The following is a 68,107-nucleotide window of genomic DNA, read 5'->3' as shown; positions in this document are numbered from 1 at the left end:
AGGTCAGTGAGTAAGTGGCAAGGCTGGGACAAGAACTCACGTCTGCCTGCCTACACTGCACTCTTCTAACCTCTCATATCTGCCTCTTTCTGCAGGGACACAAAGTGGCAGGCTAGCCAAAGAAACTCAGTGCCTCCTGCCTCTGTCCTTCCCATTCCCCTGGGCTGCCTTGCACCCGCCTGCCCTGTGAGCATCTGAGTCTGTGACTCCTCACTAAGCCCTTTGCAAAATAACTTCAAGTCATTGTCTTATTTGACCTCTGCAAGGGCTCTGAGGGGTAGGCCTTCTTAGGAGACAGGGAAACTAAGGCTGGAGAGGGGATGTGACTTGATGGAGGTCACAGAGAGTGGTTGAGGGGGTGACTGGCTAAGAACCCAGGACACCTGACGCTCAGCCCAGGTGCTGCCCATTCACCTCCGTGGGGCCATCAGAGCGGCAGACTGGACCCAGTGGGCACCATGAGATAGTAATAAGGACATCTCCAGGCTGTGCAAGCTTAGGTGAATATCTCAACCTCTCTGAACCATGATCAGGGCTCACTACAGGGCCTCCACGTAAGAAACTTTGGGTACATGGAGTGCAGGAAAGACTCATGCTGGACATGGTGTGACAGCCCAGAGCCTTCGCATCCATGGAGGAGGCTACCCCTGCCCAGGATGGAATACCCCTCATCCTAGAGGAGAGGCTCCAGTTGGAAATCCAGTTGGATCCAGTTAGGGTCCAGTTGGAGACCACAAAAAACCCCCCTCCTACCAGTCTAGGTGACAGCCTGCAGAGGGGATGCAGCTTCCTGAGCTCATGCCAGCAAGGGGCTGAGCCGTGGCTGTTCCACCGGGACCTGGCCCCATAGGGCTTTGCCTGGCTGCTCAGAAGAAGAGGTGACCCCACTCCCACCCCACTGTCACCATGGTGGCAAGGCCTCCTGGTGAGGGTGGAAAATCTAGGCCAGGCTTCAGCCCCCTCCACAGCACCCAAACGGCTGATAATGCGAGAAATTTCAAAAAACAAAACCAGATGCTTATTTGAACATTTCTGGCACTCAAAAGGCTAGGAGTTCCATACCCAGAGCAGCTGCTTCCTCGCGTCTGCTGCCTCCCGTCTGCTGCCCTAGGCTTCCCCACCCTCCAGGCCCAGCCCCTGTCGCGGGCCCTGCTTCCCTGGGTCTCAGCCACAGTCAATGCTGCAGCCCATCACCCCACCCTCCACCCAGGCTCGGGAGGGCCGGAAGCCACACTCCTGGCCATGCAATCCCACTGACCCGCTCACCTGCTCCCCTCCTCTCCTGAGAGGCCGGGGCCTTTGCCAGCCCCTAGGGGCTTCCTACAGAGAACATGTGGCTCTGGAGAAACGTGACTCAGACTCATGGCAGAGGCTTGGCAGAGCAGCAGGGAGGGGGCTGGGGCTCCGGGGGGCCTCAGCTGGCCCGGCACTTTGACTTGGAGGAAGGTTGCGCTACCTGACAACTAACGCAGGAACACAGTCCGGTTTCCAGGCCTCCAAGGCCCCCATAGGGTCCCCCCAACCTCCAGGCCTTTCCTTGACATCCGCCCCAGGGTCTCCTTGGGGGAAGGAATCCGGGAAGGGGGCTCTGCCAGGCATCCCGAGGGCCCCTGGGGCCTCAGTTTCCCATCTGGACATCCAGAGGGTTGAGCTGGATGGTTTGTAACAGCTCTTCCAGTTCCAATACTGCAGGATTCTAGAATGGCCCACCCCCCACAACCCCATCTCCATCACTAAGGGAAAATAAAAGGGAAAAAAATACCACCCACCCCATCTAATCCTTTCCCGGCTTATACCACGCAGCTCAGCTCTCTCTCGGTTCCTCTGGGGGATGATGGAAATGTGAATTTAAATAGAGTTATGTTGAAAGAACATTACCCAGCACGGTCCCAGCAGGGAGAAGTCCTGCTGAGACGCAGAAGCGGGACCTGCAGTCGGCATGTTTACGAGAGAGGCCAGCACCTTCGGACAATTACAATCAGGACAGCTTGATTAGCCTTCCTCCTCGCTTCACCCCTGCCCATGAATCTCCTTAATAGCTAGCTGCCTTCTTTTGGGGCACTGGGGTCAGCCGCTGGGGACTAACTGTGTGTGGATAATCTCCCGGTGGCACCACGATGCCATCCACAGCTAACGGGCACTCCACACCAGCTTTCTGGGCCGCTCGCTCCCCCTCCTCAGTGGGGGTGGCCACCAGCCCGGGACAGGATTAACATGGTTGTCTGCTCTGAGCTGAGGGCTCAGACACGGGGCTCCAGGCAGAATGGAACTGGTGCGATGAGCTGGAGGTATTTAGGGGGGCCCTGGCTTCGTCTGCACAACCCTGAGACAACTCTTATGCCCCCACAGTCCTCACACCTCGCTACTGCCTGGGCACCCTTGAGGGGAGTGACAGTCAGCTATGCTCACTGCAGAGCACAGAGTGGTGCTGGGGTCGGGGAGTTGGTAACATAGAACCCAGCAGGGTCAGCTATGAGAGGTGGGAAGGCTGGCAGGGTGGACTTGTCTTAGCAGTGGACTCCATGGGGGCTTCTGACATCCCAAAGCTCAGACCAGCGAGGCATGGCAAGCCCCTAAGGGAGAGTCAGGAGCTGGGGACCTCATGGTGTTATGTTCCGGTAGACAGGACAGTTGGCGCTGGAACCTGGGGTGGCTACACAAGGGGACAAGGATTGTAGTGTCAGGGCAAGGGGTCCTCTGATACCATGTAGGTAGAAATCAGCATGCGTAAGGCAGTTCTCACAGGTGAAGGCCAGGACCTCCCATGGCCCTTCCTGACTGCAAGGGAGTGGAGCCTGCTTTGGGGTATGGTTTCAGAAGCTGCTTTTGCCCCCAAAAGTGGTGCCACTGATGGTGGTGGTAGTACTGATGATGGTGGTGATGATGATGGTGGTGATAATGGTGGTAATGGTGATGATGGTGATGGTGATGATGGTAGTGCTGATGGTGATGAGGATGGTGGGGATAATGATGGTGATAATGATGATGGTGGTGGTGACAGTGATGATGGTGATGGTGATGATGGTAGTGATGATGGTGATGAGGATGGTGGGGATAATGATGGTGATGATGATGGTGGTGGTGACAGTGATGATGGTGATGAGGATGGTGGGGATAATGATGGTGATGATGATGGTGGTGGTGACAGTGATGATGGTGATGAGGATGGTGGGGATAATGATGGTGATAATGATGATGGTGGTGGTGACAGTGATGATGGTGATGATGATGGTGGTGGTGACAGTGATGATGGTGATGAGGATGGTGGGGATAATGATGGTGATAATGATGATGGTGGTGGTGACAGTGATGATGGTGATGGTGATGATGGTAGTGATGATGGTGATGAGGATGGTGGGGATAATGATGGTGATGATGATGGTGGTGGTGACAGTGATGATGGTGATGAGGATGGTGGTGGTGACAGTGATGATGGTGATGAGGATGGTGGGGATAATGATGGTGATGATGATGGTGGTGGTGACAGTGATGATGGTGATGAGGATGGTGGGGATAATGATGGTGATAATGATGATGGTGGTGGTGACAGTGATGATGGTGATGGTGATGATGGTAGTGATGATGGTGATGAGGATGGTGGGGATAATGATGGTGATGGTGATGATGGTGATGGCAATGATGATGATGGTGTTGGTGATGATGGTGGTGATGAGGATGGTACAAAAAATGATGGTAATAGTGGTGGTGCTGATGATGGTGATGATGGTGGTAATGATGGTGGTGGTGGTGATGATGACGATAGTGGTGATGATGATGATAATGGTGATACTGGTGGTATTAGCCCTGCCCAGGGACAGTAAATTCTGACAAGATTTTCTGCACACCCACTGAGAGCTCTCCTCTACATTGGGACTTTCAGAGGTACCAGCAATGAGCCCAGTCTTTGAGGGACATATTGTCAGCTTCTTGAGGACAGGCTGGGTTTCTTTCTCATTCAGCCCTCTACTCAATCACAGGCCTCTCTGAGAAAGGACAAGAGGAGATGCAGTCTTGGGCAGGAGACAAGATGACAGAGGTGAATCGGTGAGTGACAGAAGAGGCCTGGAATTTGATGGCTGTGTAAACGGCTGTAGTGCTGCAAGAATCTAGAGCTGAAGGAAAATACTGAGGCACAGGGGCTGAGGGGCTTCAAATGAAGGCAGAGGCCCAAGATGGGGCAGGATTCTTGGTGGGTGATAGCCTGGCTAAGGGTGTGGTGGTGGGAAGGAAGTGATTGGCACACGGGAAACATTCAGCGAAGAAAGGAGGGATTGGTTTGGATGGGGTGGGGTTGACTGCCAAGAAAAATGGTTTGGGCTTTTTCTTGTTAAAAATGGGGACCCCCTGGCTGCCTGAGAGCAAAGGCTGAAATGAGGTAGGCAGGATTCAGGAAGATATGTTGATGGTGCTATTTGGGGTAGACTGGGTTCTAGGTGCTGGATAATCATAATAAAACAACAGTGTCCACCACTTACTGAGTGCCTGCAGGTGCCCAGCACTGGGCTCAGCACTTATCAGACCCATCCCCCGAGTCCTCTTTGTACCCCTGGCAGGCAATTGTGATGGTTTTATAAACTAGCCATTCTGGCTGGGTGCAGTGGCTCACACCTGTAATCCCAGCACTTTGGGAGGCCAAGGCAGGCAGATCACTTGAAGTCAGGAGTTTGAGACCAGCCTGGCCAATGTGGTGAAACCTGTCTCTACTAAAAATACAAACATTAGATGGGCGTGGTGGTGCACACCTGTAATCCCAGCTACTCAGAAGGCTGAGGCAGGAGAATCGCTTCAATCCAGGGGGTGGAGGCTTCAGTGAGCTGAGATAGTACCACTGCACTCCAACCTGGATGACAGAGTGAGACTCAGTTTCAAACAAACAAACAAACAAACAAAAAACTACCCACTCTTCTCTTAGGACAAGCCTAGTTCCCCTGCTCTTGAGTGTGGATGGTATGTAGAGACTCACTTCTAATCAACAGAATGTGGTGGAAATGATGGAGTGTGACTTTCGAGAGTAGGTTATGAAGATTGTGGCTTCCATCTTGCTCTCTCTCTCGGATTGCCTGCTCTGGCTGGCACTCTGTGAAGCTGAGTGTCCTTAAAACCAAGTTGCCGGCCGGGCACAGTGGCTCACACCTGTAATCCCAGCACTTTGGGAGGTTGAGGTGGGCGGATCACGAGGTCAGGAGATCAAGACCATCCTGGCTAACGCGGTGAAACCCAGTCTCTACTAAAAATACAAAAAGTTAGCTGGGCGTGGTGATGGGCACCTATAGTCCCAGCTACTTGGGAGGCTGAAGCAGGAGAATGGCATGAACCCAGGAGGCAGAGCTTGCAGTGAGCCGAGACGGCGCCACTGTACTCCAGCCTGGGCGACAGAGGAAGACTCCATCTCAAAAAAAAAAAAAAAAAAAAAAAAAGCCAAAAAAACCCCAAAACACACAAAAAACAACAAAAAAAAAAACAAAGTTGCCATGTTGTGAGGACACTCAAGCCACCCTATGGTGAAGTCTAGGGGGCAGGAAATCGAGGCCACCAGCCAAACAGCCATGTGACAGCGCCATCTTGGAAGTAGATCCTCCAGCCCCAGTCAAGCCATCAGATGATGCAGCCCCAGCTGACATAATGACTGCAACTTATTGAGGGACCCTGAATAGGACCCAACCAACTAAGCTGCTCCTGAATTCCTGAGCCTTGCATGTTTTGAGCTGCTCCATTTTGGGGTAATTTGTTCTGTAGCAATGGATATCCAACACAGTATTTTTGTTCTCCTTCCTGTTCAGACTAGAAAATCCAAGCTGGGAGGCTTCCAGGCAGGGAGCCTGGCTTAAGCAAAGGTGTCCTGGCTGGCGCACTTGTTTCAGCAAGAGAAGCTTTCATCAGGATCAAATGGGCTCTGGGTACAGACTGAGCGGTTGGGGTCTGCGTCCCTTCCCCGCTTCTGAAGCCTGCAGTGGGGAGCCCCCCTCTCAGCTTCCGGGCTGCCCTCTGGACTCCGGAGTGAGGAGGCTGCATCACAGGTTGTTACTTTGCAATGGAAAGTGGAACCAAGCAGGCCAGGGATCTCATTCATTCATTGATTCATTCCTTCAATCACAACCAAACCCCTACAGTGTGCCAGGGGCACCTGCATGAAGACTCTCCCTGCTGGGACACAGAACAGGACCCAGAGTTCTGGGATGGAGGTCACCCCCATGTCCTCAGGTGCAGAGACAGGCAGATGTGGGCAGGGCGGAGGGAGGCCAAGGCTGTACGCTTCCTATTGACTTAAGACAGTGTGGGAAAGAAGATGGGAGATTGGAAAGCAAGGCCAGAGCTGGGCACCGGGGATGGAGAGTCTTAAAGACAGTCCTGCTCTTTGACCCTGTAATTCTCTTCCTGGGAATCCACCCTAAGGAAGTAATTAGCAAGGCAAACTGCAATTGAGGGCAAGGCTGTTCGCTATGCACTGTTTACAACAACTAGAAAGTAGAAATAAGTGTTCAGAAATAAGGGAGGTTTACAAACACCAATGCACCTCCCCCACCCACTCTGGAGTTAGATGACCTGGGTATAAATCTTTAAGTCTTCAACCGTGTGGCCACTCCATGCTCAGTTTCCTCACCTGTGTACAGGGATAAAGAGTCACTATCAGGATGGGATGAGTTGGCACGTGTTGCACACCCAGTTCAGCTGCTGGTACAAAGAACATCCTATGTATTAGCTAATATCACTGTCAAACAGGCTTATGTTTAAAGGTGAGTTGGGGAGTTTTATTTATTTATTTATTTATGATGTTTTAATCTTTATTGTTTGAGACAGGGTCTCACTCTGTCATCCAGGTTGGAGTGCAGTGGTGTGTTATCATGGCTTACTGCAGCCTTGACCTTCTGGGCTCAAGCGATCCTCCCACCTCAGCCTCCTGAGTAGCTGGGGCCACAGGCACGCACAACTACACCTGGCTATTTTTTTTTAAATTTTTTGTAGAGACGGGGTCTTGTTATGTTGCCCAGGTTAGTCTCAAGCTCCTGGGCTCAAGCAATGCTCCTACCTTGGCTTCCCAAAGTACTGAGATTACAGGTGTGAGCCACCTTGCCCTGAAGTTTTGAATTTGTTTTGTTTTGTTTTGGGGTACAGTGGTGCAATCATAGCTCACGACCACCTTGAGTTCCTGGACTCAAGGGATCCTCCCACCTCAGCCTCCTGAGTAGCTGGGGCCACAGGCACGCACAACTACACCTGGCTATTTTTTTTAAAACTTTTTGTAGAGACGGGGTCTTGTTATGTTGTCCAGGGTGGTCTCAAGTTCCTGGGCTCAAGGAATGCTCGTACCTTGGCTTCCCAAAGTGCTGAGATTACAGGTGTGAGCCACCTTGCCCAGTTTGAAGTTTTGAATTTGTTTTGTTTTGTTTTGGGGTACAGTGGTGCAATCATAGCTCACGACCACCTTGAATTCCTGGACTCAAGGGATCCTCCTACCTCAGCCTCCCAAGTAGCTGAGACTACAGGCATGCAGTAGCATGCCTGGCTTATTTTTTTATTTTTTTGTAGACATGGGATCTCATTATGTTGCCCAGGCTGGTCTTGAACTCTTGGGCTCAAGCAATCCTCCTGCCTCAGCCTCCCAAAGTGTTGAGATTACAGGTTTAAGCCATTACACCTGGCTTGAGTTTTTGGATTTTGCAGAACGTGAGCGAAATTCTCCCAATCATGTGGGATCTATTGTATAACCTCAGTCTGGGCAAGACAGGGTCAGTGGGGCACACTCATCCCTGCCTCGGTCATTGTCACATAGCAGCAGTAGGTGCTGCAAGAACAGAGGTTAAAGGAGGATTTGCTAAATGGTTGTGAGAGGAAGCGGGAGGGACACATCAAGCCCACATACATAGCACCCAGTTGCCTTATGGTGGCTTTTGCCAAAGCAGAGATGTAAATAGCAGTGGCTTCTTTGGAGGTCACCCAGGAAGCGCTGGAAGGCGAGTGGAGGGGGAGACGGGGAGAGGAAGGCATCCGTAACTGTGTGTGCTGTGTGTTAGATGAAGCAGTGGGCACTGGGGCTGGAGAGCCCCGGGGAACTCTGGGAAACATGTAGAACATGCCCTTCCAAAGGGCGAGGGAGCTGGGGTATTTATCCTCTGACTCTTCCAACCTCCATCTGCCATCAGCTGAAGGCTGTACTCGTGGGGAGAAGGTGCAATGGCAGGTCTTGGCACGTTCTGGAAGATTGAGCACTGAGTGGCAAGTGGATGGAGATCTAATGGTGCGAGCTGCATCGGTACATGGTGAATGTTGAATAAACATTGCTATTGTTTTCCCATCCCAACCCCAAGTGCCTGCCACAGAAACATCATGAAGATCCTTCTCCCCGTCCACGTTGCACATCAGTACAGACAAATAGATTCCCAAGAAGTTGCTGGTCCTGCTGGCCCAATATTTACAAGTCTCTGGCAATTACTAAGAAAAGAGAAGCTGGGCGAAGTGGCTCACACCTATAATCCCAGCACCTTGGGAGGCCAAGGTGCAAGGATATCTTGAGCCCAGGAGTTGCCCAGACCAGCCTGGGCAACATAGCAAAACCCAGTCTCTACAAAAAATGAAATAAATTAGCTGGTGTGCACCTGTAGTCCTAGCTACATGGTGGTGTGCACCTGTAGTCCTAGCTACTTAGGAGGCTGAGGCAGGAGAATCAGAGGATCACTTGAGCACAGGAGGTAGAGGCTGCCATGAGCCATGATGGTGCCACTGCTCTACAGCCTGGGCAACAGAGTGAGACCCTGTCTCAAAAAGAAGAAAGAAGAAGAAGAAGAAAACAGAGACTAGAAGGAAGCACCCCAAAATAGTAACTAGGCTTATCTCTGGGTACAGTGATAATAGGTGATTTTTATAATTGGAATACAAATGTGAAATTTAAAAGAAATGCAGACGGTATGTGGCAGGACCTACCATGAAGAAAACACACAAGGAGTGTCTCTGCTTTAGGCCCACAGTGAACTGCATGGTAGTAAAACGAATGAAAGTTTGCTGAACACCTGCTGTGTGCTGGCCAAGCCCTGGGGTGCACGATCTTATTTCCTCCTGTCACTGCCCTGGGAGGGAAGACAGGACCTTGCCTCTGCTTGTGTATCAGTCAGTTTTGTCTGTGCTATTCTGCGTAACAACCACTCCCAATATTCAGTGGCTTACAGAAACAGCATTTATTTTCCTGGCTCATAGATCTGCCAGGTTCAGGCCTGTGCCACATACATGTCTGTCAGCCTTCTGGGACCAAGAAATGTTCTCATGGCCATGAGGGAACTACAGAGTGTGCCTTTAAGGCCAAGGTAAGTCATACAGCCAAGTCCAAGGTTGATGGTGTAGAAGACACAGTGGATGCGCCAGGCAAAGGATGTGGACATGTAATTCTCTAACACTGAGGGAGGACTTAGGAGCAAGGGTTCCATCACCCCAAGAGCCATCGCCCACCTGCAGCCTCTTCTAGAGTCAATGACTCCCCAGAACCCATTGCTCATCTGCAGCCTCTTCTAGAGTCAGACTCCCTAGAACCCATCGCCCACCTGCAGCCTCTTCTAGAGTCAGTGACTTCCCAGAACCCATCGCCCACCTGCAGCCCATCGCCCACCTGCAACCCCTTCTAGAGTCAATGACTCTCCAGAGCCATCACCCACCTCAAGCCTCTCAGAGTTGATGACTCCAGCCTGGATCTCTCTGGACTCTGGACTTGTATATTTGACGCTCGCTCCATGCCCTTCCTGGAGGTCTAATAGGCAGCTGAAACGTAACACAGCCAGAATAAAACTCCTGATCACAGCCCGTTTCTCCTCCAGGTCTCCCCATCTCAGTGAGTGGCCCCACCATCCACCTGTGTCATGGGCCCCGGCTCTCGGCTCCTTCCCCCTACCTTACTCCTCATCTACTCATCAGTCAGGCCTCCTGGCGCCGTCTCCAAAACTTGTCCCACGTCCACATCTGTCCATGTCTCACTGACTCCACTGCCAATGCCCCAGTCTGAGCTACCTTCATCTCCTGCCAGGACAGCTGGCCTGACCTCCTCACTAGTCCCCACCACCCCAGAGCCCCTCAGAGCCCATCCTCGACACAGCAGCTAGAATGAGCATGCAAAATTGTCCGTCAGCTCATGGCATGCTCCTTTCTCCCCACCTGCAATCTTCCAGTGGTTTTTTCTTTTTCTTTTTCTTTTTTTTAAGATAGAGTCTCACTCCACTGCCCAGGCTGGAGTGCAATGGTGCCGTCTTGGCTCCCTGCAACCTCCACCTCCCTGGTTCAAGCAATTCTGCTGTCTCAGCCTTCCAGGTAGCTGGGATTACAGGTGCCCGTCACTAAGCTTGGCTAATTTTTGTATTTTTAGTAGAGACGGGGTTTCACCATATTGGTCAGGCTTGTCTCGAGCTCCTGACCTCAGGTGATCCACCTGCGTCGGCCTCCCACAGTGCTGGGATTACAGGTGTAAGCCACCATGCCCGACCCTTCAGTGGTTTTCTATTGCAACCGCGTGCTATCCAAACTCATCACCGGTGTGTACCTTCCATCACTCATTCTCTCTCCAGTCTCATTTCTCCTCCCACCTGTCACTGCTCCAAACACAAGGCCTCTTTTCACATCTTAACACACACCAGCCTCATTCCTGCCCAGGGCCTTTGCACCTGCCACTCCCTCAGCACCTCCCATGTGGTCCTTCAAATGCCACCTCCTCACAGCCTCCTCCCCAGCCATTCTATATGACCTCACTGGTCCCCACCACCCCAGAGCCCCTCAGAGCCCATCCTCGACACAGCAGCTAGAATGAGCGTGCAAAATTGTCCGTCAGCTCATGGCTTGCCCTTTCTCCCCACCGGCAATCTTCCAATGGTTTTGTTTTCTTATCACCATGGAATATGTCTTATTTGTTCGTTAGAATTAAACTATCCATGGTAGTACTCAATAAATATTTGTTGAAAGAACGTGCTGGTGGATGGGATGTGGGAGGTAGGGGTAGAGGCGAGAGAACGAGAGTCTCCCAGGGCACACTGGTGGTCGGGGGAGCTTTCGGGTAGGCCTGCAAGGAAACCTGGGTTCCATTGGGGGCACTGCTCAGGAACACCAAGCCCTGTGAATCCCCCCCGAGGCTCAGGCAGGGAGCTCCCCATCAAGGAGCAATACAGGTGGGGCTCTAACCAAGGTTCTCTCTACGCAGCTTCACCTCCTTCTCCAGGCAGGGGCGTCAAAGTGGGGCCCAGAGTATGAGAAGTGCAGCACCTAGAACCCCAACCACAAAGCCTTGGGCTCTAGGAAGCCAACGTAAAGCCAGGGCCATGCTCCCAGGGAATGGGCAGACGGGGAGAAATTCTACCTGGGGGAAAGAAAGATGCCAGGGAAAATTTCTCCTGCAAATTGATAACCACCGGCCAGTTGAAGATTTGGGGGTTTGAATGTATAATTCTGCCAGGAGGAGTGTCAAGCAGTACAGCTATGTCGGAAAGCAATTTGTCCGGTTTTTTTAATAAGGGCACGGCTGTTTGGTCGCTGATGTTAGAGGGTGCTGGGTACTTGCAGCTATGCAGGTGGGAGGGGTGACTGGGAAACAGAACTGAGATTGGCAGCCCTTCCGTACCACTGGCAGGTTTCTGAGGTTTGACTCAGATGCCAACATCCTTGGAGGCACAGATGACAACTGATCTGCCCTTCCCTCCCCACCACGGCTTTAAGACACACCCTCTGGCAGGAGTGGTGCCAAACGGGAATACCTACCAGGGCAGAGCTGCACCCAGGGACAGGCGGTCCCCCCATCCCAAGAGACCAAACTGAATTAGGACAAGGCAGAGTGCATGAGGCTGCAGAGGAGGTGCTGGGTGGATGTTTGTGGAATGACTGACTGAAGGAATGAACTGAGCAAGTGAGTGACAAGGGCACCCGGCACACACACCACATCCACCATCTCGCACTGTGACACTCAAAGGGATGCTGGAAGAAAACCGGGGACCTGGAACCCCAAGTGTTCCTAGTGGGGGTATCAAACAGGACAGCCACATCGTAAAGCAATTTTGTAGTGTCTGATAAAGTTAAACACAGTCCCACCCTATGACCGAGCAATTCCACTCCTGGGTATATGACCAAAGAATGTGTACCAGGGGCAAGTGCACAAACGTCCACAGCAACACCGTTCTCAACAGCTCCAACTGGAAGCAGGTCAAATGCCCACCGACAGGAAAATGGTTAAGCAGATTGTGGCAGAACTGTATGATGTAATACACGGCAATAAAAAGGAGTGAGCTGCCAATGTACACACAACATGGATGCACCCACAGCTCACCTGGGGAGCGAAGGAGCGAAGGAAGCCAGACCCAAAAGAGTACGCCCTGTAGGTCTCCATTTACATAAAGTAAGAAAAGGCAAAAATAAGCTGATAGAAATCAGAACGGTGGTTGCAGGGGAAGCTACTGGAAAGGGGCACGGAAACTTTCTAGGGTGATAGAAACGTGCTCTGTCTTTTTTGTTTGTTTCGAGACAGAGTCTCACTCTGTCACCCAGGCTGGAGTGCAATGGCGCAATCTCGGCTTACTTAAACCTCTGCTGCCCAGGTTCAAGCGATTCTCCTGCCTCAGCCTCCTGAGTAGCTGGGATTACAGGCACCTGCCACCGCGCCCCGTCAATTTTTGTATTTTAGTAGAGACGGGGTTTCACCATATTGTCAGGCTGGTCTTGAAGTCCTGACTTTGTGATCCACCTGCCTCAGCCTCCCAAAGTGCTGGGATTATAGGCGTGAGCCACCGCACCCGGCCATCTTTTTTTTTTTTTTTAAGCAGGGTCTTGCTCTGTCATCCAGGCTGGAGGGCAGGGCAGTGGCACAATCACGGTTTGCTGCAGCCTCAAGCTCCTGGGCTCAAGGGACCAGTCTTCCCAGTAGCTGGAATCACAGGCACACGTCACCACTACCAGCTAATTTTTTCTGTTTCTTGTAGAGATGGATTATCACCATGTTGCCCAGGCTGGTCTCAAACTCCCAAGCTCAAGCGATCCTCTCGCCTGGGCTTCCCAAAGCACTGGGAATCCAGGTGTGAGTCACCACGCCTGGCCATGTTTTGTGTCTTGATTGGCATGGTGGTCAAAACTCCCCAATGGTACCCTTAAGATGTGTCCATCTTAATATACATAAATTTGACTTTAAAATTTAAGAAAGAAAATAAAAATAGGCGTTCAAGAAGAAGAGACTTTTGCTTCCAACAATATGGCAGACCAGACACCCAAACAAAAACTTGGATACAATAACTTGGATCCTTTTCAAGGCACAGCCAAATAGGAGCAGCAGGAAACCCAGAGCAGCCGGGGCTGAAGCCATGGAGGCCAAAGGCATCACCAGTTATGGGCACCATGGCCTTGGGTGTCATGGCCCAGGACACAGGCCTTGGGCCCCAAGGAGGCAGGGAGCCAGACCCAAACTAAAGCCAGGGCCACACCCTGAATGAACTGGCAGAGTAGGAAAATTCTCTCTGCAGGGGAAAAAGGAAGATGACAAGGAAACTAGGAAGATGACAAGGAAAAAATTTCCCCCATAAATTAATAACCACAGGCCTGTCCTCATGAATATTTTGGATCTGAATTTATTCTACATGCAAGATGGGAACTAAACTTCAAGCAGTCCGAGGTTTGGAGTGTCTTCCGGTGCCTCGTGGAAATACAAGCTCATCCCCCAGGGAGAGATGGACTCCCAGCCTAGACACACTGATTCCCACAGATAAAGCTCTGAAAAAGATGGAACTCGCAATGCAAAATTGCAAAACACGTGACACAACAAGCCACCATACATGAGAGCTGGAGGAATTAACAACTAACAGGATTTGCACCCCAGGGACTTCAGATGGTAGAATTCTGGTAGACAGAATCTAACAGAAGGATGAGAAGAAGACAAAGCATTTTTGAAAGTTTGGCCTCTTGTTGTTTGGTCGGGATGCGGCCACCGGTTGTATTCAGACTTCCATGCAAGAATTTCATTTACCATACCCAGTTCCTCTCATTCAACAAGAAACGTTTGCACCCCAAGTATTAGCTGCCCAGGGGTCCCCAAATTCTGCATCTGTGAGGTTAGAATGTGTCTCTAAAATGCAGATTGAAGTGATACAAGCTCAGGTACTCCCTCCTCAACCCCTGGTTGGATTTCCTGCTCGGTCTGAATTCTGGGTCCCGATAGGACCCCTCTTCTCCCCTCCCCACCTGTGCTGGACAGCTCCCTCTTCCCTTCCTGGACTTTGGTGTGAGGCAGGGCCCACTCTTTTCATTTCCCCAAACCATCATCAACACAAGACTATTGAGCAGGGTGGACTTTATACCAAGGATTGGAGGATAATGAATGGGATTCTGCAGCATGACACTGAAAATCACTTTCCATGCAAGAGCAAACATCCCCTGGTGTGTATGGCGTCAGTGCTGTGGTTCCCAGCACTGTGGGCCCTCCCCGGAACCCCAACTGCCTGGGGGTTCTGCCCCCTACCTCATGCTGTCTCCCCTTCACCCCTCCACCTGGGCATTTCTTGCTGGGTTTCCTGCAGCTTCTCCTCTCAGGTCAGCCTCGAGCCTCTGCTTTTCACACCTAAATAGTCAGTCCATCAGGATGTTCTGCTGAAAAAAACAGAAAAAAAAAAGCCAGTTTTCTCCCTAAGAGGAACTCTGCATCCAGCTTTTAAAATCATGTTTCCCCTTTCTGCTCTGCATTTATTGAGCACTGACTGTGTTAGAAGACCTGTGGGAAGGGCTAGGGACACAAAGACAGAACTGGCAGGTGCTGTCCTCACCTGTAGTGACCACATTGTCCTGTTCCTGGGTTCTAGCCTCAGCCTTGACAGTCCAGCCTCAGACACATCACAAGATGCCACACACAGCATTCCAGTGGGCTCAGGGCACAGACCCACCAGCCATGCACCCACGAATTGACACAAAGGCTGCACACACACACACACACACACTCATACACACACTCACACACACTCACATTCACACACACAAACACACAAACACGCACACACATTCACACACACTCATACACACACACTCACTCACACACACACACACACAAATACACACACACATTCACACACACCAACACGCACACACATTCACACACACAAACATGCACACATTCACACACTCACACACAAACATGCACACACATACACACACATGCACACACATTCAAACACGCATGCACACACATTGAAACACACACACGTACACACGCACACACTTCACACACACAAACACGCACACACATGCACACACAAACGCACACACATGCACACACTTCACACACAAACATGCACACACACACAAACACGCACATTCACACACACACAAACACGCACACGCACATTCACACACACACACAAACACGCACACACATTCACACACACATACACACACATTCTCTCCGTGCTAATTCTCGCCTTTGATCATGGCCTCTCGTCTGTCATCACCACTCAATGTTGACAAAGCAAAATAGAAAGAAAGAAAGAAATTCGCCCTGTCACTTGGACTCCCCCACCCCCGACCAGGCTTGGCAGGCCCCACCCCCACCCCCGCCTTTGTATTACGGGTTTATGTCAAGGTATGTTGGATTCTAAATTAAATGTCAGCCCACTGTACGTTTCTGGCTCCAGCCGTAGAAAATGAGGAGCCGGTGTTGGAGACCATCCAGTCGTTCAGCTCCCCGTGCCTAACCGTGAGGGGTGACAAGCCCATTGAATCACCGCACAGTAGATTTCCACGCCACAGGAAGCCAAGATACATTTATTTTTAATGATAAATGTGACTGTCAGAGTTAAGTTGAAACAGCTTTATGGTGAGAGCTGAGTGCCCTTGGCAGTGTGGGGCAGAGGTTGAGTGGATGGGGACCAGAGGTCCCGACCTTCTGGCCAGTCAGTCCCCCAGGCCCAGAGAGACAGGCACATTGGCTATTCTGCCCACGTCCGCTAAGCCCTGCTTAATGCTGGCTCAGCGCGCTCACCGGGTAACTCAGGCCCAGCTCTGGCAGACCAAGAGGCACCGAGGTATTGAAGAAAGAGAGATGGTCTCTGGAAGTGCACAGACTACAGTTCAAATTCTGCCCCACCAGCCAGCCGCAGTGGCTCAGGCCTGTAATCCCAGCACTTTGGGAGGCCAAGGTGGGCAAATCAGGAGGTCAAGAGATCGAGACCATCCTGGCAAACATGGTGAAACCCTGTCTCTACCAAAAATACAAAAATTAGCTGGGCGTAGTGGTGTGTGCATGCAGTCCTAGCTACTAGGGAGGCTGAGGCAGGAGAATCGCTTGCACCTAGGAGGTTGCAGTGAGCCAGTAAGCTGAGATCGCACCACTGCACTCCAACCTGGCAACAGATAGAGACTCTGTCTCAAAAAAAAAAAAAAAAAAAAAAAAAAAAAAAAAAAAAAAAAATTCTGCCCCACCAATGGCTGTGTGGTCTTGATGGAGTTACTTAACCTCTTTGAGCTTCTATTGCCTCATCTAGAAAATGAGGCTATTAATAACACTTACAGGTCTTGGGTGAGGATTGCTTGAAATAAGATGGTATTGCTGCCGGGCGCGGTGGCTCAAGCCTGTAATCCCAGCATTTTGGGAGGCCGAGGCGGGTGGATCACGAGGTCAGGAGATAGAGGCCATCATTGCTAACATGGTGAAACCCCGTCTCTACTAAAAATACAAAAACTAGCCAGGCGTGGTGGCGGGCGCCTGTAGTCCCAGCTTCTCGGAGGCTGAGGCAGGAGAATGGCGTAAACCCGGGTGGCGGAGCTTGCAGTGAGCCGAGATCGCGCCACTGCACTCCAGCCTGGGCAACACAGCAAGACTCTGTCTCAAAAAAAAAAAAAGATGGTATTGCTAATGGTATTGATGTATCCAGCACATGGAAAATGTTTGGCAAATGGTAATTCCATATTGATTTTTTTTTTTTGAGACAGTCTTGCTCTGTCACTAAGGCTGGAGTGCAGTGGCACAATCTCGGCTCACTGCAGCCTCCGCCTCACAGGTTCTAAGCGATTCTCCTGCCTCAGTCTCTGGAGTAGCTGAGATTACAGGAGTGCACCACCATGCCTGGCTAATTTTGTATTTTTAGTAGAGATGGTGTATCACCATGTTGGCCAAGCTGGTCTCGAACTCCTGATCTCAGGTGATCTACTGGCCTTGCTCTCCCAAAGTGCTGGAATTACAGGTGTGAGCCACTATGCCTGGCCCCATATTGATCGTATCATCTTGTTAATTACACAATTACCCAGGTCATGTAATTTACCTTTCTGAATCAGTTTCCTCATCCACCAAATGGGGACAACCGCCCACTTAGGCGGTTGGGAGGATATAAGGTGCCCAGCACAGGGCTGAGCGTAAGGGTGCTGCCAACAGGTGGCTGTTGGTCACAGCTGGCACCCTGAGTGTTGTCCCCCTATTTCCCTGACTGCTGTTCCTTATCTCCCCTTGGGCTCTTGTTTCTACCCCTCCCATGTTGCCATACTGCCTGCCCTGCACCCACTCCCTGCTAAGGGAGGGGTCCTGCATTAGGCCCCCAACAGCCATGCCCCCATATTGAACCTGACCAAGGTCTGATTGGTTGGTACCTGACCAAGGACAGCTGTCTCTGGCCATCTGCCACCTATGATTGATATGCCTAGTTCAGCCCTAGATAGGAGTTGCCCATTGGTGGGGCCATCATATCCAGGTGACCTTGGAAAGGCAACGTAGGAACAGGCAGAATTGGTGAAGCAGAGAGAGGAAGGTGAGCGGATATGCAGAGAGTGAACAAGTGTACCAGACAACCTCAAATCTAACCCCATGCATCCTCCCGGTCCTGGGTTCCAGCACCCTGAGGTGCTGGCTCGTCCCTGACAAGGAATGCTCAGTCTTGGGCCGGCTGGAAAGCCCTGATTCTGTCCTGTCCCATCTGCTGAGCACAGCCAAGCTCGCCGCCAGCGCTCTGTGGCCATCAGCCTTGTCAAAGGGAAATTTGAGGGTGGAGGGCCTGTCTGCTCTGTGGGGTCGGCTGCCCTTTCTCTAGCACAGATCTTGGCTGTGGCTCAGCACTGGCTTCTGGGATCCACTTCCATTGTATTCCTCTCCACCAATTCGGAGGCTCCAGGGAATGGGGGTGGCCCTCCCTTCTCCCAGAACGATGCCCTAAGTATGTCCGCTGAGTGCAGCCTGTAAAGCGCTGAGCAGATGCCTGCAGGCTCATGACAGTCCTGCGTCACGGCTGACCCTTCTCCTGGGGTGTTAAGCAGAGGTGTCAGCACAGAGGGGGTGACAGAGTGAGACCCGCTCCCAAAGACACACCTGTAAGGCACACCTGCAGGCTGGAAAGTTGAGGAACTCGTGGCTGAGCAGGTGAGATGATTCAACCTCCAACCTCCTCCAACACTCCCAGGAGGAGCCGCTAGGTGGCCCCGCTCACCTGTCCAACAGCGCTTCTGCAGGCCTGGAAGGAGATCCTCCAGGGCGTCCTCCGGTCCTCCGGTTTGCACCTGCCCAGGTACCCCCGGGTCGCTCCCCGAGCTCCGCCTTCCCTTCTGTGGTCCCGCCATTGGAAATGCCTTTCCCTCAGCACCCAGACGCCTGGATGCTGCCTTCATGGGCCTTAGGGCTCACACCCCTCCATCCCAGGATGCTTCCCTGACTGCTCGGAGCACACCCCCAAGACCTCCTCCGTTGGCCCTTAGCACCCCTCCCTTGGGTTCTCAGTTCAGCCCCCCACCCCCGCTCCACCCCCAGGGTGGTCTTTTATCTGTGCACAAATGCGTCTGAAGTTTACATCCTCTCCCCGAACTGTGGAGTCAGAGCCTTGCGTTTCTGCCACCTGCCTGCTTTGTGCCTGTAACTGCACGGGGGCCTGCAAACCTCGCCACTCCCCACCAATAGGCAAGTCCTTGTTTACGAGGAAACCGAGGCTTGGGGATGACGTGGAATCTGCCCAAAGTCACAGCAGGAACACCTGAGCCTTGCCTTGCTCAGGTGCTGTGATGCACTGTGGCAGAGCCCTTCCGAAGCGAGTGCGGTTAACCCTTTGGCTTACATGGGGAAACTGAGGCTAGGAGAGGTATGTTGCTTGCCCTCAGCCACACAGCCAGGGCCCTGTGCCCTCTACCACATCCTTCTTCCCAAGTCTGAGGGCCCTCTAGGTCACCTGCTGCTGACCCTCTTAATTCATAGGAAAGGCCCAGGGGCGAGAAAGAGCCAGAGGCCAGAATTGGAACCTAGGTCTCCTGACTCCCAGCCACTGCTGTGGGATCCTCTCCAACTCCCGGGCCGCCTCAGTCCGGGAAGCCGGGATCAGGCCGCAGGTGAGGCCAGCGGTCGTCCTGGAAGGAAAAGGCGGTTGGGGACAAACAGCTGGTGGCTTGTGAACCCAGCACCTGGCGGGTGACAGTCTCCTCGGATGGCACCGGGCCCAGGGAGTGCCCCAGCCCAGGCTGGACGCGGCCCCCACCCCCAGCCAGTCTGCCCTGCCGGTGCCGGACGCGTAGAGGGATCGGGAGAGGGACGAAGATGGGGCGACAGACTGGCAGCCAGTGGGGGAGAGACGGAGACGGTGCCAGGGAACAGCGCGGCGGCCAAGGCGCCCCGGGAGCCGGAAAACAGCTTTGGGGAGAAGCGGGGGCGGGGAACGGGGGTGTCTGTCTGGAGCTGGGGGAGCAGAAAAAGATGGGGCCGCAGAAAGGGGCGGAGGAGGGGCGGCCGGCGGGCTCGGCGGGAGGGGAGCGCGGCGTCGGGCAGTGTGGGCGCCTCCCGGTCGGAAGCCACAATAGCAGCTCCTTCGCCGCGCAGATTAAGGACTTTGTCAATTACCTCCGAACGCCGCTCCGGGCGGATTAAATGCTTTTAAAAGTGCTGCTGGTGGGAAGGGGCAACTAAGAAGCCCCCTCCCGGCACAAATCCCCTCCCGGCGGAGGAGGCGGCGGTGGCTGGGACCGCGCGGGACGTGCCGGGGAGCGCGGGCGATCCGCCGGGAGCGCGGGCCAAGCGCGGAGCGGCTGGTACTCGCGACCACAGAGCAGTCGACTGTGGCAGTGGCGGGGACCCCCATTTCGTCCACGGGCCGCCCGGGCCGGGGGGCTTCGGGTGGGCTCTCCGACCGTGGGCGCGAGGCCACGGGTCTGCGGAAGCGGACTGGGACGCCCCCAGGACCAGGCTCACGCGTCGGGGTCGGGAGCAGGGAGTTCCCCGGGGGCTGGAGACCCCACAGCTGGGTGCACTTGCCCCAGAAACTGGACCGAGACCTCGGGGAGCCCGCAGGGGCGCACCCCCACCGAACCTGCCCCAGGTGCAGCCAGGATCGTGGGGCGAGCCCTGCTCCTTGAGCCGGGAGGGAGCCAGGAGGAGCGCCGCGCCACTCCCCCGAGACGCCGAACCGGCCGGCAGGGGCGCCCTTGGGGCCCGCCCCGCGCGCGGTGAGTTGTGCGAGTCCGGCCCGGGAGGAAGTTTGAGCAGAGACACCGCCGGGGGGCTGTCAGGCCCCTCCGGGAGCCAGCAGGAGCAGGGCCGCCCGCGGCTGTTTGCTGCCCTTCGGCCGGCCGCGGTGTCTGGGGGCCAGTTCGGCCTCCTTTCTCTTGGCCTTTTCGGAGGCGGAGTTCACTATCCAAGTCCGCGGGTGTGAGCGCGCGCGTGTGTGTGAGTGTGTCGGGGGAGGCCGAGGGGAGCAATAAAAAGCAAAGAGAGTCCGAGACCAGAAAAGACGCGGAGATTGAGAAGGAGGGAGGAGGGACGAGGGAGGAGGGAGAGGCGCGCCAGGGAGGCGCGGGAGCCGTGAGCGGGGACGGCGCGCAGCGCGAGCGGCGGGCGTTGGGCTGGCGGCTCTCGCGCTCCCGCTCCCGCTCCCGCCCGCACACAGCGGCGCGCTCATCCGCACACGCCTGCCTGCTCCCGGGCCGCCCCGGCGCGGGGCACAGAGGCGAGGACCCGGTGGACAGAGCGCGCCCCGCGCCCGCGCCCGCGCCCGCGCCCACCCCACCGCCTTTGCGCTCCGCAGCGGCGCGTCGCGCCCGGCGCCCCCGCCAGTCCTGCCAGAAGATGGTCAACGACCGGTGGAAGACCATGGGCGGCGCTGCCCAACTTGAGGACCGGCCGCGCGACAAGCCGCAGGTACGCGCGGGCGCTGGGACACTGGGCCTGGGCGGCTGGCCAGGCGGTGGCTGCTCGGGCCGGCGGGGCGGGCACCCAGTGCGGGGGCTGGAGTTTGGAGCGCACCCCTTCGAGCCTCCGGAGGCACGGGCCGGGATGGGGACCCTCCTCTCCTCCTCCCCTAGCCGAGGCTTGAACTCGAGGTTCAATGGGGGCGGCACCCCTGCAGGAGCCACGCGCGCTGCGGGCCGGGTACCCTCTGTCCGGGCACCCCCAGCGACCCCCTGGTGCACGCGGGTGCAGAGGGAGTCGGGGACTTACAGTTCGCTGTGTGTCCACAGACAAATCAGCCCCCTTGCTGAGTCTCCGTTTCCTCACCTCGCCAATGGGCATCTTAGCCACCCACAAAATCTCTACTCTGGGCGCCACCCTGTGTCAGGCACCTGGTCCTGAACCTGACCCCCTGAATCTCCTCTGCATCCTTCCCTCTTTAGCCAGGGCCCTGCATACGGTAGGGGATCAATAAAGATTCATCTCCTGCAGGAACGCTGGGTGTTTTGATTTTCTGACTTTAAGACAAGGAAAGCAGGGCTCCGAGACGGTTGGCTCCTGCCTGAGGCCACGCAGCTCTGCTGGGATTTGAACCCTTGTCTGTGTGCTCCAGGGCTGGTTCATTCCTCCCTTCCTGCTGCCTCTTCAGGGGCAGTGGAGGTGGGGCTTGGAGGGTGCCCAGGGCTGTGCGGTGGAAGCGGGTGAGGGCAGAGCACCCGGGCTGGCCAGCAAGGAGGCTGGAGTCCGGAAGCCGAGGCAGAGGGGAGCCCCAGGGCTGCCCGGGGCTGGGCTGCCAAGGGACTGGGGCAGGCAGGCGAAATGAGGAGGCAGCTCGCTCACCAAGGATAGGAAAGAGTAGGGCTGCCCATTTTAAATTTTAAATTTCTCCCAGACAGATGTCATTGGGGAAGGAACAGTTCGTGCTTGCAGCTGCAGGAGGGGGTGGCACGGGCAGCCCTTGGTGGTCTCTTCCCCTCAGGAGCTGCAACCTGCTCATTCTTCCTGGTGTGACACTGCTGTGGCACAAGGGCCCAGCCCTCTACGGTTTGCAAAGCCCCTTCCCATTCATCAGCATTACCTCACTTCTCCAAGCAGGCTGGGGACCAGTGCGTCCCCACATCACACACCAGGGATCAGAGAGGTTGGGAACATGCCCAAGTCACACGGCACGTTGGCAAGAGAGTGGAGATTCAAACCCTGGTCTAACCACACACCTATCCCACTGCTTCTCGTGGGCGGCCGGGCCCTCTAAAGGTCAGGTCTGCACCTAAGCCCACCTTCAAATAACAAGTTCCCTTCTGCTGAGATCTGACCTCTCCCCCTTAGCAAGAACTGTCTTAACTTCTAGACCTGTCCTCCAAGGCCATTCCTAGCCTGGCGCAGTATGCCTTCCCATTGGTCCCTTATAGGCAGTGACTGTTTGTTATTTGCCAACCCTGGGCCCCACACCACGCCGCCCCATTTCCAGATCTTTTCTGTGTCATCTTGTTTGCTTCCCCAGGCTTACACACACACACACACACACACCCCTTCACTCAGCGACACCCTACATATACTTAAAACCCAACTCGAATGCTGCCACCTCCTCCAGGGAGCCTTCCCTGATGCCCTGTGGCTGTATCTCTAAGTTCTAATAGTGTTCTAGCTTTTGCCACTCAGCTGCCTTGTCCTGGGCCCCTCCTGAATCAGGAGATCCCTTTGCACACACCCTCCTCTGGAACCCATCTCTGGTTCTCTCCCCGGGCCCAGGCTCCATTCCTTCCAGGCAGCTCAGGTCAAGCATTGAGGGCGTTTGCTGAATGGAACTGCATGAAGCTTCGGCCAGGAAGAGCCTCAGGAGACAGCCAGCAGGCACTGGTCTGTCTCAAGGGGAGGTGCCTTCTGGGGAATGTGTTTGAAATGTGGCTTCAAGGCCTCTGGACCGGGCCCTACCTTCCTCTGCTGCTCCCTGAGGACACAGCTTTCAGCTGCCACCAGGCCACACAGCCCAGCTGTCTGCCCCTTGGCACTGGAGGCAGCTTGAAGGCTGTGGCTCCTGGAGCCTGGGCCAATAGCAAGCACCCCCACCTCCCCTCCCCACCCCTTTGGTGACCCAGCATGTAGACAGCCTGTTCCCTGTGCCAGCTCTGGGCTTGTTTGAAGCTTCAGACAAGAGGCAAGGCCCTTCCTGTGGCCACTGTCAGAAGAAAGAGAGAGCGCTGGCTGCCCTGGTTCCCTTGGGCCTGCCCTCCCCTGGGCCAGCCTTCTCTCCTCCTTTGCGGCCAGGTTCATCTCACCCACTGACATGCTGTGTGGCTCTGGGTAAGTTACTCCCCCTCTCTGGGCCTGGGCTTCACCATCTGTAAAGTGGGAACAGCAATCTTCACTTCCTCCTCATTTCACAAGGGCTGTTATGGGGGCCACGTGAAATACTGGTGTGTTTTGCAAACTGTAAAGCACTGTATGCTCATGAGGAGGATGCCTCTCGCAGCAGCCTGTCCCCTCTACAGGCTGGCTGTGTCCCGGTCTCCTCTCTGCCCACCAGGAAACGCCGTCTGAACATCTGGCTCCTACCAGAGGGGCCTGGCCGAGATTCTTTAACGGGGGATTTTCCTCTGAGAGCATAATGCCGATGCTGCACTCCAAGCACCAGTAGGTCACAGGCCACACCTCTCGTTTCTTAGTCACAGGCACCCTAGGAGCTTGGTGGCAGGGATGATGAACCCATTTGATAGATGAGGAAACTGAGACTAAGAGCTGGAGCTGGGACTCAAACCTGGGTCTTCTTGGACAGCAGACAAGGGCCTCTGTGGGAGGATGGAGGGAAGAGAGGCTGGCCGCCCTTTCTTGGTTCAGCCCACTCAGCCCGAGTTGGGGCTCCAGTGTCCAGGCTGTGTGGTTCTCAGGGCACCAAAAGCACCTGCTGTGAGTGGGTATAGCCCAGGTCCAGAAGTCCTGAAGGATCTTCGTCCAAATGCAGCCATTTCTGGGGACGCTGTGGGCCCCCTCTATCCTGGCCCTATCCAGCCGCAGCTCCTCTTTGCCAGGTGACCTTGGATGAGTTGCCAACTCGGACTTTGTTAGTGCATCCTCCCTCTCCCTGCAGATTGGACTTTGTTAGCGTGTCCTCCCTCTCCCTGCAGATTGGACTTTGTTAGCGCGCCCTCCCTCTCCCTGCAGATTGGACTTTGTTAGCGCGCCCTCCCTCTCCCTGCAGAAGGAAGAGCCTCTCACACCCTTGGGGCAGAGTGAAACGATATTTGCCAGGAGTTTGGAGTTTGTCAGATGAAAGGCTCTAGAAATAGCAATGATTCTTCTGGTCTTGGAGCGCGGGGCAGGAAGTCGCCCTGCAACCATCTCCGCTGGTCAGAGGGGCTTGTTTTTCCCAAGCCACCCTACAGGGAGGTCAACTTCCAACCCACCTCAGGCAAGATCTCTTGACGCTTTCAAAATTTGTAAGAACATTTCAGAAAGAAAGAAAGAAAATCTCTTTGGGAAGTTCTTCCTGATATCTAACCTAAATCCCTACTGCATTAAATTTACTCAGTGACTATTGAGGGAGGCCCCACCTCATGCTAGGAGGTATAGTCTGGTGGATACGGTCTGTGCCTCAGGGTGCTTGGAGTCTCTTGGGGGGCACAAGCTCACAGGTCAGAGGGGATTACAAACCATCATGGGTGTTAGAAAGAAGATCTAGGCCTCTTTCCTCCCCTGGGGTGTGGGTTGAGGTCACTGTGCTAGGCTTGGGGTTTCCCGAGCCCCTCCTTCTGAGCTCACTGTTTAGCCGGGGTGTGGTGTGGCTGAGGAGGCAGAATGGACGGGAGCAGGTGACTGGCCAGATGTTGAGTGAGGGAGGGAGGCCTGGGGAGGTGCCAGCTTTGTGGGGGCAGCAGGTGGGGTTGGTGCCATCCCTGAGTGAGAAATAGGAGGGCTCAGGTTTGGGGTGGAGAGACGCTGGTTTGGGCCTCAGTGGGCTTGAGGCCCCGGTGGGCCCTCTGGGAGGCCAGAACTGTGTTGGGGGGATGGCAGGCAAGACCCTTATAGGAAACATCTGGAGAACCCCTATCCATGGTTCAGAGCAAATGCTCCCAGGGAGTGAGACAGCTGGAGGGCTTGGATCCTCCAGGAGGGGCAGAGGCTGGGAGCTCTGTGGGGCGCTCTTATCCCCTTGGACACCTTCAGCCCCTCCTGTGCCCCTCCCTGTGGCCTGAGGCTCCAGATAGCCCTGGCAGGGTTCTTCTGAAGGGCCACCAGCGGGATGGTGGTTCCCGCTCAGATCTCACAGAACAAGCCTGCAGACCCCCTTCCTAAGTCTTTGGGACCCCAGAATGGTGAGCAGAACCACCAGCCCTTCACCCCCAGGGGTATCTCCGGGACCCTCCCTCTGCCAGGGCCAGGGGCTCAGAGTTCAGCCCTTACTGGGAGCCCTGTGCTGTGTCCCGGGACACAGCCGGGAGCCGCGTGGGCTCCTGGGAGACAGGAGGAATTTCCCCAAGGCTCTGGCCTGAGGCAAGGCCCAGTCCTGTCAACCCACGGAGCCCATAACCCCCCCGCCCAGGCTCTGTGCAAGCCTCTACTGGATCCGGAGCGCACAGGACCCCACCACCTCCAACTTTCCATCTCCCAGTGCAAAGCCTCAGGATGTGTTTTTGTCATGCACAACAGCTGCCTGCCTTGGGCTGGGTGCTCTTAGGAGATGGGGGTGGGTGGCAGGAGGGGCGCTTACCTGGGTCTAACCTGGCCTGGTCTCCCCTGGAGGGAGACGTTCTTCTTCTTACTTTCATCTGTGGAGTGTGGTCCCAGTCTCCCCCGGGGACTCCTGCCAGCCAGCTCCCTTAGGAGGTGAGGAGGAAGGGAGGTGTGCCAGCTTAGCAGAGCGCCTTGGCATCAAATCCCTTCCTCCTCAGCTCCCTCCCACCCCGCTTCCTCAGAACCCCCAAGGCTGGGGCCTCAGAGAAGGTAGCCTGGACAGAGGTCACCCTATAACTGAGGCACCCCAGGGGGCTGCCTGCCGCCCTCCTGGCACGAGCCTTATCCTCCTTTTGGCCAAGGCTTCTTAGGCAACCATGAACCCTGGGTGGGCACTGGGGGTCACTCGAGGAACCAAGCTGAGTCCCTCCAGCTGGAAGCTCATGCAAGTGGTCAGTGGCAGAAGTGGGCTTTGAACCCGGGGCTCCCGGCTCAGGCCCCGGTCTCTCTCCTGCCCACCTGCCCGGGATGCCCTGTCTTGGGAGCTGGGGGCTCTCCCCATTCCGCGGCCCCCAGGGAGTGCACCCCGCTTGGCCACGCCAGGATGGATGAATCAGTTCCAGCCTCAGCCACACCAGTTGGGCTGCTCAGCGCCCAGAGCCCCCCTTATTATCTCGGGCAGATTTCTTCGCAAGGCACGTAAACGGCAGCCCATAAAAGCGAACAGTACTTCATCTTTAAGGTGATCTCTGAAGACTAATTCTCCTCTGCTGAGTGCCCTGTTTCATCTCCAAGCTCTGCTGTTCCCTGCCTCCAGGGGACCCCTTTCGGCTTCCTCGAACCCCTCCCCATTTTGGTGCCCTCTGCCTTCCCATCAGGGAGGGGCTTGAGTGGGAGGAGGGTGCAAGATAGGGCAGGGGTGTGGGAGTCGCAGAGGGGAGACGGCTGACCTCTCTGCCATGCCAGCCCCAGCCTCGCCAGCCAGCGGACCTTAATGCTACAGAGTCTGGTGATGCGGCCCTGAGCTGCTGGGGGCAAGGTGTCTCCCGACGGACTCCAGAATGACAGGGACTTAGCTGCTGACACAGAGCTTTGTCTATCAAACACAGCCATACTTTAGGCAGAGGAGGGAAATCATAGAACAGCCCAGTTAGCAGCCCTGGCACAGAGGCAATTCCGGAGTGCCCCAATCCTGGGTCCAGGTGGCGGCTCCAGTGCACCTCCCCCACGTGACTTTGGATGAGGGTCTTGTTCTCTGAGCCTCAGTTTTCCAATCTGCGTAGTGAATTCAACCATAGCCTCAACTGCATGGGGTGACTTGGAGAATTCAGTGATGGGAACATGGTCCACGCCCAAGGAATGGCAGTGATGATGCAGTGCCCACCTGTCTGTAAGCTGCTGACCTGCAGGTGGCTGGGGGCTGGGGATGGCCTGAAGCTTGCCCATTCTGTGTCAGGCTATCAGAGATGGGCACCGGGTCAGAGGCAGCCCTGCCTCGGGGCCCAGGGCCCAGCCAGGGTCATGAGCCTCTGCCCTGCCAGGTCAGGTAGGTCTCAGGAATGCCTTCACCCCTTCCCCGTACCAGCTCCCTCCTTCTGTCCATCTGCCTGTCCACCTAGCAGCGGCCATCGGGGCTGCTCTGTGCCAGGTGTTGAGCAGGTCCCTACCTGTGGAGGGGCTCCCAAGTTTCCTGAACTTGGGATTCACTAGTCCCTGAATCCTCAGAAGCTGTGCCCACAGCTTTCACAAGACACCCCGAAAGAGTTAGACAAAGTCAAGAATCACGGTCTATGCACCAGGCATGGTGGCTCGTGCCTGTAATCTCAGCACTTTGGGAGGCCAAGGTGTGAGGATTGCTTGAGCCCAGGTGTTTGAGGCCAGCCTGGGCAAAGTAAGGAGTCCCTATCGCTACAAAAATTTAAAAAAAAAAAAAAAAAAAAAAAAATTAGCCGGGCATGATGGTGCATCGTCCCAGCTACTCAAGAGGCTGAGACGGGAAGGTTGCTTGAGCCAAGGAATTTGAGGCTGCAGTGAACTAGGATTGTGCCCTTACACTGCAGCCTGGGTGACAGAGTGAGTCCTTGTCTCTTAAAAAAAGAATCCCGCCTGGCGTGGTGGCTCACGCCTGTAATCCCAACACTTTGGGAGGCCGAGGTTGGTGGATCACGAGGTCAGGAGATCGAGACCATCCTGGCTAAAATGGTGAAACCCCGTCTCTACTAAAAATGCAAAAAATTAGCCGGGCGAGGTGGCGGGCACCTGTAGTCCCAGCTACTCGGGAGGCTGAGGCAGGAGAATGGCGTGAACCCGGGAGGCGGAGCTTGCAGTGAGCTGGTATCACGCCACTGCCCTCCAGCCCGAGTGACAGAGCGAGACTCCGTCTCCAAAAAAAGAATCCCAGTAATCCAAGTCCATAGAACAGGAACTCTCCAAGAGCAGGAACTGGAGCTGACTGGTCCCCTGATACCTCCTCAGGATTGGCCCACAGCCTGGTCATGGGGAGATCTAGTGAATGTGGAATAGATGATTGAATGAATGATTGAGTGAATGAAGTTGAAGGCCACAACAATCTGTCTTGTAAGCACCCTCACGGGGGGAGCACAGAGGAAGAGCCCCTCCAAGCTGGGGGGAGTGGAGTGGAAACAGTCAAGGAAGGCTTCCTGGAGGAAGTGACAGCTAGCTGAGCCCCGAAAGAAGAGAATACATTAGGCCAGTGGAAGAGGAGGAGGGGAAGCGGATGCTCCTGGCCAGCCAAGGGAGCAGTTTGTGCAGAGCTGGTGCAGGGGAACTGTGCGTTCAGGTCTGGCTGGAGTAAATTGTCTTGATGCATGGAGCCTGGAATGGACGCAGCCCCCAAGGGGACCGGGCAGGCGTGGAGCACTGAGTCCTGGCAGCCGCATGACAACAGGGACAGGCCAAGGATCTCTCTTCCGCATCCTGACAGCAAAGCAGATCTCTTTCCTGGGGATCTGCATGTCCAGGCACATGTCCCACTGTAAACTGTCCATTACAATTGTAAGCAAGTAAACTGTCCATTACAATTGTAAGACGTCCCCCCATGTTGGAGATGCTAAAACGAGAAAAAAAGAGAAGGTGCATCCCAGCATTGACGACACACAGAAATAACACTTTGGGTGGAAAAAAAAATGTCCTCCAGATGCTGTGTGCACATTGATCATGGGATAATAAAAGCCACTAATATTTATTGCGCGAGCACGACGTGCCAGGCACGGTTCCAAGCGCTTTAATATGCGAAGTCATTTAAAGACAAGTCTCAAATTCAGAAAGTTGAAAATGTGGGGAAAATGTGTCTGAGAGTTGAGGAAATTCCATCATAGGAGGGGCCTGGCCTGGGGAGGAAGGCAGGAGGCTTGGGGCCTAAACCCAGTTCTGCTTTTGTTTGCTGTGTGACTCTGGGAGAGCCCCTTGCCCTCTCTGGGCCTCAGTTTTCCCTTGTGCGTAATGCTCAGGGGCCGTGAGCAAGTCTGCCCAGTGAATCTGGGCCTCCGAGAGTGTGTGCAGCCACACTCTGGCACCTCCGTTCACCACAAGCTGTCCCTCGGCCCTGGCTTCTGGCCAACACGGTTTTTTTTAATTAATTAATTTATTTATTAATTTATTAATTTATTTATTTATTATCGCGCCTGCCCTTCGTTCCCATTTTGCTTGTTTGTTTGTTTGTTTTGGAGACAGAGTCTAGCTCTGTCTCCAGGCTGGAGTTCAGTGGCACGATCTCAGCTCACTGTAACCTCCACCTCTCAGGTTCAAGGGATTCTCGTGCCTCAGCCTCCCAAGTAGCTGGGACTACAGCCACCACGCCCAGCTAATTTTTGTATTTTTAGTAGAGACGGGATTTCACCTTGTTGGCCAGGATGGTCTCGATCTCCTGACCTCGTGACCTGCCCACCTCGGCCTCCCAAGTGTTGGCCTTACAGGCGTGAGCCACCGCGCCCGGCCCCGTTCCTGGTTTGGAGATACGGCTTGTTCTGGAGTGACAGCCACCTGTTGCCTCAGCCCCCCTCCTCCTTGGAAGGCAGCAGGCCTCTTCTCCAGGGTGGCCTTAGGGCTACCTGGCCCAGCAGGTTGGCATGTGCCCTGCCAGGGGCCTGCTCTGTGAAGAGGTAGAGGAAGGAGAGAGGACGGGGTGGGGTGTGGGAAGGAGGTGCCCGGGAGCCCCCATGTGCCTGGGGACTGGAGGACAGTGGGACAGAACACGGGATGTGGCCGCCGCTGTTGGAAGGGACCTTCCGTGATGGGTGCCCACTGCCCCAGGGCACTCGTTCCAGAGACAGCACGAGACCATCTCTAGCATCGCTGCTGTTGCATCACAGCTGTCTCTGACCCGTGTATAGAGAGGTGGGTGTCTCTGTATCACTCTATTTTACAGGCGAGGAAACTGAGGCTCAGAGAGGTGAGGCCCCTCGCCCAAGGTCACACTGTGGGAAATGCAGCTTGGAGGCCTGAGCCCTGACCCGTCTGGCTGCAGAGGTGGGATCTCCACCTCCAGCCCTTACTGGGTGGTATGGGCTCCACGGGGCCACATGGCCGCACACACAGGTGACCATGGGTCCTTGGGCTGTCACCGTGCAGGGCATGGGGGGTGGGGGACAGGCGGCAGGGGCGGCGAGAAGGAAGGCTTGGCATTCTGCTTGTGTCTGTGTGTCTTTCTGCCTCGGTTTCTATTTCCCATCCTCTCCATCTCCATCTCCCCGCGTCTCCCCGCGTCTCCCCGCATCTCCCCACGTCTCCCCGTGTCTCCCTGTGTCTCCCTCCCTGTCTCTCCCTACGTCTCCACCTCCCCTCTGGGGCCCTGTCTCTCTCCACTTTCTCCCTGAGGCGCTCGCTGTGTCCCTCTCACTGCATCTGTGCGTGTCCCTGTCTCCCTGTCTCCCCTTGGACTGTCTCTCAGTGCCTATCTCATCTCAGTCTCTCTGTGCCACGCCCTTGCCCAGCCCCCAAGAAGGGGCTTCTCTGACCCCAGGTATGCCTCTAATGCTGGCTCCTTCTCTCTCCTGTTTGTCTGTCTGTGTCTGTGTGTCCTGGGCGGGCCTGCAGCGGCCTAGCTGTGGTTACATGCTGTGCACCGTGCTGCTGGCCCTGGCTGTGCTGCTGGCCGTGGCTGTGACCGGTGCTGTGCTGTTCCTGAACCACACCCACACGCCAGGCACGGCACCCCCGCCTGTCGTCAGCACTGGGGCTGCCGGCGCCAACAGCGCCTTGGTCACTGTGGAGAGGGCAGACAGCTCCCGCCTCAGCATCCTCATCGACCCGCGCTGCCCCGACCTCGCCGACAGCTTCGCACGCCTGGAGAGCGCTCAGGCCTCGGTGCTGGAGGCGCTGACCGAGCACCAGGCCCAGCCACGGCTGGTGGGTGACCAGGAGCAGGAGCTGCTGGACACGCTGGCCGACCAGCTGCCGCGGCTGCTGACCCGAGCCTCAGAGCTGCAGACGGAGTGCATGGGGCTGCGGAAGGGGCATGGCACGCTGGGCCAGGGCCTCAGCGCCCTGCAGAGCGAGCAGGGCCGCCTCATCCAGGTAGGGCTGGGGTCTGCGTCTCGGGGTCTTGCTAGAGGCAAGGGGTTGGCGCTGCAACGTGCCAGGTGCCTGATGTCCACAGCCTCACTTAATCCCCAAGTGCCCCAGACAAGGGGCTACTGCTGTTCCCATCTACAGACAAGCCCATGAAACTCAGGGAGGTGCAGTCACTCATTCAGGGCCGCACAGCTACTGGGAGCCAGGATTCAAACCCAGTTTCTTTCCCGGTGACCCTGGGTAATTGTACAGCACCCCACGGCATTTGGCACTCAGTCAAATCCAGGGCTCGAGGGCTTCCCCAGTGCTCCAAGATGCAGGCGAGGCAGGGCATTGTGCCCCCATCAGCAGCAAATCGAGGCTTAGCGAGGGGAGGTGGCTTGCTAAAGATCACGTGACTGGTCAGTGCTACCCCATCAGAGAGAGCCGCACCCCATCTCTCCACGACCCCTCCCAGTTCACTACCATGCAATGCCCGCAGCTTCCCAGGGACAGAGATACCAGTCCAGGCAACCCAGCCAGACCCCTAGCCTGTCCCAAACCACCTCCACCCTCCCCACCCCTGCCCCCAGCCAAGCCAGGCCCCAGCCAGCTCCAGGCGGATCTGGGTGAAGACTTTCCAACTTCAGCTCTGAGACCACACTGGAAGCACCACCCACAAGAAGTTCCTCTTTCATAGGATGAGGGACGTGGGATCATCTCTTCCGCCTCCACCCTTTTCCAGGACAGAAAATGGTGGCCCAGAAAGGGGTGGTGATTTTTTTCCTGGGTGCCGTGGCTGGGTCAGACCTGGAATCCAGCCCCCTTGGAGCCCTGCCCAGCCCCTGGCCCTGTGCCACAGCCTCGCGGTGACTCAGATCCCTGGAGGCTAGGAGCCAAGCCTCTGCCCCCATGGGCGCCCCAGCCCCTTTCGCCCCACCTCCCAGCAGCCACTGGGAGAACCAGGCATTTGGTCACTCAGCGCTCATGAGCAATGGGCCCTTTCCCTGCCTCTGAAGGCGGCAGCTGGAGAAATTACAGTCCTCATCACCCTGTCTGGGTGACTGATGGGAAGGTAGCTTCCCTTCCCGGGGAAGAGGGAAGTTTATACTGCCTTCCAGCTGCCGCCCGCCCCCAGCTGCAACTTCCCCAGGCCTCATCAGCAGGGCTGGGGGCTAGGAGTACCTCCTGACTTTCTGGCTGACCTGGGACCCCTACCTCACTCCGAATCGCTCAGCCCCTGGTCAGCTCAGGCCCAGTTCATGAAAGCCTGCCCTTAGAGCTGGGGTGGAGGATTTAGAAGGAGGGACCCCAGAGTCCTGCCCTCCCAATAGCCTGCGCAGAGGTGTAGAGTGTTCCTGCAAGACTAACAGCCTGTCTGGGCCCAGGAGCGCCGGCTCACCTGACATGTTTACTTCCCCAAAAATGTTTGATTTGACTCATTCCCTACAGACTGGATGATTCAAGAGACAGTGTGTCTTTATGTTTCATTCAGAGGCAGCGAGCCGTGCTCTTAACTCCTCCCTTCCAAGCTTCCCAGACCCTCAGTCGATCAGACGTGGGTTTCTCAAAGCTGTGCCTGCAGGCACCTTGGGTTGGAATCGCCAGAGGTGTTTGTTAAAAGGCAACTTCCTGGCCGGGTGCAGTGGCTCATGCCATAATCCCAGCACTTTGGGAAGCCGAGCTGGGCAGATCACTTGGAGTTCAAAACCAGCCTGGCCAACATGGTGAAACCCCATCTCGACTAAAAATACAAAAATTAGCCGGGCGGGCGCCTGTAATCCCAGCTACTCAGGAGGCTGAGGCAGGAAAATCGCTCAAACCCGGAAGGTAGAGGTTGCCGTGAGTCAAGGTCACACCACTGCACTCCAGCCTGGGCAACCGAGCAAGACTCTGTCTCAAAAAAAGGAAAAGGCAAGTTCCTGGGCCTCATCCCCAACCCCCTGCAGCCCCCTGGACAGGGGTGATTCTCATGTGTAGTCCCTGAGGCCTGCTGGTCATGGCTGAGCTGAGCCGTTCTGCCCAGAGGGTCTGAGTCCACAGAGCTTAGATCCAGTCTAGGCCCCATCTGTGCCAGCTGTGGGATGCTGGGCAGGTTGCAGCCCCTCTCTGGGCTGGTTCTTCTGACCCATGAAATGTGTATAACACAGTCTATGCTGAAGGGATATTGGAGGGCCTGGCTACAGGGCTTTGTTGGCTCTGTCACCATCTGTACCATCAACATCTCCTTATTACTATAGTAGAAATTGTTTGTGAGCTGAAATTTAAACCTATAGGGAACCACCATGCCACTATTGAAAACTCCCTTTTCTTTTTTCTTTTTTTCTTTTCTTTTCTTTTCTTTTTTTCTGAGGCAGTCTTACTCTGTCACCCATGCCAGAGAGCAGTGGCGCGATCACGGCTTATTGCAATCTCCACCTCCTGGGCTCAAGCAATCCTCCCACCTCAGTCTTCTAAGTAGCAGGCACTACCAGTGTGCACCACCATGTCTAGCTAATTTTTTTGATTTTAAAAAAATGTTTTTGTGGAGAGGTCTTGCTGTGGTGCTCAGGCTGGTCTCAAACTCCTGGCCTCAAGCAATCCACCCACCTTGGCCTCCCCACGTGCTGATATTATTGTGTTGGGCCGAAAATCCCTTTTCTGATAGGAATGATAGGTCTACACCATGTGCTGGGCTCTGTGTTGACAGGCACTTTGCAGCCCAATAACCCCAGGAGGTTGGTACATTTGTTATCCCATTTTATTTTAATTCATTTATTTATTTTTTTGAGACATGGTTGTATCGCTCTGTCACCCAGCTGGAGTGCAGTGGTTCGATCTCGGCTCACTGCAACCTCTGTCTCCCGGGTTCAAGCAATTCTCCTGCCTCTGCCTCCTGAGTAGCTGGGACCATAGGCACGCACCACCATACCCAGCTAATTTTTTTTTTTTTTTGTATTTTTAGTAGAGACAGAGTTTCATCATGTTGGCCAGGCTGGTCTCAAACTCCTGACCTTAGGTGATCCACCCGACTTGGCCTCCCAAAGTGGTAGGATTACAGACCTGAGTCACTGCGCCTGGCCTTGTTATCCCATCTTATGGAGAGGCAGACTGAGGCTCTGAGTGGCAGGTGCCTTGCAAGCTCACTCACACAGCTAAGCAGTGCTGGGGACAGCAGCTCTGATGCCACTACCTCTAAGCGCTGCCCAGCCCTCCCCTGATGCGCCTGTGCAGCTCGGCGAGCGGAGACTCACTTCGCCATTAATTCGGGGCATGTTTATATGTACATTTTCAACTTTAATCATCTGCTGGTTTAAACGGAGGTCTTCCCTGCCCGTTAGCAAGAGGGAGGAGGCCGTGCCTGAGTTTTCTGAGTGTGTTGTGGCTGTGTTGACTCAGATAAATGGGCAGCACCGGTGTGATTTAACCAAGTGATCTTTGCCGCACACACATTGCAGGGCAGCCCCCACCTGCCGTCTTCCCTCCCGCCCCGGTTTGGGGGTGCTCCCTCTGTCCCTCTGTGGGGCATGGAGCTCGTCTACAGGACGCTGCTGTGACACCCAAACGCTCTGCCTGCTCATCTCTGCTCCTCTCTCCCCCCACCTCAGCCCTCACTGAATCACCTGCTCAGCCGAGGGGAAACTGACAAGGGAACTAAAAGCTTTGCAGGGCCCCTGCCTCTGGATGAGCCGAGAATCATATTTGGTAAACTGCCGGCACTGTATATTTCTATTTTCCTTCCGCGAATGGGCTATTATCTGACAAGTGACAGGTTCGGTGTGTAAAGATCTGGCCGACTCCACGCTCGCTGGCTGGCCAGCTGTAGCTTGCCCGCCACCCCCTCACCCTCCACGTGGTTCTGCAGCCTCCTGCAGCCCAGGGTGGGGGCAACAGACCTCAGACCCTTCAGGCAGCCAACACAGGCAGAGGTGCTGGGGGACAGCACCGCGCTTGCCAAATCCAACCCCAGGGCTGTGATGGAGGGAGGGGTGGGAGTGAAGGATGGAGAACAACGGCTGAGCTCCCCAGCCCAGGCTCTCCTGAATCCCCCCACTCAGAGAAACAGGGCTCATTATCCTGGGTTACAAGGCAGTGGAGACATGGAGAGATTCAGACACTGTTCCCGGGTCACCCAGCTAGTGAATGGGGGAGGGATTGGAGTAAAAACACAAGACAGTCAACACCAGAACCTGGGTCCAAACCACCACCCCGTTCCCATCCTGACCCTGGTCTCTTACACGAGAACACAGCCCCAGGCTCCTTTCCTGCCAGCCCGCCCTGGGTAGGTGACCTGAGTCCTGCTCCCTGCCCCCACTGCCATCCTTCACTCTCAGGGATCTCTCTTTCGGGGCCTCGGTTTCTCCATTTGTCACAAGAGATGACAACCTTAAGTCTTCCCTCTGCGGCGTGGTGGGGGACTCAGTGAGGTCATGGACATCAGAGAGCCACAGAAACTCAGAGTGGTGTTTGCATGGGGAGTGGGGGTGGGATGGGGAAAACTTGTTGGTCCAGAAGCCCTGTGGCCTCCCCAGCCTCAGGGCACCCCTCTGTCAAGTCCAGATCAATCACTCCTGCCTCAGCAGCCTTGCTCGGGATCGGAAGAGGCAGCGGTGGGGATGTCTGGTAGCCTGGAAGGTGCTGTGGGAACTTGGTGTGCTGAGTACCCGGCTGGTCCTTGCCGCTGTGCTGGGCACCCCCCACGTGTTGTCACTGGTCCCCATAACAGTTCGGCCAGGCCAGGGGAAAGGAGGCGTGGTGAGGACACTCACCTCCAGTCCTATAACTGGCAAGTGGATGCGCTGGGCTGAAGCTGGATTTGCCCAACACTGGGCGCTGTCTCCCCGCACGGCATGGCCTCCTCCAGTTTACTCTTCCCTGGGCTGAGCACGCAGAGATGGCTGAAGAAGACAGCCTGGGGCAGCAGGGGTGGCAGGTGCCTGCTGGAGCTTCCTTCCCTTCCTGCCCGCTCCCCGGCCCTCCCAGCCCTCGAGGTCCCAGAGCACAGGCTCCATCATAGCCCGGCTGGCCCCTCGGGACAGGGACCCAGGGGCAGGGCAGGGCGGGGGCTACCATTGAGCCAGGAGCCCACCTCTGCCTCAGGAGAGGGCCCACTCTGGCCAGTGACCTGCTATGTGCTCCACCCAACCCCCAATAGAGCCCCTGCCCCCTCAGCTCACCCCCTGTGTCCACAGCTTCTCTCTGAGAGCCAGGGCCACATGGCTCACCTGGTGAACTCCGTCGGAGACGTCCTGGATGCCCTACAGAGGGACCGGGGGCTGGGCCGGCCCCGCGCCAAGGCCGACCTTCAGAGAGCGCCTGCCCGGGGAGCCCGGCCCCGGGGCTGTGCCACTGGTGAGTGGGGCAGGGGCTGCCTTCCTCCGGTGACTTGGGTCCCAGCTGTAGGGAGTGGGGAAGCTGGGGTGAGGGTTCCCAGCCATGAGACTTCCAGGGCCCGACCCCGCTTCCATGTGGCCTGTGCTGAAACCCTCTTGGTCCATTCTCCAGATGAGGAAAGGCCCAGAGAGGGTGATTCTCTCGCCCGGCCTCAGCAGGGAGTGGCAGAGCCAAGGTCGGACTCCAAGGCCGGTGCTCTCTCAACCCCATGGGACCCCCACATGCGTTATCGACGGACGGACAGTGTGGGCGAGGGGGCTGGGCAGGAACGCCCTGGGGGCCGCAGCCACCCTGACGGCCTTGCCTGCCTCAGGCTCCCGGCCCCGAGACTGTCTGGACGTCCTCCTAAGCGGATACCAGGACGATGGCGTCTACTCTGTCTTTCCCACGCACTACCCGGCTGGCTTCCAGGTGTACTGTGACATGCGCACGGACGGCGGCGGCTGGACGGTGAGTGTCCCCGGCCGGGCGGGCGGCAGCACAGGCACCGGGGACCGCGAGGCTGTGTACGTGAACCTGGGCGTTCTGAGCAGCCTCCCACCCAGCCCTCCACCGTGGACCTGTGGACTGGCCCCGTCCCGGTGCCCTTTGGCCTGGCCTGACCCCACCCCTACAGAACAGAGGAACAGGGGACTCTGTGAGCTGGCCCTGGGGGACCCACTCTGGAGCGGACATCAGGCAGGAGCCACCTTGGGCTCCCTGAGATCCCCAGCCGTGGCTCTTCCAGTGGGAGGTTTCTAGGCAAGTTGGGGTTTGGGCCTAGGAGGACACGTGGCAGCAGGAACCTGTTGCTAACGTGGGTTCCAGGGCTGTTGTGTGCGGGTGCCTGACTTTTTGAACTACACAACACACGGCGCATGTGCAGAAGAGAAAGGAGGAGTGTGGCTGCTGGGAGCAGAGACCCCCCGCGGCTACGGGCTGACAGGAGCTGTCTGATTCCTGCGCCTCCTGGTTCCTGCTTGGGTGGGAAACAGGAGCGAGATGTCCCAACTGCCAGTCACAGGGCAGGGGCGGGACCACACGAGGTGCTGTGAGAATGGGGCAGACACCCTGGTTTGAAGACCCGAGGGCAGCTCCAGAGGGGCCTCTGGGAAGCCCCTTCCAGAACTGGGTTGGCAAGCTTTGTCTGCAAAGGGCCAGATAGGGAGGCTCGGAGGCCTGCTGTCCACACAGTCCTACAGAGGACGGAGGGAAGCTCTGATCTCCGTAGTAAAACAACTTCCCTCTGTCCTTTGTAGGGAAAAGAGCCACAGAGCAAACCAAAAGGCGCAGGCATGGCTTCGGTCCAGTGATGCTTGTAGACACTGAAATGTAAATGTTATAAAATTTTCATATTCTTCCTTAAATGTTATTCAGGTGGATATTTAAACTTTTTTCTTTTGATTTTTTAAAAACCATGTTAAGGCAGTGCTTTGTGGCTCACAACTGTAATCCCAGCACTTTGGGAGGCTGAGGTGGGTGGATCATCCGAGGTCAGGAGTTTGAGACCAGCCTGGCCAATATGGTGAAACTCCGTCTCTACTAAAAATACAAAAATTAGCCAGGTGTGGTGGCACATGCCTGTAAACCCACTACTCAGGAGGCTAAGGCAGGAGAATCACTTGAACCCAGGAGGCAGAGGTTGCGGTGAGCCGAGGCTGAGCCACTGCACTCCAGCCTTGGGCAACAGGGCAAGACTCCATCTCAAAAAAAATTAAAAAATAAAAATAAATTAAAACCATCTTAAAAATTCAGACCCTTCTTAGCTTCCTTGCTGTATACAAGCAGGCAGACGGCAGGAAGTGTCCTGTGGGTAGTGGTTTGCTGACCCCATCCTAGAGCTGGAGACCCCTGGTGGCGGGAGCTGAGCTCACGGCCCCCTTCTCCTGCTGGTGGACTTCTGACCCCCTCCTGAGGCTCAGGCTTGGGGTTGGGCGTTAGCAGGGCCAGCTCTGGCCACTGAGTGATTGTGTGCACATTTAAACGATGCATAGTTCTTCCTTTGTGCATACTGGGATGCCGGGCTTGGAGGAGAACAGATGTGAGTCCTGCCCACTGACTGGGTGCTCTTGAGCAGTGAACAACCTGCACTGCTGTCCCTGGAGGTCTGCGTGCCACCCCGAATGCTGCCCGGCTTTCCCCAGTTGGCTGTGGTTGGGACACCTAGTGACAGTGGAAAGCGGGACTAGGAGGACTGGCTCTTAAAGGCTTCTCCGCTTCATATTTCATTTCAGTTGGACAGATATTTTTAAGCGCCTACTGTATACTGGGTTCTGGGGAAGCACAGAGATGGGGAAGCCCCTGTCCCAGTCCTCCCGAGGAATTTACAGGCCGGGGGGCACTGGGGGTGGAAGAAGTCAGTGTAGCAGAGATGAGGGTAAAGCTTCCTGGAGAAGGGGGCATTTCTCATGAGCCATTAAATCAGGGAGGATTTCTGAGTGTGGGCATGAAGGAGAAGGTATTCCAGGAGGAGGGGGCAACCTAACGTGGCTCCCCCGGCACATCTGGGGAGCAGGGCCCGAGAGATTCGTGGTGCGTGAGGAGATGAGGCTGGAGTGGTCCGGCCCCAGGCTGCAGGGTTGGGACACACTCGGGAGCTACTGGGGGTGTTGAAGAGAGGAAGACAGGATGGAGACTGTGCTTCAGGCGGGGTGACTTGGCCATGTGCATCCTTGGGCAGTGGCGAGAGGGACAGGGAGGAGGTGTTATGAGCGTTCAGTCCTCAGGTCTCTGATGGGGCCCTGACAGCAGATGTCAGAGAGGCAGGGAGCCCAGAGGTTCCACGTTCTGGCTCTGTCATCCACAGACCACCCCAGGCATGGCCCTGAGTCCTGCTGTGTGACCTGGGGCAACTTACCTCGGTTCTCTGAGCCCCCATTTCCTCGGCTGTGAAATGGCGATGCCTGCCTACATCCTTGGAGCTCTTAACTGCAAGCACAAGAAAGTGGGGGGCTCGGCTGAGAAGGAGTGTGCTGGAGAGAGACTGGGAGGCCAGAGATGCCAGTCAGGGCTGCTCAGCCAGGAGCAGAGACCCCAGACCAGGCCAGGGGGTGGCCCGGTGAGAACCCCACTGCCCCAGGGCTGTTGCCGCTGAGTGCAGGACGCATCTCGCCCGGGATCTTGGTGTTGACTATTTCTGGTGTATTGATGTCTAGACCCGCAAACATCTGGGGAAGGGACTTAACATCAGACAAAACAAGTGACCGAGAAACAGGAGAGAGGGAAGCCTCTTGGCGGGGAGTTTTGGGGGAGGCAGGGTGTAGGCGACCTGGGTCAGTGTTGAAAGGGGTCAGCCGTCCTCAGCAGAGGCAGGACTCAGGGAGGCCTGCACAGGCGGGCGGTGGAGGGGCGAGTCCGCTAGACGGGCAGCGCCTCCTGTGTTAGGAGCCAGCGTGAGAACAGACGAGAATCCCCCCAAGACCCCAAAGACAGACACATCTCTAAACCTGTCTGCAAGCTCCAGAGGAGAGCTTTTAAATGGACTGGAGCTGCGTCTGGGGGATAAAAGCTCTTTTGTTTTCCTAACGCTGAGAACATCTGAGTTATGGCATTTGCTTCAGGGAACCCCTTGGCGGGCGGAACAGTGAGAAGGCGCCAGCCGAACCCAGAAATCAGAGTTCAGGGTCAGGACAGGCTTAATGAAAGATCAGGACGCCGTAGCGGGCCATGCGTCCTCCACTCCGGTGGACGTGAAGCCAGTCTCCTGGGAAGTCAATCAGGATTTGGGCTGGGAGGCGGGTCATTCCGACGGCCTCGGCTTCAGGGGCGATGAGAGGGGAGTCGATGGGGAACTCCCCCCCAGCCCTGGCACTCAGACACCTGGTTCCGGGGTCTCTGGGAGAGAGGCCATTCTCATCTGAGAAGTGCTTGCGTGGCCAGTGAGCGTTAATATCCATTTGGGCCTCCATCAGAAGCAATCTTTTCCCAGGAAACCTCTCGACATCTGTCAGGATCACCCCCCTGCCACACGGAATCTCTCAGAAACTCAATTTTTGTTTGGGAAGGAGCTGGCTGCCGCCTCTCCAGCCCCGGATACCATCCATCCTCATTAGACTCCCGGTCCAAACTGCCAGGCCTTGAGCGCCAACGCCACCTGATCTTTCCCGGAGGACAGGGCACCTGGAGCTGTGCCCCGAGACCCTGGGGCTGGACACGCTCACCAGAGCCTGCTTCCTGGAGAGACCTGCAGGGTGAGGGTGGAACTCAGCAGCCCTGTCCCCAGAGCCACTTCACAGTTCATACACCCCTGCCCCCCCTCCCCCAGCATCATGCCAGCGCCCTTCAATCCCTGGAGGCAGGCAGGGCAGCCTCAGAGAAGGCCAGGGATGTGCCCAAGGTCACCCAGCAGCTTCCAGGCCTCCCACAGTGGCACACACTTATTCTTGTGTTCAAACACTGAGCGCCCAAAGCAAGCCAGAGCCAGGGAGGTCAGCAGCGACTAGACAGGTCACCAGGCTCCCGGCCTGGCGGACAGAAGGACAAGGAAGCTGACTTGTGCCAGGAATGGGGAGCCCCGGGGCTCGGAGGAGAGACCTCTATTCCAGTCTGGGGGATGGGAGGAGTGAGAGGCAGGGAGACGGTGTGGCTTGTCTGGGCCACGGTAGCTCAGTGCTACTGGCCTGTCTGGTTTAAGGAGGTTTGGGTCCCGGACAAGGCAGGGGAGGCGGCAGGGGCTGGGTCATGCAGGTGATCCTCAGACCCCATCATCACCCCCATCACAGGTCCGGCCCTTCCATGGCAGGAGTCCCAGGGGCAGGGACCACACCCTGCTGTGGCCACGTTAGCTCAGGGTGGGCACCACACCCGCACACCCTCGGCGCTCTCTAAATGCTTGCCAGATGATGGCTGCTGGCACGCTTTGGCTGCGTAGTCTTATCTCTGTAAGTCTTGCTTTTCTCATCTGTAAAATGGGTACAATGTAGAGCTGCTCTGCAGATGTGGGCGAAGTCAGAACCCTTCACCAGCTGCTCACCCACCTGTGAGGAGTGAGCGGGGAGAGGGGCTGGGAGGGAGTCAGCGCTGAGCCCCGGAGGTTTCCTGTGAACACAGGATCTGGCTCTGCCTTGTAGCATCTTATAATCAAGGGGAGGCGGAGTCGTAAAAAGAAAGGCCAGTTTTTCTCATTCAGAAGGTGCCGAGTGGGATGAAGCCAGCCATTGCCAGCCCACATCCCCCACCCCCAGCGCCCCTGGCTGTGTGAGATGCGAGGGTCACATCCCTTCTTGGAGGGCTCCTTGCTCATCTGTCCAGTGGGGTGGCCCTCTTGCCTGCCTTGCAGGGCCTGGGCAACGGGGTGGCTGTGCCCGGAACCTGCCACGGGTGGGCGGAAGGAGGGCCTCAGCGCCTGGGCTCCCCGCCCCCACCCAGGCTCCCTGTCCTGCTGCACAGTCTTGTCCCCACCGCAATCTGCCGGGGGCAGCGCTGCCCCCTAGGCCTGATTGCCAAGCCCTCATCATTGCATAGTCACTGGCCGGGTCACACACACTGGGTCCAGATCAACATGTCCTTCAGCAGGGACTTGGAGTGGCCACGATAGGACCCTATACCCGCCTGCTCCGATCCCAGGCACAGCCAACGTCTCCCAACACCACGGTGCCAAGTGGCCCAAACCCTATTCTGTGCGGCCCTGTACTCCGCCAGGTGCTTCCTGTGTGCAAGGTCAGCCAGTACACATCTACCTGTAATTGGTTCCCCTGGAACGGAGCCCCCCTTCCCCCCACTTGAGCTCTCCAGGCAGGGAGGAAAATCCTGCCCTCGCATGGAGAACATCAAAGGAGCCCAGCAGCAGGCTCAGGCTCGGGGAGGGATGAAAACCTCCCGGGGCCTCCCCAGGTGCCAGCCTGGACCCCTGTGCCAGAGAGGCTGAGCAGCAGGACCTCGGAGTCCAGTAGATGAGATGTTAGCTCCTTCCTACTTGGGCTGCAGCTGTGGCCAGCCCTCCTTGTCCCAGAGGCAGTGGTGGCAGGGGATCTGCTGTGACATTGATGGGCCACAGTGTCCCCACGCTGCTGCCTGGCCCACGCCCTGCCCTGGGGAATGAGTCCTCTGAGCACACACACATTCATAATGGCGAGGTGACCGGTGACTGGTGACAACACCCTCATGTTTCCTTGGTTCATCGTGCAGAGAAAGCATATGCCTCTGTTGGGAGCAGTTTGGATTTTTCAAACTTTTAACGGAAGTAGGACAATGCACGTGCAGGACCCAGCCCCACGCCCGATGTGGCTCAGCACCCAAGAAACAGCAGCTTGGCAGTGCTGTGCCAAGAGCCGGCAGGCACCGACTGCCAAGCCTGGGAATGACGGCAGGGCGCCAAGCCCGGGGGTACCATTTTCAGTCAAAAACAAGGAGTGGGTCCGATTTCCTTCTGGGCTCAGCAGCTGGCTCTGAAGGGAGGGTGGTGATGTTGGTTAGACCTACTGTGTGCCATCCATTTAGGCATTGACTTTGTTGCGTCTTCCCCACCGGCCCTGCGGGGGCTTAGGCAGAGAGAAACAGGCTTGGAAAGGTTCCACGACCTGTCTGAGGTCATGTGGCCTGTGAGAGGCAGAGCCAGGATTTGAACTCAGCTCTGCCTTGTTCTGGACTGAGCCCAGAGGCCTCCCTGCGGGCACTGCCCAGAGGTGTCCAGACAGGAGTTAAGGAAAAGCCAGACTCCTGGGAATGCCGCAGAGCCGCCCCAGGGCTGCCTGTGAAGGGTTGCCATAGTGCACACATCCAAGTTCTTTGTTCTTTAAAAACATGAATCCTCCTCTGCCAGGACCCCTCTGCCCCACTCCGAGAATCACCTGATCAGAAAGCTGGGGAGGCTGGTGGAGGCCACAGCTCCACAACCAACGCAGTCCTGTCTGTAACTGGTTTCTGCAATAGTTTCATCACAGTCTAGGAAAAGCTGCAGTTGCTGCTTCCAGGGGGCCGTTCTAAGGCATCGGAGACCCTCTCTCCCAATCTCATAGGGTTTGGACCCACCCATCCCCCATTCCTTGGGGTTCAGCTCCTCTGACCAGCTGGCAAGGCCCTGCTTAATGTGCCATTCAGCCAGGCATCTTCTCCTCCAGGGAGCCCTCCCAGATAACCACCTCCAACTGCCCCAGGAGAGGGACTCACTCCTTCTCAGGGTTCCCAGCAAGCTCTGTTGAATGCTGTGCACCAGCGCATTTAATTCTCATCAAAACTTTGTGGGTTGAGGCATTTATAATCCCAGCTTTACAGATGAGGAAACTGAGGCCTGGGGTTTGGAGGAACGTACCAGGGTGGGAGCTGCTTGCCCTGTGGCTGCTGGCTTGTGCATCTGTCTCTCATGGGGCTGTGAGCTTTGAGGGCCAAGGTCATCCCTGTGAGCCCAAGCACACATGGGGTGCTGTGCAGGAGCCCTTATTCTGCAGGGGAGAAGCCACGTATCCTGTTGGCTGGAGTCTGGGTAGAACTCAGGTCTCCTGGGTGCCAGCCCAGGGAGCTCCCTGGGAGTGAGCGTTCACTGTCATCCCCACTCCTCTGGCCATCTGAGCCCCTGCACACCCAGGTTGCCCAATCCTCCAAGCCTCAGTCTTCTCATCTGCTTAATGGGGGCACCAGCCCTCCCTCCAGGGCTGTGGCAGGGAGGACCAGGCCGTGCTCATCCTCTAAGGCACTGGCCGGGTGCTGGGGCGACCACAGAGCCCAGCTCAGTGCTCAGGACACCAGCTGCATGTTCTGGGCATGGTGGCAGAGCAGTAGCTGGTTGGTCAGGGTCTGTTTGCAGAGGCAGCCCTGGGCGGGATGCAACCTGCGGAGCGTGAGGCTGCAGCAGCCCAGAGGCATCTCTGCCTCCTTCGGTCCCCAGGCCCCGTCTGACAACACAGGGCCGTCGGTGGCCACTGCTGTCTTCCTTCCTCTGCGTCCAGGGCTGTCACTCCTTCCTTTGAACCCGCCCAACACCATCTGCAGGACCATGTGGGCCCAGCTCTCCCTTGGCAGAGCCCCTCTAAGTGGCACTTCCAAGATGCGCCGGGCGGCGGGCTTCTGAGAATCTGTACCAAGAAAACACTGTCTGTCTGTCTTCCCACTCGTGGCATCTGCCCAAGAGGCCGCGGCCGCAGTGAGTGTTTCTACTCAATCGTTTTCCAGCCAGGACCCAAGAAAGATGCCCCCGGAGCTGGACCAATTCATATTTTGGCCTGAAAACGAATCAGTAATTTTTGTTTTCCTGCCTTTTGCTCCCCGACTCCATTTTGTTTCATTTTGTTTCAAGACGGGGTCTTACTCTGTCGTCCAGGCTGGAGTGCAGTGGTGCGATCTTGGCTCACTGCAACCTCTGCCTCCCGGGTTCAAGCGATTCTCCTGCCTCAGCCTCCCGAGTAGCTGGGATGACAGTCAGCCCGCCACCACGCCTGGCTAATTTTTGTATTTTTAGTAGAGTTGGGGTTTCGCCATGTTAGCCAGACTGGTCTCGAACTCCTGACCTCAAGTGATCTGCCCGCCTCGGCCTCCCAAAGTGCTGGGATTACAGGCGTGGGCCACTGTGCCCAGACTTCCCACACCTTTTTGCCGAGTGGGGATTCATGTTTGGTGGGTGGGGCAGAAAGAAGGGGAGGTGGACGCCTGGATCCTTTCCTCACTTCCTCCGTCTGTCCTCCCATCCCGCTGGTCCTCATTCTGTAATTAAAGCCTCTGTGCTTGGCCACATGCAGGCGTCTGGCGTCACCAAGGTCCAGCGTCACTGAAGCCATTTGCCAGAAATACGAAGTCACAGCTGCAGTTCACCGTGGGCTCAGAGTCAGACTAAACATTCCCCCACACGGGGGAAGCTTGGAGAACCCACCTGGTGATCTGGGCTGTGCTTGGCACTTGCACTAGTCAGGCCACGTTGGGCTGTCATTGGCTCGAGTTTGGGGCTGGTTTCCAAGCCTGAGATCCTAGCACAGGGCCCGGCACAGGCGGTCCCTCGGAATTTGAACCAAGAAATCAGGACAGCCCACGGCAAAGGTTGTCAGCGGTTCCCAAACTGCAGCAGTACTCCGTGGGCCACTGGCAAAATCAACTGAATCGGTTTGATCAACATTATTTTTCCAGTCAAATAGAGTGGAGTACTACACGATAGAAAATATCAGTGCACTAAGGCCAGGCGCGGTGGCTCACGCCTATAATCCCAGCACTTTGGGAGGCTGAGGCAGGTGGATCATGAGGTCAGGAGTTCCAGACCATCCTGGCCAAGATGGTGAAACCCCGTCTGTACTAAAAATACAAAAAAATTAGCCAGGCGTGGTGGCAGGTGCCTGTAATCCCAGCTGCTCGGGAGGCTGAGGCGGAGAATTGCTTGAACCTGGGAGGCGGTGGTTGCAGTGAGCTGAGATTGTGCCACTGCACCCCAGCCTGGGCGACAGAGTGAGACTCTGTGTCAAAAAAAAAAAGAAAAGAAAAGAAAAAAGAAAGTATCAGTGCATGTCCTTCTGCATTAAGCTAAGTCTGGAGTCTGGATGTGTATGCCAGTGTGGTGACGTCGGCTGCATCTCCCTGGGGCATGGTCAGTCTGCAGGCCACTTCTCCAAGGCCAGACCACGGATGTGTCTTGGTGCCTCAAGAGGGGGTCCGCAGTCTGTCACTGCACACGGTAAAGTGCCCACGTTGGCCGACAGTTGCTGCAGTTAATTTTTTTATTTTTTTGAGACAGAGTCTCGCTCTCGTCACCCAGGTTAGAGTGCAGTGGCGGGATCTCGGCACACTGCAACCTCTGCCTCCCGGGTTCAAGCGATTCTCCTGCCTCAGCCTTCTGAGTAGTTAGGATTACAGGCACCCACCACCATGCCTGGCTAATTTTTGTATTTTCAATAGAGACAGGTTTCGCCATGTTGGCCAGGCTGGTCTCGAACTCCTGACCTCAGGTGATCTGCCCGCCTCAGCCTCCCAAAGTGCTGGGATTACAGGTGTGAGCCACTGCACCTGGCCAATTGCTGCCGTTTCTAAGTGGGTGTTGATTTGGGCTACATGGACAGGAGTGCCAGCCATGTGTGATTTTAGTGTCCTTGGGCAGAGGCAAAGGCAGGGGGCCAGGTGTGCTCACCCCAATTGATTGGCACCAAGGAGGAGCCCCGGGGGGATGGTGGGGTCACTGTAACTGGCACCCAGACTGGGAGGGCAGTGGGAAAGAGGGGGCCGAGGACTGTGGGTGCAGGGACCAGCTCTTGGCACCAGAGGCCTGGGTAGGGGGGCACACGCAAGGCTGCAGCCACCCTGGTCAATGGACCCACCACCAAGCGCGAGTGTGGACACAGTGTCAGGCGCTGGCAGCGAGGGTAGGTCCAGACAGTCATGGGACTAAAGGCACAAGATGTAGTCGGACCCTGTTTCTGCTGCTCACGGCCTCCTGGCCTCTGGCCGGTGTCCAAGCTTCGGCCCTGTAAGGGTGGGGCGCCTGGGCTTCGGGAGGCACATGGGCACGCAGAGAGCACGCAGTCCCCACGCTGAGTCTCGACTGCCCATCATCCCATCAGCCAGGACACAGGGGCGGGAACAGCCCCTCCCGCCGCATCCTGAAGAGTCAGGGCAGGGCTGGGGTCTGGCGAGTTCCGTACGTGGCGGCACTGGTTCCAAGCATCCCGGGGTGGGAGTGAGTGCTGGAGGCAAAGCCTGGGGGATCCTCTCGGAGGCTGTCATCTGGGTTACCGGGGCTTCTTGCTCTCATTCTGGATGGTCCCTCTGAGCCTTTTGGAAGAGGCACAGCCGGGCACCTGTACATCAGCCCACCTGTCCCTGGTTGGGCATGCCCACAGGCTGCTGGGGTCTCCCCACCACCCCTACTGTGGCCTACTTCCCTGCATTTCCTGCCCTGCCCAGCAGGCAGACACAGGGCCCAGGACCCTGCCCTCCTCCAGGGCCACCCTGCTGGCCAGACCTGCTCTCTCCCCATCCTCTAAGTCTGTCCTGCCTCTCACCGGGTTGGGGTCCCCTGAGCACAGTGTCTCCTGTGTTCCTTTGCCCTAAGGTCCCTGAGGGCAGAACCGTGACCTTGTACCCGCTGACTTGGCTTCTGCAGCTGGTGCCTGGCAGGAGATGCTCAGTGGAACATCTGTGTGAATGAGAGGCTGGGACAGACCCCTTGGGAGGGCTGGGGGAGAGTGGAGGCCGGAGTCCGGGAGAGGTGCAGTGGAATCAGGAGCCCTTGCCCAGGCCTGGGCCTCGGTGCTGTTGCTCTCCATCCAGCTGGCACTTGCTGAACACCTGCTATGTGCCAGGCCTGAGCTTATTCTCGGTGGATGGTCGTAGCCTGGGAGGAAGGTGTGGCTATGATCTCGGCTTTACAGATGTGGGTGCTGGGGCACTCTAAGGCAAAGCTGGGGCCCTGGAACCCAGATACACAACCCCTGCCTTCAGGAACTCCTTTATGGAACTGAGCACTGAGTATGCCCAGGTCCCCAATCCCTAGGGTAGAGGCCCAGCCGACGGCCAATGCCAGCCAGGCATCCCAGGGGGCTTCGGGCCTGCCGGTCCCTCTAGCTCCCCTCCTCCTTCAGAAACAGGCTCCCGCTGCCCGTTGCTTTCTCAGGGGAGAGCCTGAGCTTCTGCCAGGATTAGGCCTTTGAAAAGGTGCGTGCTCAGGGTCCCAATATGCAGCCATCAATACGGCTCTCCACTGCTCCTCAGATCTCCCTGAGCCTGATCGAATTTCCTTCCGCCCTGAGCCGGTCACTCCTGAGGACTTTCAGATTTCAGAGATGGGCCAGGTTTGAGGCAGCAAAGCACGAAAAAAGGAGGTGTCATCTCCTTCCAGCTCCCTGACGTCAGAGCTGCCCAAATGCCGTGACGGACACGTCCCTGAGGGCTCAGAGCATCGGCAAACGCTCACACAGCAGACGCCTCGGGTCAGACTGGGCACCCAGGCAGTTCCGAGCGACTGAAATCAGGCTGCTTAGTAATGAAACTGGCAGCTCGCCGGTGCCGCAGCCAGATCTCTAACACATCAGACTGACACAGATGGAGGCCGGCCGGGCCGTGGTAGCTGCCTTGGAGAATAAGCAGGAAAAGGCTTGTTAAACAGAAAGAGGGCTGGGAGGGCTGGGGAGGCCAGCCGGGATGGATTGTCAGCGGATCCTGTAAATACTCCAGGCAGCTCTGGCCAGGACCAGCGTGGTATTATTTCAAAGCAATTTAACCGATGGGATTCCTGACTCCCAAATCAAGAATGTTATTAAAATGAAGAACAGAGGCAGCCTGGGCACTCGTTGGTACCCAAGTCACACCCCGCCGGCTGTGGGCTCCTCGTCCTCCCCTGAGCAGCCACTTGGACTCCAGTTTCCCAGCCCCCCGACCCCTGCCCAGGCTTGTTTTGGGGGAGGGAGCTTATTGAGGGATCGGGCTCTGGAGGCCAAGCCTGGGGTGTGTGGGGGGTGCTCTTGGTTCTCAAAAACTGGAGGATAGGCCGGGCGCGGTGGCTCACGCCTGTAATCCCAGCACTTTGGGAGGCCGAGGCGGGCGGATCACAAGGTCAGGAGATCGAGACCATCCTGGCTAACACGGTGAAACCCCGTCTCTACTCAAAATACAAAAAAATTAGCCGGGCGTGGTGGCAGGCACCTGTAGTCCCATCTACTCGGGAGGCTGAGGCAGGAGAATGGCGTGAACCCGGGAGGCGGAGCTTGCAGTGAGCCAAGATCACGCCACTGCACCAAAAAAAAAAAAAAAACACTGGAGGATAGATTTTTGTTCAGTTTTGTTTTGACCTGGAAAAAGATATTAGGACCCTGCCCCCTCCCAACTTTATTTGACCATTGGGGAACCTGAGGCCCAAAGCAAAGTGCTGGAGGTGGGCCCCAAAGCTGACTTTCCTCCACCCCACCGAGATTTGTTTTTGTTTTTTTTTTTGAGACAGAGTTTCGCTCTGTCGCCCAGGCTGGAGTGCAGTGGCATGATCTCAGCTCACTGTAACCTCTGCCTCCTGAGCTCAAGCAATTCTCCTGCCTCAGCCTCCTGAGTAGCTGGGATTACAGGCATGTGCCACCAAGCCGGCTAATTTTTGTATTTTTAGTAGAGATGGGGTTTCTCCATGTTGACCAGGCTGGTCTCGAACTTCTGACCTTAGGTGATCCACCTGCCTCGGCCTCCCAAAGTGCTGGGATTGCAGACGTGAGTCACTGTGCCTGGCCTGCCACTCCCCGCTACCTTTTTTTTTTTTTTTTTTTGAGAGAGCCCAGCCTGGAGTACAGTGGCATGATCATAGTTCACTGCAGCCTCAACCTCCCGGGCTCAAGGGATCCTCCTGCCTCAGCCTCTCAAGTAGCTAGGATTACAGGTGCCCACCACCACACCTGGCTAATTTTTAAAAAATTTTGTGTGGAGACGGGGTCTCACTATGCTGTCTTGAACTCCTGGGCTCAAGTGATGCTCCTGCCTCAGTCTCCCAAAGTGTGGGATTCCAGGTGTGAGCCACAATGCCCAGCCTGGAGTAGCCTCCTGAGCAGCTGGGATTACAGGCATGCGCCACCACGCCTGGCTAAATTTTGTATTTTTAGTAGAAACTGGGAAACTGGGTTTCATCATATTGGCCAGGCTGGTCTCGAACTCCTGACCTCGTGATCTGCCCATCTCGGCCTCCCTGAGGAGCCATTTCGTGGGCCTGTAGGCATTTGGTCAGTCCCACCTTGAGCCACCACGAGTCTCTGGAGCCCCTGCTATTTTCCAGGCCCCAGGCCGGCGGCTGTTGGGGGAAGTGGGCAGCCGGGCCCCTGCCCTCCCGAGAGGGCAGATCGGGAGCAGGGTGAGAGGAGTCTCTGGGCGCGGTGGGCCCAGCTGTGAGTCCTGGGATGGTCGGTGCCAGCGCCCCATCCCCATCTTCCTTTTGCAGGTGTTTCAGCGCCGGGAGGACGGCTCCGTGAACTTCTTCCGGGGCTGGGACGCGTACCGAGACGGCTTCGGCAGGCTCACCGGGGAGCACTGGCTAGGTGAGCACCCCGCCCGCCTCCCGGCCCAGGTGGGCCTCCTCCCCATGCCTTCCAGACACAGCTGGGTCCCAGCCGCTCCCTGAATGGGTTTGGACTGGGTTTCCCGGCACACCTGAGCCAGCTCACAGGTGTCGTGCGCGAAGGTGACAGGCATTCAGAAGGAAGGAGGCAGACATTGCCAATGGAAGTGATTGGCGTGGGTGCGCTCTGAGTGCTCATAAAGGCTGAGGGTCCCACAGGCCCTTGGAGGCCAGTTCCTGCCGGGGTCGCCCTGGGATCTGCTCGCTGTCCCGAATCAAGCAAGCTTGGGCAGGTGGTCAGCAGCATCCCAGGCAGTGGGAGGACAGAGGAGGACCCGGCACCGCCCTGCCCAAGGATGCCAGGGACACCAGGCATGTAAATCCCAGGAGCAGCCAGTGGTACTCCCAGCCAGGGCTCCTGTTTGGGCCTGCAGGCAACTGCACGCCTTCCCGCCCCTGGGACACAGTCCCTGCCTGGCACAAACTAGGGGCTCAGAAGGTTCTGCCAATATTATTATTTACCTTTAAATTCACTCGGTATTGCCAGGCGCGGTGGCTCACGCCTGTAATCCTAGCACTTTGGGAGGCCGAGGCGGGCGGATCATGAGGTCAGCAGATCGAGACCATCCTGGCTAACACGGTGAAACCCCGTCTCCACTAAAAATACAAAAAATTAGCCGGGCGTGGTGGCGGGCGCCTGTAGTCCCAGCTACTTGGGAGGCTGAGGCAGGAGAATGGCGTGAATCCGGGAGGCGGAGCTTGCAGTGAGCTGAGATCCGGCCACTGCACTCCAGCCTGGGCGACAGAGCGAGACTCCGTCTCAAAAAAAAAAAAAAAAAAAAATTCACTCAGTATTTTAAAATTTTTGAAAGTCCTTAACATTTCACTATCTAAACAAAATATTCTAAACAAAACCTCATTTACCTAAAGAAAATATTTATCTTAACAGAATATCTTAAAAGAATCACAACTTTCAGGTCTACCTATATATTTGGGAGGTGGCTGTGGCTTGACGTGAGGTGGGTTTTTCTGGTTGTTCTTGAGATATAATTTACATACAACGAAATTCCCCGTGTGGAAGCGTATGACCCCATGGCTTTTAGTATATTCAGAATATTACCTCCATCATCACTGGGTCCAGAATGTTTTCTTCACTCCAGAAGGAAACCCTATGCCCCCGGGAGCAGTCACTCCCTTGCAGGTGTTGAATATACATACAACGCACAGGTGCTGGGGGACGCGTGCCCTGAGTGTCATCTGGGCGGCCTCGAATGCCCCACAGTGTCCTCCTGCACTTAAGCCCCCCAGGGTGCGTGCGGACATCCAGGGAGTTCCACAAGCTGCGGAGGTTCCACAACTTTGGGTGGGAGGGAGAGGGTGAGAAGGGTGAGGACATCCGGGGAGTTCCCCAGTGCGGGGCAGAGCTGGTGGCGGAGGGAGAGGGTGAGAAGGGTGTGGACATCTGAGGAACTCCCCTGTGCGGGGTCAGAGCTGGTGGGGGGAGGCTTGGGCAGGAAGGAGAGGGTGAGAAGGGTGTGGGCTGGCATGGCTGGCAGGAAGCACCACCTGAGGGGCTGAGAGCGCAGATCTGGGCAGCAGCTGGGGTCAGGGGGGCTCCAGGCCTGTAAGGACGTTCAGTGACACCTTTGGGGTGGTGGCCCCAAAGGCAAGGTTGGGGTGGCGAGGTGGGGCCACCCCTCTGTGTGCATGGAGGCCCCTGGGCAAGATCTGCCACCCATGCCCCCTCCTCACCCGGGCCCACGAGGGCAGGGCCCTCTCTGACCCGCCATGCCCTGGTACCCAGGAGGTGCCAACAACAGGGAAGGTCACACCCCGTGTGGACTTCATGCCCACAGCCCGTGCTGACCCCCGACCCACTGAGCACCCAGCTACACGCTTCCCATGCATCGTCCCCAAAACCTCACACCTACCTAGTTGGGGGCCCTGCTGTCGTCCCCTCCTTTTAGAGATGAGGAAATTGAGGCCCAGGAAGGGGAGGTCTCTTGTCACAAGCATGCATGTGTTGGGGTGGGGGTAACCCCAGCAGGGTCCACACACTGGTGCCCAACCAAGTTCGCCTCATCCCCTGAACCTGTTGGATGGAAGGAGGGGAGATGGGGAGACCCTGCCTCAGACTCCCCAAGCTGGGGGTAAAGAAAAGGACAAGGCGGCAGGGCTGAGGCATGCCCTCACCACCACCCACCCACCCCCGGAGCAGCAGTGATGCCCGTGCTCATGGTATCTTAATTGAAATCTATCAGCAGCCGCAGATGGTGTGGGAGGAAGCATTTAAGCAGGTCCTGATTCCAGCATCCTGCAGACGAGCCCTGACAGGAATGTCAACAGCGCCGGTCCCTCCTCTGCCGCACCACCCTCCCCATCCCCTCTCATTGAGTGCTTTGTCTTTTCCTATTGAGTCATGGGAGCTCTTTATATATTAAGGTTATCAATCGTTTGTCCAATACACATGATAGGTATTAACTTCTGGCCATTTGTCTTTCAGCTTTTTCTTTTTCTTTTTTGGGGTCATGTTATTACTTATTTCCTAGGAATTTAAGATGTTTATGCACTCAGTTCTGCCACCCTTTTCTTCGTATCTTTTCTGGGTTTTAGCCCCTGCTGTCCTTTCCTTCCCTTCCTAGTTTTATTTTAAGTCTCCTCTATTTTTTCTTCTGTTTTTCTTCTCTCTCTCTTTTTTTTTTTTTTTTTTTTGAGACGGAGTCTTGCTCTATAGTTCAGGCTGGAGTGCAGTGGCATGATCTCGGCTCACTGCAACCTCCACCTCCTGGGTTTAAGCGATTCTCCTGCCTCAGCCTCCCAAGTAGCTGGGATTACAGGCGCCCAGCACCATGCCCAGCTAGTTTTTGTATTTTTAGTAAAGACAGGGTTTCACCATATTGGCTAGGCTGGTCTCGAACTCCTGACCTCGTGATCTGCCCGTCTCGGCCTCCCAAAGTGCTGGAATTACAGGCGTGAGCCACCGTGCCTGCCTTTTCTTTTGTTTTTCTAGTGTTGTTTTAGGTTGAGAGCTTTAGTCCAGCCAGAATCCACTGGGGTGGCCATGTGAGGTTTAGGGTCTTACTGGTTTCCCGTCTGTTTCAAGCTGTCAGCCCTCTTTCTTGCTCTCTGCGATTTGAACTGGGAGCTGGTGAAGGAGTTGGATCAGGGGCCCAGGGAATCTGGGAAGAACAGCTAACATGGCTGGGGGCGGTTCTGGAAGGAGGGGGAGAGCGGGGAGAGCTGGAGAAAGCCAAAGAGCAAAGCAGGGAGGGAGGGAGGCAGAGAGGGAGGGAGGGAGGCAGAGAGGGAGGGAGGGAGGCAGGGAGGGAGGGAGGCAGGGAGGGAGGTGAAGGAGGGAGGGAGGTGAAGGAGGGAGGGAGGTGAAGGAGGGAGGGAGGCAGGGAGGTAGGGAGGCAGGGAGGGCAGGAGGCAGGGAGGCAGGGAGGGAGGGAGGGAGGCAGTCAGGCAGGGAAGTGAGGGAGGGAGGAGGTGGCGTGGACTGGAGGAAGGACGGAGAGGAGCCCAGGCCCCAGGTCCCCACACACCCCTCCCTCGGGAGTCCTGCACAGCAGCCCCCAGGACACCGCTCATGAAGCGTCACTCAATCCAGAGGAGTGGCTGATGGAGGCCTTTGGGCCCCAGTGGCCATTTTGTGGTGGGAAAAGGAATCTTCCAGCGTCTCCGGCAGGGGCGGTCTCCCTCTCTCCCTATTCCTGCATCGTCTGATTTGTTCTGGGTAAGGTCTGAATAGCAGCAGGGAGTCGGGGCCCTTCTGCCTGGGTTCAAATCCCAGCAGTGCCACTCACCAGCTGTGTGACCTGGGCCAACTCCTTAACCTCCCTGGGCCTCATTTTCCTCCCCTGTAAAATAGGGAGTCATACGCACTCCTTCCCCGGGGCCTTGGGAAGCAGCAGTCAGCACCTGGATAATGTGTGCAGTGGGCCAGCCCTGCCAGAAAAGCTGCCCAGGGATTCTGTAATTAAATTGGACTCACTCTAATTCCACTGGATTCACTCATCTGCACGAAGGGCTGAGAACGGTGCTGGGCCCTCGTGAGTCCCGTCCAGGTGGCGGCTGTTGTCATGATTACCTCCCGCCTGCCCTTTCGTGGATGATGCTGTCCTGGCCCCTCACGTCAGTCCTGTGCTAGCCGAGCCGGGGCCCAGAGAGGGAGAGCGGCTGCCCTGAGACTCAGCAGCAGGTCAGGGAGGGGGGACACCGGGTGAGACCCCAGGCTCTCAAAGCCCGTGCTCTGGCAGATCCTTGGGGAGGAACGTGGATTGGGCCGTCAGCTTTGCTGTGATTCCTCCCACAGCAGCTGCTCCTGGTTCCTGGACCTGGTGACTGGGACCAAAGCCACCTTGTCCGGGCGGGATCAGGGAGGAGCCGCACAACCTCCAGCCGGCACACACTGACCCTGGGAGGTGTGGAGCCCGGGAGATGCAGGCAGGAGGGAGAAGCGGATGGAATACCACTCGCTGCTACCCACTTGTAAATCATTTCATTAAATGCCCTCTTAATCCAGATTAATCACACCAGCAGTGAAGCACCTTGGGTGTCTGAGCACATGTGTTTATGGTGAGGGAGGCCTGGCATGAGACCCCGGGCATGGGCAGGGCAGAGCTGAGGTGGGGTGGGGACAGCAGGAGGGAGAGAGTGGGATGGGGGCACAGAGCCAGCCTAGAGGGATGAGGGTGCCGCCTCCTGCCTCCCATTCATTAAGTCAGTGCTGGGTGAGCACCATTGTGCCGGGCCCCAGCCCAGGCACTGTGGTCAGCAGTGGTCAGGTCGGACACGCCACTCTCATGGGGCTTCCACACTGGCGGGGAAACTGACAAGATAGGCAGCCGGAACCCTGAAAGATAAACACCCACAGGGGCAGAGGAGGTCCTCAACGCCGACGGGAGGTCAGGCAGCCTTCCGGAAATGAATAGAAGGTAACCAAGTGAGGAGGAGTAGGGACAGGCATCCCTGGCAGAGGGAACAGCATGTGCAAAGGCCAAAGGCCTGGTTTAGAAAATGCGAACACCGGATCCTGTCTGGCTCTGGCTGGAGTCTGGGTAAGGGTGCTGTCACCCCCACCTCCTCCCGCCTCCTGCAGTCCTCCCGCCAGCTCAGAGCCCCAACGTTTGAAAAGCATCACAGCTCCACTTACAGGGAACAGAGAAAACCAAACATGAAATCCGTCGGTCCTCAGTGACTTGCCCAACACAGGCCGGCAGGAAGAAGGAAGTAGCCCAGGGCTGATTGCACGCACTTGGTGGCTGTCCCTTTCTGTCCCCAACTGCATGAGCTCAGCTGTCATTTATCATTTCTCCCTGGGGATTTGCTTCCTACGCCCCTCAGCTTCTCCCACCACTTTCTCCCCGACTTCAGGCCTCAAGAGGATCCACGCCCTGACCACACAGACTGCCTACGAGCTCCACGTGGACCTGGAGGACTTTGACAATGGCACAGCCTATGCCCGCTACGGGAGCTTCGGCGTGGGCTTGTTCTCTGTGGACCCTGAGGAAGACGGGTACCCGCTCACCGTGGCTGACTATTCTGGCACTGCAGGTGAGGCTCCAGATGCAGCAGGGATGGGGAAGGGCGTGGCCTGGGAGGATGGAGGACGGAGGAGGTCCTGCCCTCCAAAATGATCAAGGCTCATGGATTTGGCCCCCTTTGAAAGTAATCAAGTTTTTGAAAAATAACAAATATTGATAAACGACCAACCCCACATCACAATCAGAGGCCTGAAACCAATCTAAAAAGTTTTTTTAAGTCATAAATTTTTCAAATTGAAAGAGTGAACAAGACAGAAAAGGGAAAATTTTCTTCCTTACCAAGGATTCCTCAATCCCTGTCTTCATCAGCTGATTCCGTTGCATCATAGAAAATGAGCTTCTGTGAAGCTACCGTTCGTTTTTTCATAATAATGTTAATGATGCCCTTCAGCCCTCTGGGGTCAGGGTCAAGGCTACTGGCCTCCACCTCCAAGTCCTACTTGGTCCTCACCCCTGCAAGGCGAAACCAGCAGAGCCTGGACTGTTTTCCCGTTTTGCAGATGAAGAGACTGAGCCCAGAGCCGGGAATCAGGAGACCCAGGAATCAGGAGACCCGGGGTTCGGGCCTGCTGGGTCTCTAAAGTGTGGTGGCTGGACCCCTGGGCTAGGTGTCCCCTCTCAGGCCGAGGAGGGGAGGCAGGAGAGGGAATGTGGAAAAGCCGGGGGAGGAATAGAGACCGCCTAGACCCAGGGCAGCCCCAGGCACGCCCGAGGAGGGACTGCGTGCATGTGACCTGCATGGACACACCTGGGTGTGGAGGGGCAGGTGTGCGTGCATGCGTGCACACCAGTGCGTATGTGTGAGAGCACGTGCGTACGTGTATGCACTCACGTCCAGGTTCACGTGCAGTGTCTTGGTGTCTGCTCACACATGCAACACCAGTGGGCGTACCCGTGCCCCCCGTGCCCACACCCGTGTGCACCCCTGCGCAGGCGACTCCCTCCTGAAGCACAGCGGCATGAGGTTCACCACCAAGGACCGTGACAGCGACCACTCAGAGAATAATTGCGCTGCCTTCTACCGAGGCGCCTGGTGGTACCGCAACTGCCACACGTCCAACCTCAACGGGCAGTACCTGCGTGGTGCCCACACCTCCTATGCCGACGGCGTGGAGTGGTCCTCCTGGACCGGCTGGCAGTACTCACTCAAGTTCTCCGAGATGAAGATCCGGCCGGTCCGGGAGGACCGCTAGACCGGTGCACCTTGTCCTTGGTCCTGCTGGTCCCCATTGCCCCATCGCTGACCCCACCTCACTCCTTCGTGAATGTTCTCCACCCACCTGTGCCTGGCGGACCCACTCCAGCAGGGAGGGGCTGGGCCATCCCTGACACGAACCCCCTGGGCTGGTGAAGTCACACATCACCTCACCATCCCCACCCACTCCATTTGGCAGCTAACTGATCTCTTGCCTCTGTTGATGGGGGCTGGCAAACTTGATGACCCCAACTCCTGCCTGCCCCCACTGTGGCTCCCGTGCTGTTTGCCGTCCCCTGGCCAGGATGGTGAAGTTTGCCCCAGGCAACCCTCTGCTCTGTCCACCCAAACACCTGGCATTATGGGGACAGAGAGCAGGGGGCAGACAGCACCTCCGGAGCCCTCTTAGTGGATTGTGTGGAACGTCAGGTCTCTCTGAGGTCAGGTCTGAGGCCAGTGTCCTGCAGCCCTTCCAGTGCCAACCCTCACCCCCATTTCCCTGGTGCCCAGATAACCCACCTCTCCCCCCAGGGCCTCGGCCTGGCTGTGGGCTGGGTGGCCCCATCCTACCATGCCCTGAGGCCAAGAAGGGGAGCTGCTGCCTTTGGGGACCCATGCTCCAAGGCTGAGACCAGTTCCCTGGAGGCCACCCACCCTGTGCCCCGGCAGGCCTGGGGTCTCCAGTCCCCTTACCTGCTGTACCCACCTGCTCTCTGTCTCAAATGAGGCCCAACCTCTCTCCCACCATCCCATCCCATTTCTCCTGCCTCTAGAAGGTGGGTGGGACCCTGCACTGTGGGGCTGGGCTGTGCTAATGGGAAGCTCTTGGTTTTCTGGGCTGGGGCCTAGGCAGGGCTGGGATGAGGCTTGTACCACCCCCACCACCAATTTCCCAGGGACTCCAGGGTCCTGAGGCCTCCTGGGAGGGCCATGGGGGCGGCGACCCCCTCCCTGAGGCCGCTGTCTTCATGGGGAGGCCAACTCCTGCCAGTGACTGTGGCCATCTGGACCCAGGCCAGGCCCAGCGAGTGGTCAAGGGGCAGGGACCACGTCACTGGGCAAATGGGGTCGAGGGGACTGGGGCACCAGACCAGGCACCACCTGGACACTTTTTTGTTGAATCTTCCCAACACCCAGCACGCTGTCATCCCTGCTCCTTGTGTGCGCACACGCAGAGGTGAGACCCGCAGGATCTCAGGACCAGCAGCTGCAAGGGCAGGGCTGGAGCCGGGTCCTCGGCTTTCTGCTCAGCAGCCCTGGACCCGCCTGCATTATTGCGTCAGGCCCAGGTGCAGGGCGGTTTTTCCAAGGCACCCCGATGCGGGGCCTCTGAGAGGGCTGGAGTCAGCCTAGGGGAGCTGCCCAGCAGCCCCTCCTCAGGCAGGAGGGGAGGTGGCTTCCTCCAAAGGACACCCGATGGCAGGTGCCTGGGTAGTGTGGGGTTCCGTTCTCCCTTCCCCTCCCACGAAAGTTTGTGCTTAAAAAACAATCCATTTGACTCGGCACCACTAGGGGGGCGGTGGGAGAGGCCGTGAGACCTGGTGTCTGTTCCAGCGCCACCAGGTCACCCACATGCGCAGATGTCTGCAACGCTTCCCTCTGCCGTGGCCCTGGGCTGCCCTGCCTGCTGGACAGGACCTGGTCCCTGCCCTCTCAGTCCTCAGCTGGACGCAGATACAGCCAAGAATCAGGCGGTGGCAGCCCAGTGTGGCTGGGCTGGTGGATGGAGCAGCCCAGGTGTGGGGCCACGAGGGGCAAGATGTGGGTAAAATGACCACACGAGATTCAAAGGGAAATCCCCCCTCAGCTCCTCTTCCCACCCTCTAGAAGCCAAGGGAGCCCACCCAGACCACCTGGGTTCCCAGGGCACCCTGTCACATTACAGAGGCCGCGTGGAACTCAAGTTCTCATCCCAGGAGCCCCCACCGACAGGCCCCAGGCGGGAGCTACCAGCCTCCCAATGCCGGCGGCTGCTTAGAAAGTGCCAAGCGCTTTCTGATGTGTCATCAAACAAAGTCCTGGTGAGTGTGAAGTTAATGGACTCACAGATGTGCGGGTACAGCAGGAGGCACCAGGGCCCTCGTGCCAGGGCTTGGCTACAGAACAGATGCATCATGGCTGGAGCCTGGCAAGGGGCTGGGGGCAAGTGGAGGGGGCCTTTGGGAGCCTGTGGTCCAGGTCCAGGCAGCATCTGTCCTCAGCGGCCGGCTGCACTGGAGATGCCTGTCCCTTCTAGAGCCCTGTTACCGCCCTAGAGCACCAGCCCCCGTCCCAGACCAGGAAAGGGCACACGGCCCCACCAAGCACCAGCTGAATGGGCACAGAGCTTGACGTGGTGGGGAGGGCCCAAGCCAGTGCACTGGCCCCACCCTCCCCAGGGGCACCTTCAAAGACTGGCACTGGGGAAAAACGGTCCCTGCGCACCTGCTCTGGGCCACAGCCTCTCACCCTAGCCCTGCAGAGCCTACAGTCTGATACCAGTGCAAATGGCTGTCATCTGAGACTGGAGGACGGGGATGCTAGGAGAGCCCTGGGCGAGGGACAGCTGGAGACCTGTGGGCTGACTGACCAGGCCAAGGGCTGGCGTGTGCACAGGGTCCCCTGGGACCCATGGGCCCCAAACCCTATCCCCCGGGGCCCAATTTGAGGGCGGGTGCTTGTGGCCCTCCATCCCACAATGCCGCCTGACTGAGCCTCCTCCTGCTTCTTCACTTGAGGGGAGTAAGCTGAGTGGGAGGGGTCTCTGCATTGCTACACTGGGACCTGGAGGCGGTGCACCTGCGCCGTTGCCTCTCCATGTGCACAGGCAAGTTCTGTGGATCAATAAATGGCCTTGCTCCATTCCCCTAAACTTCGCACACATCTCAGAGTTATACCAAAGGCCACCCAGCTGACTGCCTGAGCACCAGGGTCCAGAGGATGGAAGGACCCTTGGTTTCCATGCTGGTGGCCTCAGCACATTCAGCTGGAGATAGGAACAGAGCTATGAGCCGTTCTCAAATGGCTTTCCCCTGCAGCTGCATGTAAATCAGTTTTATAATGTTTGTCTTTGGCAGAAAAGCTGTACCACCAGCGCCCCCCTCTTCCTGGTCCCCCTTACCCTTCCTGCCACCTATCCTCATCCACACAGGCCTCTGGCTGGCTTGGCTGGGGCCAGAGCCCTGGAAGCTGGGAGCCAGGGTCTCTGGAGGCCCTGTCACCCAGGGGCATGTCTGACCAGGCAGAGATTTGGAGGACTGTTGAACCATCTCAAACCATGAGGACGCTGACTCGAGGGAGGGGAAGGAAGAGGGGAGGTACCGTTTGTGTGAGATGGGGGGACAGGGGACATGAAGAAGGCCCGTGGCCAGCGGCCGACCCCTGTCCTGTGACTTCGGGAGCAATGCACCAGCAGGAGGACCCAGCAGAGGACACACAGAACCCGGAACAAGGAGACAGGACACTAAGCTTTGACCTCAGCAGACCGGTCTTCCCCAGGGCCTCCATTTCTCCATCTGCTTTCAGAGAAAAGGGTGTCCCCAAACTGTGTGGCCCCAAGCAGCTGGCAGGACTTGGCAAACCCAGAGGGCTGAGGTCAGGCCTCGGTGCGATTTGTGGGAATGTGGGGGAGCTCTGGCCCAAGGCTGGCCACATTGGCCCCCTATGCACTGGCAGGTGTGTGTCTTGGGCCACACAGCGCTGGACAGGGCTGCAGAGGGAGCTCAGAGGGCCAGCACAGTGACCGGTGGAAGAAGCCTGGTACGGGAGCGTCGCTAGAGAGGCTGTGGGTGCTTGATGTCTGTGCGTTCTGTCTTTAATAAAGTCTCGTGGTGACCCGGCTCCGGTCTCTGCCTCCAGCCCAACTCCACACCTCATGTCAGAGCTTGAGTGGATCAGATACCCACGTGTTCCAGGACTGCCTCTTGCTCTGTCTCCCCTGAACTTCCCCCATCATTATTTTTAGAGACGATCTTGTTCTGTCACCCAGGCTGGAGAGCAGTGGCACAATCACGGCAAACTCCTGGGCTCAAGCGGTCCTCCCACCTCAGCCTCCTGAGTAGGTGAGACTGACTACAGGTGCGCACTACCACACCCAGCAATTTTTTTCCTACTTTTTGTAGAGACGGGCTCTTGCTATGTTGCCCAGGCTGGTTTTGAACTCCTGGGTTTAAGCCACCCTCCCGCCTCGGCCTCCCAAATTGCTGGGATTGCAGGCATGAGCCACTGCACCCAGCCACCATTTTTATTAGAGCAGCCAAAAGGCATTTCCCAGATAGCTTTAGACCCACCGGGGCTGCTCAAGACCCTCTGACTGGGCCAGTTCTGGGCTTTGCAAAGACGGCCTGGGCCTGGTCAGGCGGACGCAGGGCCTGCCTCCTGCACCAGCTGTGCTCAGTGGGGTTGGTCCTCCCGGGGCCTGGGCTCTGGAGGATGAGCCCGGGGCCTGGTCCATCGGTGCATCCCCTCCAGGTCCCCGGGGTGATAAACTATCCCGTGGGTCCCTCCTGTGGCTGGGGCTAGAGTTCCAAGGAACTGAGACACTTTATTAAGAACGAACAGTCCCCAGTGGCTATTTATTCATAAAACCAATTTGAGGCTTATGGATAAAACAATCCCCGGAGTTTATTTAATAAAATCCAATATTTATCGAGTGCTTGTGTTGGAGGTACTGCATGGGGCCAGTAGAAAGAGCAGCAGTGGTGATGCCCTGTGCTCGGCCTCCGTCCGGCACCTGTCGGGGGCAGGCAGCCGGGGAGTCTCACACCCCCCTGTGCAGCCAGAGGCTTCCAAGTTGGGGTTCACAGAACACGAATCCCTCTCTTCCCTCCACCACGGACTCTCACTCAGCCAGCAGAATGCCCGCTGCTCTGACAGCTTGAGGGGGAGAGGTGGGGGTGCCAGAGGAGGGAGGGCAGAGGTAGGGGGGCAGAGGTGGGAGGTCAGAGTGGGGGGTAGAGGTGGGGGCAGAGGTGGGAGGGGCAGAGGTGGGGCAGAGTAGGGAGGGGCAGAGGTGGGGGCAGAGGAGGAGGCAGAGTAGGGAGGGGCAGAGGTGGGGGGACAGAGGTGGGCAGGTAGAAGAGGGAGGGGACAGGTGAGGGGGCAGAGGTGGGAGGGGCAGAGGAGGGAGGGGCAGAGGTGGGGGCAGAGGAGGGAGGGGCAGAGGAGGGAGGGGCAGAGGTGGGGGGACAGAGGTGGGCGGGTAGAAGAGGGAGGGGACAGAGGTGAGGGGGCAGAGGTGGGAGGGGTAGAGGTGGGAGGGGCAGAGGTAGGGGGCAGAGGTGGGAGGTCAGAGTGGGGGGCAGAGGAGGGAGGGGCAGAGGTGGGGGCAGAAGAGGTGGGGGCAGAGGTGGGGGGACAGAGGTGGGTGGGTAGAAGAGTGAGGGACAGAGGTGAGGGGGCAGAGGTGGGAGGGGCAGAGGTGGGAGGGGCAGAGGTGGAGACTCTGGGGATGGGACTCCTGAGCCAGGCCGCAGAAGTCACAGATCATGGCCACCTGCCTCCCACAGGCCACACGAACCCCAGGTGCAGGTGTGCCCAACTCAACTCCTTTCCCGCAACCACCAGACCAGCCTGAGGCAGCTCCTGGAAAGGTTCAAGGACTCAGTCACAGAGGTCCTCAGACAAGGACCCATGCATTTACGAAAAAAATGGTGCCCAGCAGCGTGGGAAGCGGCTTCCCAGGGCAGGAGGGGTTCAGCTGGTAGAAATGGAGTGGCAGTTGCCAACAGCCCCGGGAACCCGGGCTTAGTTGGGGGCCACCACCCTGTGCCCTCCCCAGCAGCAGTGAACACCGCCTGAGAGGGCACCATGCCACCCCAATAACCCCACCCCACCCCACAGGCACTGCGGTCATCCCCAGCCAGGCTGGGAATCGGAAGCTCAGTGAGGTGGAGGTTGGCTGTGGCTGAGTCTGGTGTGGAACCCAGTTCGGGAGTGACATGTGGCTAAAGGGGGCTGGAAGGGAGGGGTCGGTGAGCCAAGCCAGGGCCTGAGCTTAGCACAATCAGGCACTGTCACCCCAGTCCCAGCCTCCTCACTTTGAGGATCCTGGGCAGGCGCTACTGGTCAGCTTGGCCGTGCAGGGACCTGGCCTGGATCTGTGTCTGGACAGTTTCCCAGGGAACCCCACAGGCTTCGGGGGTGGCCCACTGACTCCACCCCCAGAGCGGCTTCCTGCACCACCAGCCCCACCACCCTGGCACCTCGCCTCCCTGCGTTACCCGACAGCATGAAAAGCCTCCAGCACTGGAAGCCGCCCCGATGGGTACTGCCACTCTTGGACTGCTCTAGCCCCGGCCACCTTGTGCTCCCAGGCAGCCCCAACCCTGCCCACCTGGGCTGGTGGTGGCAGAAACAGTGGCATAGTTGTCACCCCCAGTTGCTCAAGAGGTGAGGGAACCCAGATGCTTCCAGGGGCCCAGGAAGGGCATCTAAAAGCAATTTTTCCGTCCGGGAGTTCCAGGGGTGGAGGGGACCAGGCAAGCCCCTGGAGTCGGCAGGTGTGCCAAATCCAACACATGACTGGGCTCCAGGCACCCCGGTCTGATGGGGGCAGGCAGGGACCTGAGGCTGGGGAACATGTGGGCCATGTGGGGACCCTGATCCTCACCCCCAGCATTGCTCCCGCCCCAGACCCGCCCCTCAAACGCTCCCGCCCCAGACCCGCCCCTCACATGCAGGACATTCTGTGGCCACCACTCAGAGCCACACACCTCAGTCCTGAAAGAGGACTCTGGGCCCTGGTGGTTTCAAAGCAGAACCTTTTCTGGGAGCCCAGCATGTCACACACAGGAAAGTGGGGCTTGGCCTGAGGGGCAGAGGGGCGCGTGCGAGGTAGAGTGGTGTGTGTGGGGTACAGGGGTGCCTGAGGGGCAGAGGGGTGTCTGCAGGGTAGAGGGGTACCTGTGGGGCAGAGGGGTGCCTGTGTGGGGCAGAGGGGTGGCCTTTGGGACAGAGGGGTGCCTGTAGGGCAGAGCGGTGGCCTGTAGGGGAGAGGGGTGCCTGTGGGACAGAGGGATGCCTGCGGGGTTAGACCCCACGTTACCTTCCCCAACTTCCATGGCCATTCCTGAGGAATTCTGCAAAGCACAGCTTGGGAACCTGAACCTCATTTTACACCACAGGGCACTGAGGCACCCAGAGGGCAGGCATCCGGTTCAGACTCACAGCATGGTAGGGACCCACCCTGGGAGGCACCCCATGGATAACCGGCACTTGCTGTCTGAATCAACCAGCACTAACCAGGGAGACAGAAGGACACCACACCCCGTCTCACGAGCACACACATACACATACACACGTGTGCACATACGTGGGTGCACGCACACACACACACACACACACACACAGAGGACAGGGGCACCTCAGGCTATCGGAGGCAGCCCCTGCCTGGGGGATGGAAACCGGTTCTGGCCAGCACAGCTCAGTCACCAGCTTCAATCCACAGACCCTCCGCTCAAACCTAGGCGCTCAGCCCTGAAGTGGGGGTTGAGATTCCAACGCCTTCCTCAGGTCACTGGGGAAGTGTCCACAGGCTCTCTATTCCCACGACTTCTGACCCCCCAGCACCCCAGATGCACGGGTAGCTGGGTGAGGGCCCCTGGACTGGGGGAGGTCCTGTGTGCTGTTTCCGACAGTGGTGGGGTGGGGCCGCCTCATCACCCACCTGCCTGCTTTCAGTGGAGGGAGAATCTCTGCCGGGCAAGGAGCAGAGGCTGGGTCCTCCTGCTGGCCTCCCAGAGGTGACCCTCAGCGACAGTCGGGGGCTGCCCAGGGCACGGGGCAGGAGGGGCTGGGGGCCACAGGCAAATGCTCCACTGCTGTCCGGGGCATCTGCGGTGCCCCCTTGGTTGGTTCCTGGAGAACATGCTGCCGAGGGCTCCACCTGCCGGGGAGGTGCACCTGGCTTAGTCGCACAGTCCTGTGCCTCTGAAACACGGGCCTCATGGGTTTCTGTGACTTTCCTGCCCATGGGAGCCATCCTGCTAGCTGGGCAGGTGTGTCGGGGGTAGATGTCCACCCACCCCATGTCCTCTCTGGAGAGTGAGGGGCCGACCCAACAAAGACAGGACCCTTAGGGTGATGAAGGGTGGGCTTGGAACCCCCACCAAGGGACTCAAGGGTCTGTGCCCGCAATTTGCAGTTAATGATGCTGTCTGCTCTCCTCCAAAGGGCAGCCCGCCTGCCCTCTCATCAGACCACATCCTGTGTTAGGTTTTTTTTAATCAATGCAGTCAGCACTGCCCCCTTCACCACCGGCGTCCCCAATGGAATCCCAGGGTCAGGAATGTGCAGCAGGCAGTCGGCACAGCGGCAAGCACACTGCGGGCCGTATAAAGCAGGGAGAGCCCAGGGCCCATGCCTCCTGGACGAAGACCCAGAGCAGCTCTGCCCAGCCCAGCCCAGCCCTGGAGCCCAAGAATCCACCAGCCAGCCCTCCTGGGAGCAGTCCCAGCCACACGGTGAGCACAGCTGCCCTGTCCCCAGCAGGAAATGCAGCTCAGGCCCTGCCCGGGCAGGAACCAGGCACGGGCAGTCAGAGGGCACACAGAAGCACAGGGAGGGAGGACCCGGAGAGGGGACACCAGTGCCTCACGTGCCAACAGCCCGGAGCAGCACAGATTGGTCACGGCTGCCCTGCCAGGGCTGCGACCCAGCCTCACCCCTGTGCTTTCCCTGCTGCTTCCTGGCTGTGGGGCCTGAAGCCCTGACTCGCGCTGGGGCCCCCTTTCCAGTGATGAACACCCCCAGTTTCTACCAGATTCTCAAAGGGGTGCATGAAGGGGTCCAGGGCCTGCTCTGTGTCAGGGTGTCTCCTTTCTAGACACCCAGTGGCTACTCCCAGGTGGATTCATCCACCAGGATGGAACGGTCCCCGGTCCACATCACAGTCAGCAAAGTGCTTCCTATGAGGAAGGAATGGGGCTGGGCCCCTGCAAAAAACCACCTTGTGGAAGCCCCACTCTGTGCCCTGATGGGAAGGTTTTCCCGGTGGTATGTGAGGGAGGTCGCTCCATCCCTGGGGGACGAGAGAAGCTTAGAAGAATTGGATTCGGGTAGAAATTGGGGTTGCATTTATTATTTTTTTAAAAGCTTCCTGGCTGAGCTCGCTTCTTTGAAATGTGTTCAAGGGAGCCATTTCTGGAAAGGGCTCTGGGGACTCCTGTACTGTCTTCTCCAGGGTCGGTGCTCTCTATTCTAGCCTCAGTTTGACTCAGCAGAGGACAAGCCAGCTCCAGCTCCCCCGCAGTCACTGTCAAAAAGGCTTCCTTTGCCAGACAAGGGAGCAAGTGCTTCCAAGGCAGGTTCATTCTAGGAGGATGGGTTTCAGATACCCCGAGTGCTACGTGGAGTACAGAGTAGGGACTTAGGGCATGCCTTCCTGAGTCAAGCCCAGTTAGATCTGGGACTGAACTCCAGCTCTGGCACTGGTAAGGCCATGAGATCTGGGGCAAGTCACCTCAGCTGTTTGAGCCTGACGCCACCCCTGCGAAATAGGAGGGTTGGGAGGACCTAGCAGATACGTATGCTTCTTGAAGAAGCTGTCCGGCCATTACAATTGTAAATTCAGAGCCTCCACTTTCTAGCTGTGTGGCCTGGGCACAATCTCAGTTTTTCTGAGTTTTGTTGCCTGAAAAAGTGGGACTGGCAGGACCTACCTAGCAGGATGACTAAGAAGATGAAGTACAATCACGTGAGAGCTCTTAGCTCGCAGCCTGGCAGACCTATGGTGCCCAGGCGCCAGAGGCGTCTGCACGCTCCCTCCCAGGTGGGTGTCCGAGTTAGGCCAGGACCATCAAATCTGTTTCTGGCTTTCAGGAGCAACTCGTTCCCACGTGAAAGAGACATTAGCAGGATGTCCCAGCTAAACGGCAGAGCTAGACTCATTTAGTATTAAGTTGAAAACTAAGGGAGATTGATGCTTTTAACTTCCACCCCACAGTTCTGCAATGATATGGCTATTTTATAATAAGAGAAAAATGAGCATGAATTTGCTGACTCTCCCGGGGCCGCCTGGGCACTGCTTTGCCATCCAGCAGTGGCGGATTCACAGTGCTGAGCTGCCCGGGCAGGCAGATCGTGGGGACTGCAGGAAAAGAACCGGCCTAATTGGTACAGTCACCTCCAGATCCTGCTAATAAAACAGTGGCCTAGTCCCAGCACTGCTCGGAAGCCGGGCTCAGCTGAGCCCCCTGCTCACACCTGTGCTGGCGGCCTGTCCCAGGGAAACATTGTGGTGAGTTGCGCTTGCCCACATGTGCAGCTTGTAACTCTGCCTCTCTTTCCTCTGGGTCAGATGGTAAGGTCCTACCCCCTGGTCTGCCTCCTCCTCCTGCCGCTGGGCACCTGCTTTCCTCTACTGGACAGAAGAGAGCCCACAGACGCCATGGGTGGCACTGGAGCCAGAGAAAGCTGGGCCAACCTGGCCGAGGCGCCCCGACCCCACTCTGTGTGGGGCTCCTCTCGGTGGCTGAGAGCTTCACAGCCACAGGCCCTGCTTGTCATAGCCAGGGGGCTGCAGAGATCGGGCAGAGAGCATGCTGGCTGCAGGTTCCGCTTCGGGAGGCAGGATGAAGGCAGTGAGGCCAACGACTTCCTCCCTGCCGGAGGGGTGAAGGCCAGCGGCCCGTTAGGGAACCTGGCTGAGGAGCTCAATGGCTACAGCAGGAAGAAAGGCGGCTTCAGCTTCCGCTTCGGTCGGCGGTGAAGGGCCAGGATGCCTTGGAAGGGTTTGCTGTTTGGACTCACCCCCACTGTCTTCACTCCTGCCTTCTCCCCCAGTCTCAAAGACCACGACACCCAGATGATGT

General features: G+C 57.0%; 2 protein-coding genes across 2 annotated transcripts in view; both read left to right on the top strand.

The window, feature by feature from the left end:
• The first annotated feature begins 20,975 nt into the window (after positions 1-20,975).
• FIBCD1 (fibrinogen C domain containing 1) lies at positions 20,976-57,442 on the top strand. Its single transcript, XM_008005913.3, has 7 exons — positions 20,976-21,082; positions 30,836-31,315; positions 36,463-36,622; positions 36,978-37,114; positions 50,460-50,556; positions 55,953-56,132; positions 57,056-57,442. The coding sequence occupies exons 1-7, from the start codon at positions 21,011-21,013 to the stop codon at positions 57,313-57,315; spliced, it is 1,386 nt and encodes a 461-aa protein (XP_008004104.3). The 5' UTR covers positions 20,976-21,010; the 3' UTR covers positions 57,316-57,442.
• Positions 57,443-65,368: 7,926 nt separating this feature from the next.
• Positions 65,369-68,107, top strand: part of QRFP (pyroglutamylated RFamide peptide) — a 3,354-nt gene continuing 615 nt past the window's right edge. The window contains exons 1-2 of the mRNA XM_008005915.3: positions 65,369-65,758; positions 67,594-68,107. The exon at positions 67,594-68,107 is cut by the window's right edge and continues 615 nt beyond it. Coding sequence (XP_008004106.3) covers positions 65,525-65,758; positions 67,594-68,004 — 645 coding nt within the window. The 5' untranslated portion in view covers positions 65,369-65,524 and the 3' untranslated portion in view covers positions 68,005-68,107. The remainder of the gene's footprint in view (positions 65,759-67,593) is intronic.

This window comes from Chlorocebus sabaeus, chromosome 12, assembly GCF_047675955.1.
Source record: "Chlorocebus sabaeus isolate Y175 chromosome 12, mChlSab1.0.hap1, whole genome shotgun sequence".
NCBI classification, from domain to species: domain Eukaryota; kingdom Metazoa; phylum Chordata; class Mammalia; order Primates; family Cercopithecidae; genus Chlorocebus; species Chlorocebus sabaeus.
This window is presented reverse-complemented; position numbering and strand designations above follow the sequence as displayed.

What these genes read in the sequence shown, in the direction of transcription:
- FIBCD1 (XM_008005913.3), top strand. Translation starts at nt 21,011, where the DNA reads ATGGTCAACGACCGGTGGAAGACCATGGGCGGCGCTGCCCAACTTGAG. An exon ending in GCCCCGGGGCTGTGCCACTG is followed by an intron (nt 36,623 to 36,977) that starts GTGAGTGGGGCA and finishes TGCCTGCCTCAG; the next exon opens with GCTCCCGGCCCCGAGACTGT. An exon ending in CACCGGGGAGCACTGGCTAG is followed by an intron (nt 50,557 to 55,952) that starts GTGAGCACCCCG and finishes CCCCGACTTCAG; the next exon opens with GCCTCAAGAGGATCCACGCC.